Source organism: Strongylocentrotus purpuratus, unplaced genomic scaffold (genome assembly GCF_000002235.5).
Source record: "Strongylocentrotus purpuratus isolate Spur 01 unplaced genomic scaffold, Spur_5.0 spur5_scaffold_8, whole genome shotgun sequence".
Classification (NCBI taxonomy): Eukaryota; Metazoa; Echinodermata; class Echinoidea; order Camarodonta; family Strongylocentrotidae; genus Strongylocentrotus; species Strongylocentrotus purpuratus.
Window position 1 is genome coordinate 27,402,715 of NW_022145614.1, and position 63,511 is coordinate 27,466,225.

The 63,511-nt window shown below is 37.2% G+C and overlaps 1 protein-coding gene across 2 annotated transcripts; it reads left to right on the forward strand.

Moving 5' to 3' along the window:
• The first annotated feature begins 7,466 nt into the window (after positions 1-7,466).
• On the forward strand, positions 7,467-47,089 carry LOC754489 (probable phospholipid-transporting ATPase IIB). Of its 2 annotated transcripts, none has more exons than XM_030975367.1 (23): positions 7,467-7,571; positions 16,102-16,254; positions 17,311-17,461; positions 20,997-21,110; positions 23,131-23,298; positions 26,581-26,632; positions 27,809-27,903; positions 28,666-28,822; positions 29,327-29,493; positions 30,564-30,634; positions 31,180-31,345; positions 32,477-32,779; positions 33,124-33,285; positions 33,803-33,895; positions 34,423-34,506; positions 35,431-35,601; positions 36,373-36,561; positions 37,278-37,422; positions 39,040-39,104; positions 39,652-39,872; positions 40,968-41,076; positions 43,290-43,551; positions 44,478-47,089. In XM_030975367.1, the coding sequence occupies exons 1-23, from the start codon at positions 7,468-7,470 to the stop codon at positions 44,612-44,614; spliced, it is 3,339 nt and encodes a 1,112-aa protein (XP_030831227.1). In that variant the 5' UTR covers position 7,467; the 3' UTR covers positions 44,615-47,089. The 2 variants fall into 2 exon arrangements, with proteins under 2 accessions (XP_030831227.1, XP_030831228.1); XM_030975368.1 differs by lacking the exon at positions 7,467-7,571 and adding an exon at positions 13,334-13,789.
• The last annotated feature ends 16,422 nt before the right edge of the window (positions 47,090-63,511 follow it).

Consider the following 63,511-nt stretch of genomic DNA (forward strand, 5'->3'; position numbering starts at 1 on the left):
AGTGGAGGGGGGGGGGCACCAACAAAAATGTGCACTTTCTGGGGGAAAAGGGGGCACCCTCAAAGCGGAACATAGACGTTGACATTGACATGATTGTGATTACATTATCAGAGATGATATCAATATTTGCTTCTCTCTTTACATGGTCCTAGATACTGCTTAAGCCTCATAATTTGCAGTCGGGGATGATGGTCTGAATATTCATTAAAAATTTTAAGATCTGTCATTTCACATTGTGAAAATTTACATCTTATAAAGAAGATAAAAACAAATCCTGATATCATCATTATATTAACTATAAATGCGAGCGAGTGTAGTTAAGCGAACTTTTGGGGGAAATAAAGAAAAATGGGCTCTAAGTCGCTAATTAGGGGCGCATGTTATGGAGAACGAAAAAGGGGGCACTTATCAAAAGAGAAAAGGATCCTTGTTAGAAAAGAAAAGGTGCAAGTGTCAAAATAAAAAGGGCAATTATCAGATGTGAAAAGGGAACACTTCTCGCACCTGAAAAGGTACACTCACTAGAAATGAAAAAAAAAAGAACTTATGGGAATGAGGCATCTGTCGAAGGTAAAGGGGTACCTAATAGATTTTAATAGGGGCAGTTATGAAAAGTGAAAGGGGCTCATATATAAAAAAATAAAAAAAGTGAAATAAGCACTTATTCAAAGAAGATATGGTATTTATCAAAAAGGAAAAGGGGCACGTGTCAAAATAAAAGGGGCACTTATTAGAGATTAAAAGAGGAATTTCAGAGAAAGGGAAGGGGTTCTCATTGAAAAATGAAAGGGACTCTATTTATCCTTAACCTACTCAAAATTTATTAAACTTCCATTTGATAAACCCTAAATTATTGATCCTGCATAATTCAATAAGACATCATGGTCTAGATTTATGGAATGCACTCCCAGACTCAATAAAATGATGTGAAACCCGAAATTCATTTAAATTCAATATGAAGAAAGCGTTTCTATCAGAGTACATTGTTTGATCTTTTCCCAGTGCTGAATTTATATTCAACATTATTTTTAGATTCCTATAAAACATCCACCACTTTATTTTATGACTCCCGTATACTTATATAAGTTTTCTGTGTCAGACATATTTACATCAGCATATTTTTCATTTTCACCATCATCGTTATCATCAACATCATCACCATCGTCGTTATCGTCATCATCATCAACATCTTCACCAGCATCAACATCATCATTTTTTGTTTTAATCTTGTTATCATCACCTCCCCCCCCCCCCTTTCCTTTCCCCCGGGCTATCACGTTTTCAAGCAATCGCTTATTGTATTACCCCTTCTTCTTCTGCAACTTTCTTAACGAAAAATTATTGGTATTGTGTTATCAGTTAAATTTTTCTTTTAAAATGTCATCATTTATTATTACTATATTGTATACACATTCAAACCTCTTGTTATATTTTATATCTGATATATTGCTGAAGTGTTATTTGATTTGTATGTTGCAGAAGAAAATAAATTCAATTTAATTGTAATCAATACTTGTGTAAATCCGTGATTTAAATGAATAAATAAGCGAAAAACAAATAAATAAATAAACTTACCATGTTGATTTGAATACCCTCCGATGTCCTACGATGGGCCTGCATGCACATATCCTATACACCGCTCTCCTGCCAATTACCAAATGCCAACTTTGAGCGTTTTTGTTACCTGGATTGTCCGCGCTCCAAATTATTTCCCACAATATACATTACCATTAAATAAATACCTTTATTCGAAACCAATGAAGATCAAATACAATTTTGTGCGGTACCCATGGTGCTCCGGTTTGCACAAATTCTGGCAAATTTAATCGATGGTATTTAATGAAGTTACTACCTGTTAGCGTAGAGAGTGGGTCAATCACAAATAAAAGCCCAATTGCAATTAGTGTGAACCATTAAAATAAATGTATTAAAAAGCCAAAGTTGATTGTCTGATGCAGTGACCGGAGCATGCAATAATTTCATTTCAATTATGGGCGGATTGAGAATTCATAATGCGGTGTGATGTATCTGGGTCGTACAGTGTGCGTAGAAATAAGTGAATATATGAAATAATCAAAGTCATTCACGTCGGAAGTGCAGGTCTCTGCCCGGGATTAGCGATCGCACACTTCACACACAACAAAAATCAAGTTAGGTTAATTCCAATAGCCTTGTGCGTCACCACAATGTGCAAACTTGACTATGGAATAACTTTATCTCAACACGATACTACTGTAGGAAATACTTTGTCGGGGAATCAAATTTGTTTGAAATCAGTTATTATTTATTGAGTAAATTATACTTCCCCGCCAATATTGTAACTAGGTTAATGGGGGTGTCGTAATCTAGTGGATACGTCACTGGACTGTGGATCACATGGTTCGCGGTGCGAGTCCCGCCACTGCATTAATGTCTTTTCGCAAGACATTAACCAAAAAGATGGTATAATTATGTGTCCGACCATGTATAAACTTTGGAGAAATTGAATCCCAACTTGGTCCCTGTCTTGCAAGATCTATTCTCACTGTTAATGTTAATTGAGCAGAAAATCGCCAAAGTTGGTTTGTATTATACTTGAGCCAAAGTTGACCTTTTTTTTACCTGACTTTTTTTTGGCAGTGTCCGAAAAGTTATCAAAAATTTCAATCGTGAATTCCAACCCTTGTGATAACATGATTTGTATGAAAGCAGAAAAATACCATAAACAGAATGGCAAAAGTTTGAAATGAATCGGACTAATAGTAAGGAAGTTATGAATGTTTGAAATATGAAATCACTAAGTCTATAAGAATCTCAAGTTAGTAGTTCGGTCAGTGAATTGTGACGTAGGATGACTCTCCCTTTTTTTGCCGTGTACAAAATATATCATTAATTTCTGTTTTTCTTATAAGTTGCTTTGCTCTTGTGGCACTACTCAAAATATATTATAGATAGCATATTGTTATAGGTCCTCTAAAAAGAATAAACCCTCCTGAGCACAAATTTACGAGGCCATTGCTTTGCCACTGAATCATGAATGTCCGCAGCGGGGACTAGGTTAGGGGACAGCCCCCATAAATAAGAAACAACAAAGAAAATGCAATAGATTATAAATAATTTATTGCATTTTTCCCGGTAGCCAACAGGAGAATTCCTCTGCATGACCATGCATTATGGTTCAAGGCATGGCCACACAAAGGATTTTGTTTTCTGTTGGGGATCGGGAGAAAATGCAATAAATTATTGATAATTTATTGCATAGTACAGTCATGATTCAGTCGCAAAGCAATGGCCTCGTAACTGTGAGGCTCCAGGATCGAAACCGTGTCGATGTGTTATTTAAATGTCCTTTTGTGAGGCATTAATCCTCATTACTGTCATTTATGACTTAATGACGTAGGTCTCCCAGTTGATAACCATAGTAGCACACACATGCTTTAGCAGTCACGCAAAACAATCACTCGCAAATTATTATTCAATAAAATCTGAGAATGTGTACCATTATTTAGATCCATTAGGAATAAATTATTGTCAAAATGATTCCAAAAATGGGGGTAAATAACAATTATTCCACCTTTATGACCAACAGTGTATAATTATATTGCGGTTGTTAACACTTAGTTTTCATGAAATTGGCGTTTTACCAAAATATATTTTGATAAAACCATGCACCCATTATAATTATGACTTAATTTCTCTTGAGACACCCCTAACGATGATTCGAAGTAATCCGGTCGAAAACGCTCCTATATACACATTGACAATAACGGTTTCCCGACCTCTTCATTTTTAAACCCCCACTGTAGGGCTATAGTATAGTTTGGTGAGCTTTCGCGCTCTGATTATCAATTTCTCAATCCTATTACGGCTGTATGATTGTGGACATATCAAAATTAATACGGTTGCACTATTTTCTAATCAAACGCAAATACCAAGTGAAGACTGATCAATTTTTGTTGCAGGCTAGTTTTCCTAATTAACCACAAATGACATTTGAGTTGTAAACATGGGAAAGATTGATTGAATATGACTTACGGCACGGTTTGCAAAAATGTATTATGGCCGGGTACAGGCCTACTCGAATTATTCCAGGCAAACACCCAGACGTCTATTAATTATTAACTATCCGATTTCCTGTGAAAATTACGTGCTCATATTTTGGTATGACGGCAATACGGGAAAAGGGGATAATCGACAGATATAATCAGCATAAATGAAATCGACATGCAATCATGTTTTATAATATCTCACTATACCCTATACACCTCCCCTACAACTGAATTTAAAGGCTTGCACTGTAGTGATAATCATGAATTTGAATGCGCCCTGCAATAAAATCACTGGCTATTATTTTGATACGTGATACTATTATCGTGTACTGTTTGGAGCCAGAAGGGCTTTAACACACAGTTAACACCCTCCTGGCTCTGAACAGACAGGCCCGAATTCACAAAGCAAGGTTTGAGCTCAGACCAAGGTTTGAGCTCAAACCTCCTTTTGTTTCGCCAAAGCTACTTTTGTTCTTTACAAACCAGGTTTGTAAAAAACGCGTAAAACGCGTCATATGACGTACGAAAACCAAGGTTTGTCGACAAACCTCCTTTGTGAATTCGGGCTTCAATATTTGGAACGATATCAGGAGTGACCCTCCCCCTCCCCTCCCCCGTTTAACCCCACCCCACCTTTCCCCGCCTCTTTGAGAATTTAGGAACAAGGGGGAGGGAAAAGAGGTTAACAAATAGTGGGGGGATTGAAAACGATATCGATCATGTTTTAATTAGAATACCTCGATGTACCACTCCCCCCCCCCCTCGATCCCCTTTGATGACAATGTTGCCCCCTCTTCTCCCAACACATCCATGAAGGCCTCTTTATCTGAATAATATCACATCATATCATATCAATGTTATGCACTCTCTCTCTCTCTTGCACTTTCTCTTTTTGTCTGTCTATTCTTCTCCCCTCTCTCGCTCTCCCTCTCTCCTTCTTCCCACCCCCCTCTCTCTCTCTCTCTCTCTCTATCTCTCTCTTTCACTCTCTTTCGTCTTCATGCTCACTGGAACCTTTACGGGATAGTTGAGTTTTGTTGCAGAGGGCGCTACACAAAATAATTTGTTGTGAGATAATAGTGTCAAAATTTGAAGCGTATACAATTAAAATGACAAAATCATCTTTGTTTGACCAAATCGGTTCAGAGACGGCTAAAATATCCATAGATATACCCATTTCAAATATTTGTGGTGCCCCACAAATATTCGGTAATTTTTAACCAGCCGTTGAGAAACGAAAGAGCGCCTTATGAGTTTCTTTCCAACCAATGCCAATATTGGATTTTTCGTGTGTGTATATAATACGCACAACCAGCCGACCCGCGTATTGTTATTATTCGTTGATTAATTAACTAACGGTCACCGTATTTTTTGAAAGTGTAGCTGTATTGTCATGATCGTATTCAATATATATTCACACATTTTGGGGCCTATATAAAATTACCTTCATAGTAATTTGTGGTTCTAAAAGGGCATTAGAAATGTCATAAATAAAAATAAGAGCAATAACCATGCACTTTGAAGGCATTTGCAGTCTTAAACAAGAACCCAACTATCCATTAATGGAGCTCTATAGGTCAGAGAACGAGCACGTGGATTCAATTGTGATATATTAAAGGCCCACCGCACTACTTGTAGCTACTTGCGCCCTCTATATAACAACCAAAGCCTAATCGGTGACCATTGGTCCCCCATGATCCTCTTTTTCTTATGTTAACTGAGAGCGGAGTTGATGAGATAACCACCTGTCCAGTGACCTTGCAGAGCGCTCTAATCCCTCCTGTAAACTATGGCAGATAAGCTTTAACAATCGATTCTTTCATCTTTCATGAATCTCGTATACGGAAAAAAGCTAAAGTACCTTTCGAGGTGCATTAATAATCCTGTCTATTCAAAATTCTCAAGGCCTTTTGAACTGAAAGTCAAATTTATACACTGGCGTAATTCATAATTTAACAGTGAACTGTGGTGCGACCTGTGGGAAAAGGACTTCGACATCAGGTCTCAAACAAGATGAAAGTAGGTATTCCCCTATGCCTGATTCACCTTAAATTATATTTTCACTAGCGTTTAGGATTGATGGTTTACACTTTCTTTGATATAGTGGAGAGTATTATCATTACTATTTATTTATTTATTTATCTATTTTATTTTGTATCTATCTATTTATTCATTTTCATTTAATTTTGTGTTTGTTGGGGGAGGGGGGGTTCTATTTGAGACCAATTTTACAACCGTTTATGTACATATTCATGACAAAACAGATGCCACTTCTTTAATAAATTTGTATGTCATCTGTTGTTCTTTCACTGGAGTTTTCCTTAGAGAATAAACCAAGCCAAAATGGCCTTTTACTGATACAAGAATTTGATGTCCGTTCTATAAACGCAATTCATAATAGTCCATCATTCACAAGGCCTGTAAAGATTCGTTTTAAGAGAGAAAAGATGGAATGGCGCATCTGGAACGTGGCCCTATCACTTATCAGCTTGTGAGAGGGAAGGAATATAATGTTATCAAGGACATAATGAGGCAGCAAGAAGAGGGCGCATTTTCCAGTCCGGTGAGAAAGATCTTTGTTCCATCACTGGAGGGGCCAGGGGCGGATCACCCCCCCCCCCCCTTGGCAAAAAGTTAGATCCTCCCTTGGGGGCCATAGTAAGCAGACGTGCCAAATCTGATTATTTTATTCTATCATTTTCTCTGTTTACATTCATTATGTTAAAAATAGGAAACGAAAGGATAAAAACAAACAAAAAATCATACGGAAACATAGAAAGAAAGGAAGATAGAAAGATGAAAACAAAGAATAACATAAGGCCGCATAACCCACTGCTGGTTTTTATTTTCGGAATTATGAACCCTATGTCATTTTCGGAATTACGAACCCTATTTCATTTTGCGGAATAGTGAACCCTTTTTCATTTTCGGAATAATGAACCCTTACCCTTTTGCCTTACGGTATTTGCCATTGTTCAGGTAGTTTTCCTTAGATCGTTGTCGGGAGAGGGGGTGGAGCCTTTTGTAAATCCAGAATTTCAACACTTCATGAATATATATTGTCTTATATTGCATGGTTAGACGAAATCATGGAATGAAAAGATCTGGAGATGATAATGACGACTATCATGATGTCATGAATTATGTAACACAGTTGAATTATGGCTCTTCCCCCCTCTTATATAATACATGAGATTTGTTTGCTTATATGACTGATTATAATCATTGTAAGATTTGTTTGATTTGATGACATTGTTCCAAGTCAAGAGTTTTATGGCTATAAAAAAAAGAGATGTTAGATAGAAATCAATGAATACCACAGAAAGTGCCATCATTGCCAAATATAGATATAAACAAAACCACAAAAGAAAGGGGGGGGGGGGGTGGCATAGATACTCGTGATCAATCAAATGCATATTGTATCCCAGCATGCATCTAAATGGTTAACCGGAAGGTGACTATGGCGGATCATCATTCTACACGGATTATCAATCCACGGAGGAAATACCAACCGAGTTACGCCAGATATCGGGAGCTAGAAAGGTAATTACTTGATTTCTTTTCAACAATTTTCGAATATAAATATGATAGATTGATAAATGATGATTTAAAAGTAATATTGCCATATTTTGGAGGAGGAATCATGAAAAAACAAGATGTGTAGATCACAGTCTGCTACTCGCGAGAGCCGCGGGATTTTAGGGTGTGCCTCGCAGTGCAACCGTGGGAGGGTTTCGGGGGAAATCGATCTCGTGTTCCCGTTCATCATACTGGCCTAGTGCCAGTGGCCCGGCCCTAGCCTAGGCCTAGCTAATCTTAGTCTACTAAATGTAGTACTAGTCTAAATTTATTGCCTGTTGCTTAACTGATGAATAATTTTAATGTTAGGCTGCATTAACAGCTCTTGAGTAGATCTAGTCTATGACCAAATTCTTCTAATTTCTAATTCTATCAAGCGCGTATATTCTAACCAATTAAGGGGGCGGTAGTGAGCACGCAAAGTGTGCGAAGCACGCTCCCTAGGGGTTAGGTGCAGGGAGGGGGAAGTTTCCCCCCTCTTTCATGAAGCGCGGAAGCTTTGACGTTTCATTAAATTAAATGAGAAAGAGGACGATTGTTGTACCATTCTCAACTCTTATTCTTAATTCAGTTTCCTTTGACTTTTTAAAAAATTATTAGAGAAAAGAGATGATTCGTTGTACCGTTCTCGATTCTATTTCTAATCTAAATCCTTGTCTGAATTCAGATTCCTTCCCCTTCCGCGCGAAGCGCCTAAGCTTTGACGTTTCATTAAATTATTAGAGAATGAAGACGATTCGTTGTACCATTCTGGACTCTTAATCCTTTTTCTTCCTATCTACGTCCTGATTTCTATTAGTAGACGAGTATTGAGTAGATCTAGGCCTATTGACTGTCTTTCCGTTGACTTTTCCATCTATTAAATTTTAATTGCCACCATTTGTTGACGATCTTGCAGATTTTGACAGATTTGAATCCAATGATTGTCGTTGGGGAAGGAATATGACACGCACACAGAAACATAGATGAAAAACTTAGATGGTACGGTGGTTTGATAACTAAAATCCTTCTAATTAGCAACAGGTAGACCCTATAAATATGGAATCTAACTTTAGTCAAAGAACTTTTGATAGCGATTAACATATCAGATGTCAATAAATGTCACTTCTACAGTGTAACAATAGAAAATATAAACAAAAAAGATGATATCTTTTTAAATACAGATTTTTACGAAATGGACATTAGAAGATTATATTAGAAGACAATGTTGTGTTATGTTTAGGCCTGAGTCATGTCGGGATTTTCATAAACCGGGTCCCGACGGCCTTGCACCGGTCGGGACCCGGTGTCCCGAAATCAGCTCGCAGGATTTGTCACTTGCCTCTATAAAAAGCGCATATCATCAGTATGTCCCTTAAAAGTGACATTTTTATCAGTCAAATAAATCAACACATGCATACCTCGGCACAGATTGGTATATTCTTCCATTTGACATTATATTCATCCATGATTGGCGATGTTTAGTGCCATTATCGTGCCTCTAAAAGTAAAAAAACTCGAGCAAAAATATAAAGACTACAATCGAGCCGCCATTTTGATTTATGCAGGTTGAATAAATCTGGTCAAAAAATATGAATGTTAGAATAATAAAACGGCTTTCTAAAAAATTCTTCTGTACAATATACCGATCATATAATATTTTAAAGACAAAAATAAATATTTATCTCTTATTTTAAACATCGATTTTGAACACCGCATGCTTCTTTTAAAAGCTGAAAATTACTTGGTAATCACAAGAAGTTTCGATACGAATAGCTGTTGCAAGGCAAGTTCAGACTAGTCTCGGAAAATGCGCAGTGCTCCTCGTTATCTGTAATGCGTGCCAGAACGAACCCAAACAAAGACGTGATCGTAAAGTGAAAAAAATCATTAAAAACTACGAGAGCACAATTGGAAAGATATGCTGCTCAAAATTACCATAATCAGATACATAACTTGGACAAAGAAGTCAATAATCGCCCAAGAAATGCCACAGAAATTGTGATAATCGAGGAGTAACTGGGTGCATTTTTATCGCAAGGGGCCTGCTGCAAATACTCGAATCCTTTGTTATACTGCTTTTTACCGTAGAGGGCGGTATTTGCCTCGTGTTCAATTTAAACACGTTTAGATATATTGCAGCAGGCCCTTCCGATAATGATTGTACCTATAGTAACTCATTAAATATCACTATTTATGTGGCTTTTCTTGGACAACTATTGTATTCTTCCTCCAAGTTATGTATCTGCTTACGATAATTTTGAGTAGTTGTCTTTCCAATTGTGTTCTCGTAGTTTTTAATGATTTTTTTCTCGTTACGATCACGTCTTTGTTTGGGTTTGTTCTGGCACGCATTATAGCTAACAAGGAGCACTGCGCATTTTTCCGAGACTAGTCTGAACTTGCATTGCAACAGCTATCCGTATCGAAACTTCTTGTGATTACCAAGTCATTTTCAGCTTTTAAAAGAAGCATGCGGTGTTCAAAATCAAAGAAAAAATATATATTTTGTCTTTTAAAAATTATTCGATCGGTATGTTGTAAAGAAGTACTTTTTAGAAAGTCGTTTTATTATTCAAACATTAATGTTTCTTTCAACCTGATTTATTAATTCTGCCGAGAGACCCGGCCAGTACAATAGCTAGCTAGCAGCTGGCAACAACAACCCCATGGGGCGAACTGCTTTGCAACCCATATTTATATCAGCAGTTCGGATTGATTCTGGATGAGCTAGAATACGATTGGTAACAATTAAATACTTAAGTTTTAGGGTGGATTGATTTTAGTGGTGTGCAAAACTGCAATTTCTTACATATTTCATTATTTTTTTCGGAGCGCCGGTTCTCAAAAAACGAAACCGGGACCCGACGGCAACGGTCGGGTCCCGGTGTGATCGACCGTACCGACTCAAGCCTAGTTATGTTACGTATGTCAATCTTGTGATGGTTTGAGCCCCATACATGTAGCTACAGCCATCTTAAAATGAGAAGGAAAAGTGTGAAAGATGACGTCATTCTCCAGCAAAGACTTAATGACAAAATTTTGATTGCGCCATCAAAATATCAATATCCATGAGTTGCAAAGGAGAACACACGGCAGCATCAGGTAGCGTAGTCTCACACCTAGTCCCTTATTCTCACAGCACTCGATATGGTGTCAAGCTCGTTCTCACAGTGCAGTAATCATGTTTGAGTACTGTATGAGAAGTGTTTACCGTAATTTCAAATTTTCAGTAAACATGACTGGATAACAGTCTACATGTATACTCCAATTGTGAAAATAGGAGGTAAAACGTGTCATGCATTGAAGCTTTGTGATCGAAGACACATACATGTACGGCAGGTGCAGGTAAAGAGAGAGAGAGAGAGACCGGGATTGAATTTTGAGTGCCGCCTTTCCACGAGCAAGAACAAAATGAGAGAGGAATATAAGATCTCGTTCTAGTTGATTGTACAGTAGACTGAAATCATTACTCGTTAGGAAATAAAGTTTAATTGAAGTAAAGGTAAAATCTAGGATTCAAATACATGATTCCTTAGCCTTTGTAATGGGAAAGGTGGCAGTACTAAATAGGCAGGTAAAAAGGACGAATGGGCTCAGAGGAGGCTCAGAGTCACAAGAAAATTAGTTTTTGGATGGATTTTTCCTGGAGGGAGGGGGGGGGGGGGGGGCTCACTGAGTTTATTCAGCATGATTTTGCAGTCAAGGGAGATGAATTTCTTGACAAGTGAAAATTGTAATAGAGATTGAAGTCTGAGAAAAATCATTTTATAGTCGGTCTAAGTTGTCTCACAATTAAGAATGAAAAATACAGTGTACGACCGATTCAAGACTAGCCGCTGACGAGTGACTGTAAGGCCTAAAATAAAAACTTGTTGCATTGCCCTTTGCGACCGACCAAAAAATCTGAAAATCTACGGTCGGCATTTTAAAAAAGTTTTTTTTTAACCGTTTTTTAGATTTGTTTTTATTAGTGAATAAAAATATATGTATTTTGTTTGTTTAAATGGCATATAAATGCATGAAATCAAATTATTCCAAAATTCTCACTTGTGCTAACCATGGATAATTATGATCTGAAAAATATATCAATGGAATGATGACGCTGAAGCACAAATATTAAAACATTCAAATCTGAAAATATTGGCCCAAAGAGGGCGACAAAAAAAAGCTTTAAAAAAAAAAAACTTTTCCGACCGACCGACCCATGTTTTGGCAACCAAAGGGCAATGCAACAAGTTTTTATTTTAGGCCTAATTTCCAAAATGTCAAAATTAGGCTTTTTGGACTTTGTCCTGGCTGACACGCCCATTTTCTCGGGCCTGTCTAATTATGAACGTCATTAGTGCCCATGGAACTTAATGTTTGAAGGCTCTTAAGGACGGATTCAGCCTAGAAGGAATCCCCAACTTAGGGAGCAAAATACATGTATCTCCTTTTTCATGATCTACTTCTGGAGTCGGGAGATGGGCGAGGTGCCTTGTATTGATAATTGCTTACTCTTAAACTTTCTTTAAATATTCAGAAATGCCTACCGGTACTTAGATTTTAAATTTTGGTAACGGCCTCCCTACTTTAAATTGTGGGCATCAGTGGAAAGAAAATACAGGACAAGACTCTACTACTCAGAACTGTGACCAACTGACCATACATGTACATGTACATGTACTTTTGACCTGTGACTCCCACGTGGAGAGTACCCTAGAGTACCAAAAATCAACTAATTCTTCAACAATTGTTCAAATAATAAATGGTCACGATTTAAAAGTTGTTTTCTTTCATACCTGCTTTGGGTCAATTTTCTTATCTTTTTTGGAGTATTAATTAAATTAACTTGTCCTAAAAACAAAGACATTATAAATGATATACATGTACACTTTCTGACAGGTTTCACAGCGAACTGCTTACAAGCTGTACAATACAAGTGCATACCGTACTCCACTGACGGTGGGTTGCGGGCATGTGCGTGAAGTTAAAGACCGTGATGATGAGGATGATCATCATCACTATGATTAACTTACATTAATTAAATGATGATCTGATCTGCAGCACCTCACCGTCGATTATGCATTTGTAAACCTGCAAGAAAGTGTATAGTGTAATGTCTTTGTTTTTAGGGAAAATATTCAAAAGTATAGGTACTGAAGATGTAGGGGAAGCTAATGTATTCATTAGATCTGGTAACTAATAGTTAAATAAGGATTTTCTTTCCAGGTGGGGACCTAGTGATGAGTTATTCAATTAAATCTGTTATTAATGAATAAACTACAAAATATACATAGAATCCAGTCGGCATGTACATGTACAGTAGGCCTATTACTATTATTTATACTTCATGCAATGTGACTGTCAGATGCACCTTTGGCAAGCTTTCACTAACACTATGAACATGACTGACAAAGAAAGCGGACAAAATATACAGTTCCTCAGGTAGATAAAGGAACATCCCTTCACTGCTATTATGTAAAAATGTGTAGAACAGGTGTCACAGGCATATTCACCTTTTTACATAATAGCAGTGAAGGGATGTTCCTTTGTCTCCCCGAGGAACTGTATATTTTGTCCGCTTTCTTTGTCTGTCATATTCATAGTGTAAGCCAAGAACAACCTTTCTTTAAAAAGTATGCATAGCATTTGAATTTGTTTATAGTTCACCTGTCTTTTTGGATTCTGCCTTTTGAGATACAACAATATATCTGTGTGTCAATTTTGTTATTATTGTTATTATTATTTATTTGGCAAAAACAAAGAAAATCATTAAATACAAAACAAGAGTACATTTGAAAATGAGTCACATGGGTGCCGTGAAAAGAATGAGATTAACTCAATAACTGTAACCCGAAGGTCTTCTTTTCCAATCCATGTGACTTTACAGAGATGGTAACAATAAAATGGTGAGGTATAACAATTTGAAGACATTACAAGATGTTTATTGAAGCGTGTAAGCTTGTTTTCCAGGGCCTTTGTCTATTCACAACTCAATCACCTCAGTCTACAATGTACATGTAGACATACCAGTGGCATACATGTTCAATTGTAACTTTTTACAGTGCTTCACTTTTGCAACATGTTATTCCACACTTGGCATCAGCAGTAAGCTTTCCCAAAAGTTTTGGTATAATTCTTGACATGTATGGGTCGATTGCCCATAGGGTCAACAAGCATGTGTATGTATTTGATACACATGTATGTGCCCCTTACCAGTAAGTATTTTCAGTAATTTTTTGTTTTTGTTTGCTGTCGAGAGCATTCAAAATGTTCACATTAATCAAGTTTGAATGTGGTCCTAGACTACCTGTAGTGTACAAAAGTGGTATCATGGTATGTCTACCAGTATGTTGTTTGATAGTGACTTGCCCTTGGTCAGTCGAGGAATTAAAATAGAACTAGAATTTAATTCGTCACGAGGACGAATAAGGTGGTCTGTCTTCAAGTCTTATGATAGATTATAATATTTACTATATTAAGAAAGGGAGAAGTTATATAGACATGTTAACAATGATGATCATGATGTTGATGATTATCATCAACAGACCATGATGACATCAGAATGGAAAATTGAGAAAACATTTAGATAGTATATAGTCTCAGCTACAACATACTCAAAAATCAACAAAAATCAAGACAAAATAACGGCGATATTGCTCGCAAAAGACATGAATGTAGAATCCAGATTTGAGAAAAAGTCATCTCCCATAAGGATTACACGCAAAAAGTAAAGGATCAAGTGATAAAAGGGTAATAATAAAGTAAATATGGTTGTTTATTAAATTATTTGCGATTGTACATGTTTTAATATTCAAAGGAGATGGTACAATGAAAGGTCAAAAAGAAAAAAAAAGTGAAGAAAAAAAAATTGTTGGAGACGCCCGGACTCTAACCAGGGACCTCGAGGTCGGAAGTCAAGTGCTTTACCGATATACCAAAAAATTTCCCATAGAGATTACACGTAAACGTAAAATGGAATTCTCAAATCCCACTTTGTAAGTGAAATATGAGCACGATCCCGGCATCTGATTGAAAAATAAAGGGCACACTTGTGATAGCTCATTGTCTCAGCTACAACATACTCAAAGCTCAGCGTAAACAAAGATAAAACGACAGAGATATTGCTCGCGAAGGACGAGAATGTAGAATCCAGTTTTGAGAAAAAGTCATGTCCCATAGAGAATACACGCAAAATGTGAAAAATTGACATGCCTCCTTTAATCACAAAAATACGCCATGATGCCATTGTCAAAATGAAATATTGAAAACATTTGTAGAGAATATTCTCAGTTAGAACATATCAAAATTGAAAGAAATTTGATCAATATTTACAGAGATACAATCAATTTTCCAAAAATCTGCTGACGTCATAATATGCAAATTGAAATTTTGTGTTTGGAGGCCATTATGATGATGTCATGAGTTAATTGAGGGTCAAATGAGACTAGAAATCATATCTCAGACTCATAATCTATCCAAATATGAAAAAAAATGGGGGGTATCCATCCATTCTGAAGAGTTACAATGAATTTTGTATAGGCATGTTTTTGCACATGTACAGGTATATGTTATGTATTACAAGAGCTCGCATGCACGGATGCGTACCTTAACGGACGCTCATATTAATGGTCAGAAAAGGTGAACAAGGTATCAAAATGCTTGAAAAAGTGTGCCAAATATGATGAAAGAGAAAATTTGGCAATTCTACGTTGCGAAATGCAAGTACGCGCAAAAACGTGCACGCTTTTGAAATTTCGTACGCATGCGCGTGCATTTTTTTACCTGAAATTGACCGGACGGATATTGACCTTAATCATGATAAATATGAATAAGAAATGCTTTTCCGTTTTGAAGATATGATCATGAGTAAAAAGTACAAAAAAAAACACAAAATGGCGCCTCGATGACGTCATGAAGATTTGATGACCTTGAAAATGTTACTGTCACGACTCATGACAATGACTGTGCCAAAATTGAAGGAAATTGATTGAACCGATCTTGAGTTATCCTGTGAACAAAAAAGTGTGAAGAAATAAAAAAAAAAAAAAGAATAAATAAATAAATAAATAAAGAAATAAAGAAATAAAGAAATAAAGAATAAAGACAAAAACAATAGGTGATCTGTCATTGACAGACCACCTAAAAATATAGTTTGATGTTCATGACGGTATGTTAATTGTTGTATTAGTAAATCCCAAATAGGACAAGTCATTTATTATTGTAAGACCCCATTCTCACTCACTTCCTAGACCGATCCACTGGATTGCTCCAGAGGTACGCTTCGTTCATGTTCACACTCACGAGCTAGACCGCTCTTGTTGCTGGGGTAGCAAAGGTCAGCGGGTCAAAGCAAATGTTTCACACAGAATTTAAAACTGAATAGAGTGCCTCATCTTCTGCTATATTTTTTTATTTTTTTAATTTTTTTTTATTTGAAATGCACAAATTAATTCATGCAGAGGCTAAACGAACCAGAATTTATTAAATAAACAATTTTTTTTGCATTTATATTTTTGTCTTTGTTTAGTGTTGGATCAGAAGAAGACTCTGTAGAGGACCTGCCTCTGGTCATGGGGGAGGAGATCTTCGATAACGAGCATGAGTCGTTGACTCGACGAGGCACCCACAGGCAAGACCCCATCACACGTTGCCTGTGTAGCATCAACGATGCCTGTTCAAGGTAAGCAGTCAGCTGTGGGTTGCGGTTCAATGAACAGGCCATATGTACATGTACGTGTATGTGAAAGGGGGTGTCTACCCTGAAGAAAAGAAGAAAAATCAGAGGGGAAAAAAATAGTTAAAAGTTACAGGAAGAGGAAAATTTGATAAGATGAGACAGTTATGCAATTAAAAAAGTTTTTTAAAAACACACTGACAATTATTAGATTTTTTCTTAAGTGTCTTTCGTATTTGTTTTGTAAAATAAGCAAGCATTATACAAGTCATGTACACACTTTTCAGGTACATGGCCCATATTCATAAAACCTTGCTAAGCTACTGGTACATGTTTAGTTGTCAACTGATTACATAGGCTATAGTAATAACATACGGTTAATTATTATACATGTAGGTTTTATGAATATGGGCCTTGATGGACAACAGCAATCGGGTTTATAAAGGAATATATATTGTACACATCTTTCTCCCCCCCCCCCCTCCCCCATGCTTAATTTATCATGACCTCATACATGTACTACATGTACATGTAGGTCCTGCAAATCCTTTTTTTTGTCCATTACGTAAAGAATGTACCGGTAGTAATGTACATTATACATATTGTAATTGTAGGTCCTCCAAATTTTTTTTTGTTGTCTCCCATTACTTTTGTAATGTAGGCCTACCTGTATTTATGACCTCATATGGTAGAGGTGTCGTAGTCTAGTAGTTTAAGCACTTGACTTGAAATTCAAAGGTCATTGGTTCAATCCCTAACACAGTGCTAATGTCCTTTGGCAAGGCATTAATCTACATTTGCCACTCCATACCAAGGAGAGAAATTGGGATCTGGTAGGATGACCAAAGCCTTTGTGTTAGTACTTGCCATAAGCCCTCACTGTGAGTGTGAACATATAGAAACCAGGTACTGTAGTAAGAATACTCCCTAGGGAGTGGAGATGGTGCACATTGTGCTTGCATCCTGTGACCGGGGTTATGATATCTGTAAAGCGCTCAGAGGTGATATTTCGTATAAAGCGCTATATTAATCAAGATTATTATATACTATTGTATGCTGTAGGTGCTTTTCCTCATTCAAATTGAGATGTAAACCTGAGAAGGAGCTGTTCCCACGTACAGTATGGCTTGGCAAGGCAGGCCCACAGCAAGAGAAGTATCCACCCAACAAGATCTGCAATCAGAAATATAACATCTTCACATTCATTCCTCTGGTAAGTCACTATGAATTTCATATTTCTGTTTTCATTGGATTTATTTTTATTTATTGCTTTTTATACATGTACTGTATCATCTTTTCAAACAAACAGTTTTATGCACAAATATGAAATTGGTACTGTCAAACCTGTCTACAGCGACCGCCCAAGGGAAACACAAAAAGTGGTCTTTGTAGACAGGTTCCTTTTATACTACATGTTTCAATGAGAAACCATTTTCAAGGGAGACAAAAAATGTGCTTGATGTAGACAGGTGGTCACTAAGTTGAACTGTATTATAACTACCCAGTGCAATACATCCATAATAGAGAATGTATAGGAAATGAAATAACATGCTGAATGATTATAATAAAAATTGAATTATCAATTCATCAGTTTTTAATTCAGTATAAAGCAACATATGTAAATGACTGGTAGATAGCCAAAACTAGGTTGAAATCTTGCTCAAATCCTGGCAAATAGAAAAGAGCTATATACAAAAAAGAAAAAAGGAGGGGGAGAAGAAGGGGTTGTTTCCTCTGCAGGTTTTGTACTGTACCTTGCCCAGAAAGTATGCATGATTATTTCTATTACCGTAAATCTCTGTGCATAAGATGCACCCCTATTGTTGAAGGCGAATTCAAAACAGTAGAGGACCTAGGATAGAACCTTGTGGTACTCCGTGTGTAATAGAAGAAAAATTGGAGGAATTATTATAAACTGCACATTGAGATTGTTTAGAAAGATTACTTTCAAACCAAGATGACAGGTAAATTGGAGTGGTGAGTCAACACACCCATTACTGAGCTGGGAGACATTGCCAGGCATAGTGCCGGGAGGAGGGGCATAAATCGAAACTTTAAAATATATTTTTTTTTGTGTGTGTTTTTTTGTACCCATGTATAAGACACACCCCGACTTTCATTTTTGTGTGTGTCTTATGTACACAGAGATTAACGAACTGTACATGTTAAGATTAAAGATTGGCTTATTATTGGCCTCTACTTGTCTCTAAATACCTGTAGTCCACTCATCTACTGTACATGTACATGTACACGTACATGTACATGTACAAATGTATGTACATGTACATGTAGTTGTATATTCAAGTTTGTGAGTCACAATCCATATGTTTACATTTCAGTCTTGTGCAAGCACAGATCGTCTCTAAATGTAAATGGTCTAATATTTTGACCTTTATACACATACTTACAATGCACAGCAACAGTTGTTTCATGTGACCGTTCCCGGATGAAGTTAGTTCTATTTTTAACTCAAAATAAATGTGGATGTTTTGGACAAATATTTTTGGGACATGTGCATGTATAATTGGACCAAATGCCACAGTGGTTTTCTGTTTGTAGTGTGCAATACATTATATACTACATAAAAACATTTCCTCTTTCGAAAGCTATATTTTTGGTTTATTGCACGAATTTGCAGAATGTTATTTAAAAATAATATTGGAATATGTGTGGTACATGTACATATATGAAGATGATTTGTACCAAGGGGTATAAGAAAATATATGCAAGTTTGTCGATGCAATACCAGTGTACGGTATGTACATGTAGTATACCGTTTTATAAAGCAATCAAAGGTAATGTGCTACTGTACTTAAAATTTGGTTTCAAGGTGGTTGGGGGAAAATGGAAAGGTTTTAATCTGTAGTTCTTATCAATAAAGAGCAACTCTTTGCTTTTTAAAAATATAGACAGGAGACTAAGAATCAAATTAACACAGAGTTGACTTCAAATTAATAACATGAAAGTACTTTTTTGTACTGGGTAGCTAAGACCAATTTGGCAAGAAAAGAAAAGTAGCCCCTAGAAAAGAACTGTTGTTTTTGAAGTGAATTGTTGTTAGGTCTACGTACAAACACATTGTCTACTTTCTAATTAGTCTATTGAATTCCCATATGTCTAAGACCAGCCCGTCTACTATATTCCATAAGGTCTCATAAACAGTTTGTGTACTTTAATATCATTTGGTCTAATGGCCATCATACCTTATGGATAGTAGACAGAATGGGCATTAGACAAACTGGGAATTAGAACAACTGGAAATAAGACTAAATGAGCAATAGACCAAATGGGACGTACATGTATAGACTTATTGGAGATTAGACCAAATGGCTATTAGCCTTAATGGTCTATAGACCAAATGATAAGCAGACAAAATGATCATTAAACTATATGGATAGTAGATGGGCTGGATGTAAACCATATGGAAATAGACAAACTGGAAAGTAGACAAACTGGTTATAGACGAAACGGCAATAAACCGTTTTTGATACACTGGGTTTCAAGTGTTGTTTGTATCAAAGGCATCCACACAGATTTCCATCCAGACTGGGATGTTATTCATAATAGGCACGTCTTCATCATCTCGAGATTGCCAAATAGCCCGCTATTTCTGATTTGGGAAATAATCCCGAAGTTACAAATCGCGTCCTCATCAGCTCCTCGAAATTTGATACTCGACCTTGAGAAATTAGCTCAAGATATTTTGCGTAATTGCGAATCTTCGGTCTGGTGAAAAAGCACCGGACAAATAGCTGGATATTTGCCAAATAGTGGGATATTTTGCAAACTATCCCAAGATATCTTGGGATGAAAATCCCGACCAAATATCCCGCTAATTGCAACTTCGGGCTGATGAAGATGCAAATTAGCTGGATAGATTGCGATCGGGATAGTTCAAATAGCGGGATATTTGGCAATCTTGAGCTAGTGAAAACAGGCCTACTGGCATCCACACAGATTTCCATCCAGACTGGGATGTTATTCATGTATGACAGCAGGATGCTAAATGTCAGGGAGGTACTCCTAAGGGGCACGAAGGAAATTGATCACTGTATCATCATCGTGTTCAGGAGACCATGCTCTTCATACATGAGAAAAGGGCGATCTTATTTTTACTGAAAGATGTGAAAGATTTTAAGCATGACCACCTGTGCCGGTATTTAAAGACCACCTGTCTATACTGCATTAATACATGTATCTGTTTCCCTTGACAAGCGTTTCCCGTAGAAACCTGTACTAATATAACCTGTACATAAAGACAACCTGCCTGCAAAGACCACTTTTCTTGTCACCCTTGAGTGGTCTTTATATGCCAGTTTCACACTACATGTATCTTCTTGTTGCTCCTTAGTCTTTCTGTTGTTACAGTGTACGTGCTTCATGAGCCTGAGGGCAACAATAAAATTGATGATTTGATTATGATCATTTTCTTGAGTCTGTAAATATTCTCATTTTTGGACAGCAAGACACCAGAATATCCTCCCAACATGTACATGTACATGTACAGTATTTTGGGATGCATATTCCCTGAAATGTACATGTAATTTACTAACATTGATCTGGCTTATTCTGATGATAAAATACATGTATGTAATGTATTTGAAGTACAGTGTACAGTACATTGTATGTGTCTCCCTTTTGTCTAAATGATGATGGAAACAAAATTGGTGTTTCTGTAGTGTTTATTGTGTATGTTGAAATGAGCAGAACTTTAAACATATTTTTTATTTTGTGTATCCTCCATACAGGCCCTGTACTACCAGTTCAAGCTGTTTCTCAATCTCTACTTCTTACTGATGGCTTTATCCCAGCTAATACCATCACTCAGGATAGGATATCTCTACACCTATTGGGCACCATTGGTAAGTTATAATAAATTAATAATGTCAGGCTTACAATGTATGTACGTACATGTACATGTATATGGCGCATAATATGTTGCCATTCTTGGCATTTTTGTTCCGTTTGACTTTGTTGCATATTAATCGTCTTTATTATGTTTTGAAGCACATGCATTACAATAGAACAATGAGCCGGATGATGAACTTGACAAATCTCGTTGAATATCTGATTGGGATTTAAGCTGCATGCATTGCATATAAATGTACAGTCAGAACTGGCAAACATGGATTATTTCTAGAAGGTATACTTATTTCTATGTATTTTTGTTTCATTCAAAGTGTACACATGCATGAGATTCTAGTTGTAAATACTTAAAGCAAGTGAAATGGGTAGCTACTGTACATGTAGTGGAAGAAATTCCTTGAATGCTTGAGCGCTTATCCTGGAAGGTTGGCTCAAGACAGGGGTAATAAAAGTATTCATAGTATAATAGGATCCAGAATGTATTTCATCCTTTCTATCACCGCACTCGGCAGGTCGTTCTGGTTAACGTTCATCACATAATACTAGGCTTAAAGAAATACGTACCAAAAGAAATTGGGGGGTAGAGCATTTGCATCAGCAGCTACTTCTTTGTGGAATACGCTATCTTTCTCTATTCAGACGGCCAACACTCTTTCTACATTTAAAACTGGGCTTAAAACTCACCTGAGGCTCAATGCATATTGTTAAATTTCAATGTTCTTTTCTTAATGCATGCAAAACAAACAATCACACTGTGCCACATTGTATGTACCATGGCACCATGAAGTTGTGTAATTTAATATTTCTTTAATTTCAAGTATGTTGAATATTAATTTAAATTATTTGTATGCGCCTTGAGGATCTCTAGAGATGGATATGTTGCGCTTTATAAATATTGTTACTATTATTATTATTATCCAGGTTTTCTTTCTATGTGCTGAACATTTCAACAAAACAGAAGGATTATCAAGTTTCCAATTCAGAACTTTATCTTCTCACATCATAGCAACCATGTCACTGGATTGCCAGGATGCAAATTTATGATTTTATTGTACCTCCGACATATGGACAAAGTACACACTGCAAGTGTACCTTGTACTCCGCGTATTGCTAAAATCATAGAGATGTACATGTATTTGACAGAGGATGTTGTGGCTTGTGGTGTGTTTAATTTATGAGCTACATGTATGCTGCTTTTAGGAGGATCATATTGATGTAGAGCTCTTTTAGTACTATAAATCTGATATGATCCTGAGCATTAACTATTATTATGTTGGTATGAATAATATTATTGGTAGTTTGCAATATGTACATGTAAAATGCTTTAGCAGAATCAAAGTGTATGTCTGAAAATCTTTTATGAATATCCATACTTTTCATCATGTGTTTGGCAATTCTTGCTCCACAATATAAGTGGCATATTTGAGTTTGGACCATTTAGAATCCATGAAGCTTTTTTAAAACAAATAATTATCGGTACACTTCAGTTTCAATGGAATTTTTTCCCTTGCCCAACTCGACAGTGGAAGTATGAAGCCATGAATTCAAACTCATATTCCACTCCTGAAATATCTTATAGTTTATGGACCCCCCCCCCCCCCCCGTAAGAAAGTCAATCAGGAGATGCATGCATGAAGACTCTAAAATTTGCTCTCTGGACCCCTTCAACAACATTTGTTGTTTGTTGCAGCCCTGGTTGAAATTGTGGCACAGAGCTAGTTCAAATTAGGTTTAACAAAAAATTGGGTTTAAATAAAGAAAGTTAAAAGTTCATTAAAATTTTGTTTACTGGTAATAAAGAGAGTTAAAGTTTTCCTTTGTTGATATTGAATGTTATAGACTTATGAAGATTATGAACCATAGGGTTTATGAACGTTGACCAATTTTGCATGAGCGCGTAATGCTCATAGACTGCATAGGGCTGCGTGCAATCTTTATTGGAAGGGAAATTTCTGTTAAAAGTGACCCTGAAACTAAATTGTTGTCACTGACTATCTTCTTCTCACCTCCCTCTAGGCGTTTGTCATCTTTGTGACGATGTGTCGGGAGGCTCTTGACGACTTCAGGCGATACAGAAGAGATCGGGAGGTGAACATGTCTCAGTATTACAAGCTAACCCGCACAGGACTAGTCAAGGTGCCCAGCTCAGAGCTACAAGTCTCAGATCTCATAGTGGTAGAAAAGGTGAGAAATATGTTACATGTAATCCTTTTAAAGGCACAATTAACAGTTATTTATTTAATCTTTTTCTTTTCGAGGCATCCATGTGACTCTTTTCCAAATGTACTGTTGTTTTGTATTCAATGATTTTCTTTGTTTTTGCTGAATAAATAACAATAACAGTAATAATAATAATAAAAGTAACAGTCATTTGCAAAACTTTTGCTTCCTTAAAGGCACAATGAACAGTCGTTTGCAAAACTTCTGCTTCTTTATACAAATTTTGAATAGATAATCCTTAAAGATCAAGTTGAGTTCTGGTCATGCAATTGCATTGTGAAAGAAACGGTGTGGAACCGACCAGAAAAGGTTGATCATCTAGCATATAAGAATTTGTGTGTATTGCAAGGTTCTGGAAGCATCAAAATGATAAGAAATTTGGCCAAGTCTCGGTAAAGTTACAAACACTTGCACAGAAAGATGTATATGGGACTACACGAACACGTGGCGTAAAAAGCCGGCCCCCCGATTTTTACGATGTTACATGCATATTTAGAATATGAAGGCATTTGAAGAGCCATGCTTTTCAGGGAACATGTCTTAACTGATGTTCTTCCACACTTGCATAATAAGAATGAGTAATGCTCACAAATTATTTTTCACCTCTTCCCAGAACTCAACCTTCTCTTTAATGATGATATCATTTTTCTATTTTTATAGCTACATGAACATCTACATGTACATGAGAACTTCAAATGTTTTTCCTTATGGCTTCTGTACGGATATTGAAATGGACCCGTATATTTTGTAAATATACCAGCACATTTCATCATTTGGCGTTCATATGCTGTGGTATTTCTAAGTGGCCCTGAGCCATAGATGATGGCTGGCCTAATTTAATGGGTCATGTGAACCATGCTCCTATAATTCCAATACGTCATGAAGGGGGGGGGGGGTGGAAAAAGAAGACGGTTGTATACCATTGTCGGTTGAATATTGTAGAAGGGAACGCAGAATTAGATCTTAAAAATTACAAGCAAGTAATATAAATTGATTAACATTGATGATAATGTGTCAATGATAGCTTAAACGTATGGAATTTTGAGTAAAGGAAACGGTACGGTAAGTGTGTTTTGAGTAAAAACATAGAAGTAAGAGAAGCAGAGATGTAGGTTTTTAGGAAATTTTGATAGTAAGTCAGATAAATGATTGAAAGTTGATATCGCAAAATACAAAGAAAAAGGGAAAAAAAGAAGCAAATAGATACACAAATGCTAAGCAACACCAAACAAACAACATCATGTTAAGAACAACTTACATAAAGAGATTGGAATTAGAAAAGTGTTGGCATTACCGGCACCATTTCGAGATTATGTATTTGTGCAAGTGATCCACTGTACTACTTATAGCTACTTGCGCCCTCAATATAGCAAACGATACCTAATCGGTGCCTGTTGGTCCCCCATGATCCCCTTTTTCTTAAGTTAATTGAGAGCTGATTTGATGAGATAGCCACCTGTCAGTGACCTTGCAGGGAGGTCTAATCCCACCTGGCCAAACTATTGCAGATGGTCTTTAAAACAAAGAAGAAAAGTTTTTTTTTTTATGTACCGGTACTGTACTTTCTGCTCCTATTCATGGTATTTGTCATTAGGCTCATAAGACTCTGTACACTTTACATACAGTATGTACTGCAGTATATTATGAATTGTCAGTGGCAATCAGTGAGATCGAGGGGTCTCATAGATCTCTCAACCATGCAATCATTCTACAGCAGGTTGACCATGCATGGGCTGTGGATGCCACTAAACAGCCTCGCCATCTGTTGGGTACAAATTTCCTTTGATACCTGCAAGTAATATGTCCTGTAACTTAATATGTCCTGTAGCCCGTTATTTGTTATTGATTATTGATATTGTTCTTTCGGCAGTCATGTTTATTTTTAATCGGCCAATCAATAACCCAAAGTATAAAAATGAAATGAAAAAAATTAATTCTTTTCTGTGAAGTTTTCTCTGCATACATGTACATGTACAGTATGGACACATGTATACATTGTACATGTAGAAGTGTCTCTCTCTAGCTCTCTTTCTTTCTCTCTCCCCCCCTCTCTCTCTCTTTCCCCCCCCCCTCTCTCTCTCTCTCCTGTTAAAATTAGTGTTTCTATTATTCTACCATTAATATTAATGGTATTTAACAATGATTGCAGTATAAGTATTAGAAATCTTATTAAGTACCTGTGATAGTAATATTCCAGTTAGATATTTATGGAGTTTTATAATTACGATTTTCAGAGGGTAAGATGCCAGTTCATGATATTATACATGTATAATTTGTTATACATGTATATCTCACACACACAGTTACATTTATTACGACTCACAATAGTTGTGCTCTACTGGTATGCACTTGTATGTAGTATAAATGTATGTACATTACATCTAAAAACTTGATATGATGCTGAAAGAATACTGCATATGTACATGTACATGTTAATGTCCCTGCCTACTTTGCCTGTGTTATACATGCCTAGGGATATAATGAAATTAGAACAACTTGAAGGAGATACATGTACTGTACAGGTAGTTGGATCATGATATGATTGCTCCTGAAGCACAGTGAATGGATGAGAAGCCAAGCATGGAGTCCTGCCCTGGTAGGAAGGATACTTAATTAAAGTTTTAAACCAGTGAATCTGTGCACAGACATCATAACATATCTTGTACAATGTCCATGTATTTTGACTTTAAAGTACCAAGGACCAAAAGATGTTTTGCTCTTGATGTACTAAAGGGGTTCCATGTTGCTATACTGTATTCAAATATGCTTCAAATAATTCTTCTTCAAAGAGATATTGTAGTTTAAATAATCTCCAGTGATTTGTAAACTGTCTTGTTGAGTAGACTAATAATAACGCAAGCGTACACTCTTGTATATACTAGTGCGCGTGCAGAACCCATGTCGGACTTGGGTTCCATGCACGCCCCGTACAAATGGTTTTATGTTATCCTTTATTTTCATAATACTACCGGTACTTAACTTTTAACCTACATGTATAGAATGCGAGGTAAAGTTTGTTTAGGTTGATTTTATACACTCTACCTACATGTACATGTACATGTACTTTCTACCTATAAACACATTATTTCTTTTGGTGATTGTTACACTTCAATGTCCTGATGGACATCTGCATCTGCACCACTGCATCTGTAGCAGATATACCATGTTTACAATAATTATTATAACCTACATACATGTACATGTATGTAGTTCATATCATAATCCCTCTTTCCATATTTATTGCAGAACCAAAGAGTTCCAGCTGATCTTGTATTACTAAGAACAACAGAGAGAAATGGTAAGACTTCCCAACATATGTTTCTAAACCAATGCTTTCTACCTTTCATGTACATGTACCATGTACATTGTACCTTCTATACCAAGTACGTATATGTACCCTCCTTTTATACATGTTATATGATACACCATAAATATTTCACTAGAAATTTACATAGTTTGAGTAGGTGTATCAATCAATAAAACTTTTATATCATATACGTAATACAGGTACATGTATTTTGATCTATAGTTAACAGAATTATTCATACCCCTTGCAAATTTTATGTTTTTATGTTTTTGTTAAAGGTAAAGACCAGTATTGGAAACGCCCCAATTTCAAAAAATGAAATGGAAGCTCTCATTACCAATCATGTGAAAGAATATGTTTTGACTAATACATGATGATAACAAATTTGCCGGGAAACCGCCTACTAATTCATATATTTGGTAAATTTGTTTCTCTCATGGTCTGTGAGAGATATAGGGTAGTCCCATATATATCTTTCTGTGTATAGTACTTGTAACTTTACGAAGAATGGGCCAAATTTCTTATCATTTTGATGATTCCAGAACCTTGCAGATGCTAGATGCTAGATGATCAACCTTTTATGATCGATTCCACAATGTTTCTTTCACAATGCAATCGCATGACCATAACTGGTCTTTACCTTTAACTCAAGAATGATAGCTGGCTTGGTTAGATTAGGGCCTTTGTTGAATACTTTTAGATGTATTAAAGCTTTATTCTCAAGAAACAGAGAAAGGGACAAATAAATTTTCACATACATGTCCTTGAAAAATTAAAAAAATTGGTATTAATTAAAGGGTATTGATAATTTAGATTTTAACTATATGCTTATCAATAACCAGTGGCTCATCCTTCTTCAGATATGTTATGACAGTAAAATATTCCTCGTTAAATTTGTTATTCTTTAGAATCCTTCCCAGGTTCATGCTCTACATTTTACATACATGTCCAGTACCAGTAAACTTTTGTTTCCATTTTTAAAATCTCACTTTTAATATTAGTGTTACCCCTTCAACATGAAGAAAACTTTTGTGGTAATTTACATCAAAAGAGGAAGAACTAATTATTTTGCTCCACAGTTGCCAGTGCATTTACAATGTACTGTAAATGTATGCCTGTATGCCATAATCTACATTTTTAAATTTATTTGCTTGTGTTTTGTTTCAGGGGCATGTTTTATACGCACAGACCAGCTAGATGGTGAAACAGACTGGAAGCTAAGACTAGCAGTACCCAGCTGTCAAAGGTTAAACAAGGATGAGGTGAGAAATAGTCCCATTACTTGTCACTATTTAATCACACCTCTTTTCTATTTATTTTCTGTTTTCTATCATCTCTTATTGATAAAAATACACATATTCAAATATTCCTTTGTTTTTTAATGATAATAATAATAATATTGGGTTCTTGTATGGCGCACATATCTGTCAGACTTGACACTTCTGGCGTTCCGCAATTATTACCCTGGCTTTAGCCTTTCAAGGAATTAATTCCTGCCAGGTAGCCATTTACATCACCTGGGTTATGTGTGGAAAATGGAGATCAATTCTTGCCAAAGGACATTAATACCAATTTCAGGATGATTCGTTGAGATTATTGACTTTAAAAAAAAATTCTTCAATAAAACCTTTCAATATTAAAAAATTCTGAATTTGAGTTGAGATTTTGATTCCCTTTCTCTACTTTGAGCTCCAAATGAAAACATTTAGTTGTGTTCCTTTATTCCAAGGCTACTTTCCCTACGTGAATATTGCATTTGGAGAATATATGATTCCTTCCAGCTTGTACTTTAGCAAAAACTACTAACTATCTAGAAGCTATCTAGAAGTTAAGGCTTTTTATTATTATTTGTCAATTAGGGTTGCGAAATTGAAAAATGTAGTTATTCATTCTCCGGTAGTTAATAATATTTGTTCACAATGATCAATACATTTTTTACACATGAGTACAATTAAAATCTAAATATTTTATAAAGAAATTGAAATAAAATTCAATGACATATTATATATTCCTTTCTTACTCAGGATTTACTGGGCTATAATGGCAATGTATATGCAGAGAAGCCTCAGAAAGACATCCACAGCTTCGTAGGAACGTTCACGGTGCTAGAAGAGGGTGTATCAACACAGGATGCACTGGGCATTGAGAATACATTGTGGGCTAACACCGTAATAGCATCTGGTGAGTTCAGTGTTTGGTGTTATAGATTCTATAAGACCCAAGGCATTGTTGAATGGAAAATCGAGTATGCCGTACACTTTGAGCTAACACCTGCCGAGAGCCAGAAGGGTGTTAAACTGAACTCATATACTTTAACAAAGAGTAAACTCCCCTAAGTTCACTTGATGTATATACCTGCATATATAGCTTTGGTGCCGGCGTAAATATTACCCGGTGTAAACATTGTGTAGCCCATCACAGAGTTTTCAGTAATAAGAAAGTCATAATAATGCAGACATTTATGATGCACAATGTATCCATTCAGAGGGTGCTCAAGGTGCTAACTATAAACAGATTAATGACAAAAATATTGTACTCTGAAGCTAATTATAATGACACATACTGCGGTACATGTATATCAGTTCACTTCAGAGATTTAACCACTAGACCACAACATCATACAGAACTTGCCCTGAAAGGAGACACTGGGAACATGTATCAATAAAGGTCAAAATCATTTTACAGGTCAAGCTTTGGGTGTGGTCATCTACACTGGTCCTGAGACGAGAGCCGTGATGAACACGTCCAGTCCAAGGCTCAAGTTTGGCATCACTGACCTGGAGGTCAACAATCAGACCAAAGTGCTCTTTCTCCTGACCTTAGCACTGGCTGTCACCATGATCATCATGAAGGTAATGGGCATTCCCCTGCCCTTTATCCTGCTCCTTCTCTTCCTCATCCTCTGCCCCTTTTTCCCTTCTTGCCTGCCCTCCCCATCTCCACTCTGCTTCTTCCCTTCCCATCTGCCCTCTCCTATTACCCTTCCCTTCTCCCTTCCCTATTCCCCTCTCCGTCTTCCCCTCTCCTTCCCTTCCCATCTCTCCCATCTCCTCCCATCCCCTTCCCATCCTCTTCCTCACTAGCTGTCCTCTCCTGCAATCTTTCTTCCCTCTCTTTCCCCTCTCATCTCCACTCCCCTTCTTTCCCTACCCCTGCCCTCATCTTTCCTTTCTTCTTCACTCTCCTCCTCTCCACCCCCCCCCCCCCCCCCATCCACTACCCTTCTTTCCAACATCCCCTGCCCTTCCCTGTCTTTCACCCTGTCCTGTCCTGCTCCCCTTCCTCTCCATCTCATGTTACATTCATCATTCAGTATTTACAGTGTTAAGCTTTCAAGCATTTGTACAAATTGTCATTTTTTTGTCCAAATCTATTTGTTATATGTTTTGATTGAATGATTGGTGTAATAAGTTCAGATCAATCTAGGTCTGTCAACAGTTGGTTTGGTTTATTGGTTTGATTTATTGAGATAAAGCAAGTCATCAAACATGCAGCTAACAACCAAATTTGATCAATTTACAGAGTAATAATACAAGGTTTAAAAACACATTGATACCACATTAAAAGATATTGAATGTAGTTTGTTTGTTAATTTGTTACAAATGAAAATCAATAAAAACCCTGTTGAGGGAAAAAGTATGAAGAAAAAAAAAACATATTGAAAACTGAAGTATTATGTATATTTACATGTGATTCACAAGTTTCATTGTTGATATAAAATTGCCATTTGTTTCGTGTAAAACAGAAATTGGAGAATGAATAGTTTACATCTTTATTACAACAATTACGAAGTATGTAGCCCACATAGACTGATCGTGATCGCGGTTTTGATTGTTTATATAAATGCGACTCTCCACTCAAGAAATATACTAGACTAAAGACTGTAATATTTGTTTGCTTTTTCTTCTTTTTTATATAACAGGGATTCCAGGGCCCATGGTTCAGATACTTTGTTAGATATGTGCTTTTATTTTCTTCCATTATTCCACTCAGGTAAGCAAGACAAAGCATGTAAAATATGTTCTTCTAAAAAGATATTGAATTCACTAAGCTTGGTACAGTGAATGAACAATTTAAAAGTGTTTAGCAGTTCATGAGTATTCCTTAAATGCATAAATCAATAAAAAATAAAAAAAAATAATAATAATAATAATTTTATAAAAAATATATATAAACAAACTTCAGTCCTGTAGTTATCCTATCTCATCTCTGCAATGTTTCCAGATGCTTTGTATATTCTATAATGCATTATGAAGTAGCCATCTTGATTTGGAGTGAGTTGGTCTGTTTCAGCCCATGTTTATGAAAAGAAATACATATTTTTAAGGAAAATAGACTTGAGTTAATCAGTTTTATAATAATTGAGCAGCTGGGAGGAAAGTTGGCTAAGCAAAATAAGATTCATATATACACTACAGTTTGAAGGTCTGTGCAATCTAAAAGTACATGAAAAGCTTATACACAGGCAATAAACAATAATTCATGGTATTGATATCAAGCTAATATCTATCATCATTGTTATTCTTGCTTTTGAACAGTTTACGAGTGAATCTTGACATGGCCAAGATTGTCTACTCCTTTGTCATCATGCGAGATTCAGAGATCCCTGGTACGGTGGTCAGGTCTACCACCATCCCGGAGGAGCTGGGGCGCATCACGTATCTACTATCGGATAAAACCGGGACACTTACACAGAATGAGATGGTAAGAGTACAGGAGGGTGTTTCATAAAGCTGTGGGTAAAGTTACGCATGACTTTACAAATGACTTGAATATGAAAAGCTAAATGAGATTCTCAAATCCTTTTAATTGCATAATGGGAAAAACAGTCACACTTTTTTAACATGTCTGGGCATCCTATTTGGCTCTTCATATTCAAATCTTTTGTAAAGTCATTCGTAACTTTATGCACAGCTTTATGAAACACCACCCAGGATTCCTATTGACATAAATGTTTGGGCACGATTTTTCCAGTGGGGGCTGACATCTTGTAATAATAATAATAATAATGATAAGCCGTTCTTGTATAGCGCATATCACATTATGATATGACATCTCTATGCCCTTTCAAAGGACTTTGGTTAATAATACCCTGGCTTGAGCTCTGGCAGTCATAGCGCTCGGTGCATTCAAGGAATGAATCCTGCCAGATACCCACTTACCAAACCTGGGTCGAGTGTGGCAAATGTAGATTAATGTCTTGCCAAAGGATATGAACTTGATACCTTTTGGTTCACAGTCTGGAGACTTATCCACTAGACCACAAAACCTGTTCACCCTTCGTGCCCAAAAGCGAAAAAAATTGACTCTTTTTATTGTGATTTTTTTTTATTCCAAACAGCCTCTATCTCTTCATGGGATTCTGAAATTTCTTTACAGGATTGATCAATTATGTTCATATTATATTTATTCTTGGGAACCTACAAAAATAAGCTATGCTTTCCAGTAGGTTCCTGTTTCATTTCATAATTTTGATCTTACTTTGTCAACTATATTCTTTATTGTGCAAACAATTGTTATATGAAATGAATAAATAAAATCAATCAATCAATCAATCAATCAATCAATCAATCAATCAATCAATCAATCAATCAATTAAAAGATCTAATAGATCTTAGGAAACATTTTGAACTAACAGAATGCTCGATTTTTAGAAGTCTCCTGAAATGTAGACAACTATTTTTTCTTTTGAGATAAGTTTAGAAATAAGTTTTAAAAAATTGAATTAATTGATTGTTGTGTTCAGAATGATATTGGTTTGAGAGATTAAAGAAGTTTTATTCCGAAAGCATTATTACAGTGTTGTGTTCTGTTTATTTCTATGTCCTCCTGTAGGTCTTCAAGAAATTACATCTGGGCACAGTTGCCTTCGGCAGCGACAGCCTGGACGACGTCAAGACGCACCTCCTCTCAGCCTACTCCCAGAGCAACCATGCAGGGACGGCAAAGACCACACCTGCACGCAAATCGGCCGTGAGACGGACCGTTGTCACCAGGGTATTTGAGTCGGTTAGAGCGCTGGCATTGTGTCACAACGTAACGCCAGTCCAAGACGAGGATGCAGAGGGTTTAGTGATCAATGACGGAGACCAAGACCAAGAGGCTAGCATTGTGTATCAAGCCTCGAGTCCTGATGAGGTATGTTTGTTTACTGTAGATGTTTGTGGATGTTCAAATGTGGAACATCAGTGAATATCCACTTTCCAGGTATGGTGTGAAGAGATTTACCTTATATTCATGTAGAAGTAGTCTTCAATGTTTAGCAGTTTTGGGGGTTATACATTGTGAAAGGAATTGAACATGATTTGTATTGATGATACTGATGAAATTTGAAGATGATGATGATGGTGGTGATGGTGATAATAAAGATGATGATAACAGTGATGAGGACTGTGATGATTATAATAAACACAAATAATGATATTAAGAAGGACGCGCAGGAGGAGGAAATTAATGACAACAATTATCTTTGATATCAACAGGTTGCCCTGGTAACCTGGACAGAAACCGTCAACCTTACCCTAGTCAAGCGAGACCTGAACTCCATGCTCCTGCGAAACCCTACAGGAGAAGAGGATGAGTACACCATCCTCCAAATCTTCCCTTTCACATCAGAGACAAAGAGAATGGGGATCATCGTCAAGGTAAATGGTATATTCTTTTTTCTCACTTGTAGATATTGTGTAAAGAAACATGAACATTTGTATAACTTAAATTGAATTTAGATTCATCATTTTCTTCTCTATTTAATTTTTTTGTTTATTTTCTTTCTTATCCTGTTCTATCGCTCTCTCTCTCTCTCTCTCTCTCTCTCTCTCTCTCTCTCAGTCTTTCTCTTTTTCTCTCTTTCTCTCTCTTTCTTGCTCTCTATTTCTCTTTCTATTTCACTCTCTTTTGCTCTCCATCTCTCTTTCTCTTTCTATTTCTCTCTCTCTTTTGCTTTACATCTCTCTTTCTCTCTCTCTCTCTCTCTTGGTCTCTGCATCCACCCCTTTCTCACCTTTGCCATCTGAATAATCTCCATGCTTTGCTTGTCTCTTGCGTGTGCCCTTTCCCATTCCCTTTTTTATATACCTTCATTCTCCCATCTTATACACTCTCATGATAATATTGATCTTATTTACCTTTCACCTCTTAAAATTTTGTATTTGTCCAAATCAGGAGGAGAAATCTGGCCAGATCATTTTCTTCATGAAAGGGGCCGATACAGTGATGAGCTCCATTGTACAGTACAACGACTGGCTTGACGAAGAGGCAAGTGTACTTTAACAATTTTTCAATCATGGTTGGGTTAAAGACAGAACAACCAAACAAAATTCTTCGAATATGAAAAGTCAATGGTTAATCCTAGTGTATGTATTTGATACTTGATTTCGAGGCATTGAATGGTCAAGCCCCAAATCATTTGTCTGAATTATTATCTTTAAGATTTCATCCATATGCACATAAATTGCGAAGTACACAGGACAAGCTGCTTCTAAAGCTCCCTCGCACAAAAATAAAATTACTCTTGGAGATTGCGCTTTCGGCTGCGCCACTCCAAGACTTTTGAATAACCTACCACTAGACATAAGAAAGGCTTCATCTGTTGCTGTCTTCAGAGTTTTGTCGAAACGCATTTGTTTTCAGGAGCTTTTGAATAGTTTTGTTTATTGTGTGTCTGTAAAGTAGCACTGTTTGGCTTTTGTTTTCATCACAGCGCAGTAGAGTATGATTATACAATTGCACTATATATAGATATAATTATTATTATTTATCATTATTCATTATCTTGCCCACAGAGTGACAACATGGCAAGGGAAGGGTTAAGAACTCTAGTTGTCGGCAAGAGGATACTTACAGAAGAACAGTATGCAGACTTTGAGGTAAAATCAATTTATGATTCTTTATTTTCAAAAATATATTTATGTACATATGTTTGGAATTCCTCTGTGAAATATAAATTAAGATAAATAGATAAAGATTACATGTAAATATATTTCTGATTCCTCATTGATTCCTCAATCCTTAAAATAAAATCGCCAGACTACCATGTCAGATATCAACAGGCATTCTTGTTAAATCTTAAAAACATTGCTATCTGTGCTTTTTGATGTTTTGATGCCATTGTCAAAAAGTGACTTATTGCATATCAAATTTGAAATGTTTAAGTCATCCATTGAAAGGCTATGATTCTGAATTACAATTTTTCAAATCCTGAATCACGATTGTTGGAAGTAAAATCTTTTAATCTTATATACCGGTATGTGACCCCGCATCACAAAACCAACATAAAGTGCATGGTATGGTTTTCAATTAAAGCTTTATACAGGTGTATTTGGTTAAGATGGTTAAGATGGTCAAATTTTAGTTTCCAGCATTTCCTGAAAGAGTATACTTTTTTCTATGCAATTTCAAAATGTGGAAGCACAAGAGTGGTATACCAATACCAAAAGTGTATTTTGGGGCAGTATTTTGTTGACCTATTTTTTTTTTTATACTGATTTTAAGTTTGTTGTAGTAGTTTTGATTATTGAAAAATTCTGAAGTTCATAACTCCCAATAATTTCATTATTATTATTATTAAGTATTTGGCGTCACCTGAGCCTGGGAGGAGAAAAGCGAACTGGATCACTGAGACCCTAGGGTCTCTCCTCCCGGTATAACTGATTGGGGTGTGCAGGTGGACCACTACACCGGGGTTTCCCCCTACATATACGAATAGTGCAGTGGGTTCTTAACGTGCAAAGTTTGTGACTCTCCTCTACACGGGGTCTCCATTCAACATCCTATCCAACTTTGTTTTCCAGAATCGTTACACCCAGGCCAAGCTCAGTGTAACAGAGAGGGCATCCAAGGTAGCGGCGGTGGTAGAGAGCATCGAGAGGGACCTGGAGCTCCTGTGTCTGACTGGGGTGGAGGATAAACTACAGCAAGATGTCAGGCCGACCCTGGAGATGCTCAGGAACGCTGGCATCAAGGTTAGACGGGACTTCCACTAGATGAAATATGTTAAAGGGGCTGTAGCATGACGAGACTACATGTCTTTCCCGTGGCCTGACCTGGGGCCAATCGGGTATAATACGACTACGGACGACGCGACCGCAGTATTCATGTGCGTGCAACATACGCGAAACTGAAGCATGAGGATAACTTCTGTCTATTTCGCGAATGCTGACCATTAATCAAGTCCATTCGTTTACGGGCAGTTGCCCAAAAGAAGTCGTAGATGGCGTTAACCAGTATCTGCCATGCTTACGTCCCCTTTAAGCTATTTAAAATTAACCACATGATAATTTGGAATGAAAGCATTGGAAATTCTAGTGAATGAAAAATTATCTGTCTATTGAGGTTCATTGTTATCAGATTTTTTAAAATAATTTTTTTGTTGCAATGGAGAATGATCAATGAGCGTTGTACCAGCTGCATCTTTCGGTTTAATTCCAACTGGTGGTTCATTCACTGTGTGTATTTCACTTATGTCATATGTTTCTATTATTATTATTGACACAGTCCTCAAACATTACAGTATTGGCCACAGTCAAGGTATCACTTGCTTTGCCAAGAATAAACCCTTTTCATTTTATGATGTATTTTATTTCCATTGTTATTTTATACTTAGATGTAGGGATTTTTTTTAAGTAGTCACAACTATATGGATATAACCAGAGGGACTTCTATTCACAATTTATTTGACATTAAATGAGATGATGTTTAAGGAATAATAAGTGTTTTTCTCTGCTTTTCACCAGATTTGGATGTTAACCGGGGACAAGCTGGAGACGGCATGCTGCATCGCCAAGAGCGCCAAGCTGGTGTCGACGAGACAGGCCCTCTTTGTCTTCAAGAAAGTCAGCAACCGTTCGGAAGCCCATTCAGAATTGAACTCGTTCAGGAGAAAGAGTGACTGTGCCCTCGTCATCATGGGGGAGTCATTAGATGTAAGTCAGATGGACATACGGTGAAACCTGTATACAAAGACTGTTCTAGCGATGCAAAAGTGTGGTCTTTCTACATAGATGGTCTGTTCGTACCAGTCACTATACCGTCTGTTTGGAGCCAGAAGGGCATTAACTCATATACTGGAACACAGAGTTAACTCCCTTCTGGCTCTCAAAAGCCATCTAGAAATGGCAAATATTGTCTTTATTCTCGGTTTTGATGTAGTCATTTCGCTGACACTTTGAGAAGCTTTTGAATGTCCATGTGTTAACTGATTCAAGAAAATGCTGAGTGCAAATTTGTGAGTGGATCCTAAACGAGTGGTCCATTTACATACTGCACTTTGTTTAGAGAAATTATTGAAAATGTTTGAAGATAAATACTGGTTGTTCTGTGACGATTGTTATTTACAATTTAGGCTTTCAGTATCACCATGTGGTATAGCATGAGTGAAAAGGCTCCTTTCCTCAAAAGAATCCACTAATGGGGCATTTAGAGAAATTGAGGTGGGAAAATGAAATAAATGGAGAAAGGGAAAGAGATGATGATGGAATGAAACTGAATGTTGACTTTTATTGTTTGTAATGTTGGTACAGGTCTGTCTCAAGTTCTATGAACGTGAAATCATTGAGCTAGCTTGCCAGTGCTTTATTAGGAGATTGGTGAAGATTATTATAGGACAGATGATTAAGTTGTCTTTTTTATGCTGAAACAGGTCTGTCTCAAGTTCTATGAGCATGAATTCATCGAGCTAGCTTGCCAGTGCCCAGCAGTGGTGGTGTGTAGATGCTCACCGACCCAGAAAGCTGACATAGTGAACCTTCTCAAAACACATACAGGGAAGAGGACATGTGCAATAGGTAAGGGGAAAGAGGATTGGAAGGGGGAGACTGGGATAAGGTGGGGAAGATGAAGAGGGATGGTGATGTCATATGAGCTGCAGTGGAAATGGCAGTGTGACGATGACAATAACGATGACAATGACGATGATAATGACGATGATAATGACGATGATGGTAATTACATTTATGATGAAAATGATGGTAGGGACACTGATTTTCCGCGATCACGGAAAACGGACGGAATTCACGGAATTGACCATTTGAAACGGAAAATGCAATTTTGAACGGAAAATCGCGGAAAACCCCTTTTACCTCAAAAATTTTCATTTTTCAAGAAGAAAATCGTAAAACTTACACTATTTTTGTGACTCGTTATGCAGTGAAAACTATGGGCCTCAAATCATGGTTAATAATTCCGAATATTTAGCGATATTCGTCAGATTCTTAGGAGAGACCGGGCGCTGCCATTTTGTTTCGCTGGACCAATAGAGATCGTGACACAATACACGGTACAAATAGCAGTGAAACGATCCTATTATGCCAGCTAGGCGCCTAGTGTTACGTAGACGTAATACTAGGCACACACACGCCAGCAGCGGGCGCTACTTGCGGCGAGATTGTACACACGCTGTTGTACAGTTTGAAAAAGGGGCTGGCATGTGCGCCTAAAATCGATCGATCGCGGACATGACAGCCAAGACTGAAATGTTTTCGTTGACGTCGGTACTCATCCTTTCCGTCAGGAATATGTCATGTTCTGACACATTCCGCTGACTTTAGTCTGCTTGTCTAAGTTCGAATTTGAAGTTGGTAAATTTAAACATTTGATAATTTTTCGTAGGTCTAGCCTAGACTCTAGGGCCCGTAAGGGTATATATTTTCACTAGTATTTTGCATTAAGTTTATCCAGTCCCGTCCGTATGTATTTGAGTGGTTATCAGTGGCTTGTCAAAGGTGGCGGCTTTAATAGTACATTTGTACCCTGCAAGTTCATGTTTTAATGAAAATCTTATGTAAACAGAATTTTAGTTTTTTCATGTGTACAAAGTCTATGGCAAAACGGAATTTCCGTTTTTCATCCCATCTGAAACGGAATTCCAGATTTTCTGAAACGGAAAAGGCCATTTTTTGAAACGGAAAATCAGTGTCCCTATGATGGTAGTGAGGATGTTGATAATGATAATGATAATGATGGTGGTGATGGAGGTGGTGAAGATAAAAACAAGGAAATGACAATAGTGATGCTGATGATGTTGGTGATTTTGGTGATAGTGTTGAAGATAATGATGACTTTGATGAAGATGACAACCATTCATAAAATTGATGATGATAATGATTTAGATTCAGGAAATTATGGAGTGTGTTAAATATGGTAAGTGAAATGATGTATGTTAATGTATGCAGCCACAATAATCAAAGTACTGGGGAGTAGTGTGTAGATAACCCCTGCTCATTGTGATGACAGTTTATACTATAAATACGAACTACAGTGGGAGCAGTACATGTGTGTCAAAACATCAGAAGAAGTTTAAAGAATTGAATATATTTTTAGTATTTAGTACGCTACATAAAACAATCATTAAAGCAATTATAAATTCCATCTGTTTTTGTGCTTTCTTTTCTCTCCCTTCTTAGGGGATGGAGGAAATGATGTAAGCATGATTCAAGCAGCCAATGCCGGGGTCGGTTTAATTGGAAAGGTAATTCAATCTTTTTAATTCTTTCACTACCAGAACATTTTGCAGACCAGCATATCATTTTTTCTACAGTTACTATTAAAGAAGTCTTTCAAATATCAATTAAACTCCTTCCATAATGATTCCAAGTATCGCCTTCTCTTGTTTGTTTTAGACGACATGTTTATTATTGCACAAATGTGTATGGCATTAAGAGGATAAAATTCCTACACTGATTGAATTACAATGTTATATAGTATACTCTACATCCTAATTAATATATTATAGAGTAAGTGCAGTCAGCCACATCTTCAACCAATTTTACTTTATAGCATTTGAACACTCTCACACTATATCTTTGTTCCCATCTGTTATCATCCCTTTCTATCTGATCTCATGTCCCAATCTTTTATTCCTTCTCTCCCTCTTTAGGTTTGTCGTCGTTATTGTCCTATTAAAAGGTATGTCATATTGTCTTCTGCCATTGGAGGTCAAAGATGAGTATACACATACTTGTCAAAGAACTTGAAAATCTGGATATTATACCTTTCTTTTTCTGTCAAATTTACAGGAGGGAAAGCAAGCCTCGCTGGCTGCCGACTTCTCTCTCACCCATTTCCGCTACCTGGGGCGTCTCCTCATGGTCCACGGTCGCAACAACTACAAGAGCTCTGCCTCGCTGAGTCACTTTGTGATGCATCGTGGGTTGATCATCTCCACCATGCAGGTCATCTTCTCCTCTCTCTTCTACTTCTCCTCCATAGCTCTGTATCAGGGCGTGCTCTCTGTAGGGTAAGTCAGTCATGCCCATCAAATTGGCAATGCTAAGATTTGATGTAACTGAGTTCTGCACAGGCCTGATAATTATCTGATTTTTTTTTTTAAATTCCAGATTTGTTCCCCTTTTTTCCCTATTTTTCCTTTATTTTCCTGATTTTTTCCAATTTTCTTACTCAAAAGGCGGGGAACTTTGTTAGATGCCATTTTTTTCCCTGAATCCTTTTCTTTTAAATTTTTTTTTTTACTCAAGGTTTTTAGTACTCACTATCACCCCTGGTAAGTCATGCCCATCAAATTGGCAACGCTAAAATGTGATGTTGTATAAACTGAGTTCTGCATTGATTCGTTTTAAATACTTGTTTAGTGGAACTTTCATGAAAGTCTATCTAAAATCAAGATGTTTTTCTAAGAATATAGATCTGTAAGGTAAGTCATGCCCATCAAATTGGCAATGCTAAGATGTGTAACTGACTTCTGCATTGATTTGATTTGTTTTATATACTTGTTTAGTGGAACTTTCATGAAAGTCTAAATATAATCAAGATGTTATTCTAAGAATATAGATCTGTAGGGTAAGTCATGCTCTTCAAATTGGCAATGCTAAAATGTGATGTAACTGAGTTCTGCGTTGATTTATTTTTCAAATACTTGTTAAGTGGAACTTTAGTGAAAGTCGAAATAAAATTAAGATGTTATTCATCAAATAGATCTTCATTGATCTGTTTTAAATAGTTGTTTAGTGGAACTTTCATGAAAGTCTAAATAAAAAATCAAGATGTTTTTCTAAGAATATAGATCAATCCCATCTCCTTTTGATGTTGATGATGTTGATGATGATGATGATGATGATGATGATGATGATGATGATGATGATGATGATGATGATGATGATGATGATGATGATGATGATGATGATGATGATGATGATGATGATGATGATGATGATGATGATGATGATGATGATGATGATGATGATGATGATGATGATGATGATGATGATGATGGTGGTGATGATGATGATGATAGTGATAATATTGATGATGAAAGTAATGAGTTCCTAGTAATGAATACTGAGACACAGTTTCTTATTTTGTTTTTTTTATCCAGGTATGTGACGGTGTACACAATGTTCCCTGTTTTCCTGTTAGTGATAGATAAAGACGTAACACCCGAGACAGCCATCAAATACCCTGAGCTATATAAAGACTTACAAAAGGTAAGATGAATGTTAAAGGTATAGACCAGTCATGGTCATGCGATTGCATTGTGAAAGAAACGTTGTGGAATCGATCAGAAAAGGTTGATCATCTAGCACTGCAAGGTTCTGGAATCATCAAAATGATAAGAAATTTGGCCCAGTCTTGGTAAAGTTACAAGCACTGTACACAGAAAATGTATATGGGACTACGCAATATCTATCAGCCTTACCAAATATATCAATTAGTAGGCGTTTTCCCGGCAAAATTTGTATCATCACGTATTAGTCAAAACACATTCTTTCACTTGAATTGGTAATAAGAGCTTCCATTTCATTTTTGAGAGGGGGGCGTTTCCAAAACTGGTCTATACCTTTAAAAGGCAGGTTTTTTCATGGCATTTAATGAAGGCTAATAGAAGGGGGTTCTCATTTGGGACTGGCACCATTTGCAGACCTGCCAACCAGTACGATTTAGTCGTATTTAGTATGATTTTTAGAAGCAAATACGACAGTACGATTTTCCTTAATAAAATATCTTTTTTTTCCATATTTTTTTTAATTAATATTTTGGGTGTGCGTCCGCCATTTTCAATGGCATAATGTCCATTCTGTCCTGTAAAGTATTCTACAAGCATCTCACATCGGCAATTTGGGGATGTTTATTGGTTCATCGAACACACCAGTCATGACGAAATAATGCATATTCAACCAATGATCAATAAAAAAAATTCTTCCTGTAGGTAGAAACTGTAAGAGGCATTGATCCGCTTAACAATCCATGTTTATTTTCAAGAATACAACTTTTGTCAGTAAAATACAACTTTTGACACTAAAGAATACAGTTTTTAACTCCAGAGGTTGGCAGGTCTGCATTTAGGTGTTTACCCTATAAAGGTCTTATGGACAGCACTGTGCTCTGAACCTATCGCCTTATGGAATTCTCATGATCAAATTTCCCTTACCCTCAAGATACGAAGGCAAGCTGGGGAATGTTTCACAAAGATTTTAAGTCGAACTTAACTCTTAGTTGGATTCAAGTATTCAAAATTCAAGTATTTTGGACTTTTTGGAGGAATTGGGGAGTGTTTCACAAAGATTTTAAGTCGAACTTAACTCTTAGTTGGATTCAAGTATTCAAAATTCAAGTATTGTAGACTTTTTATAAATTCCACATCAAGAACATGTAATCTCCTTGATAATAGAAAAAATAAAGAATTTGTATCAATATTTTCATAGATGCTAACGGCTTTCCATAATTTTTAAGTCCAACTTAGAGATAAGTTTCAACTTAGGGTCTTTGTGAAACACCCCCCTGAAGCATTTTCTGGTGGGACAAGTTTTGCTGACTGAGAGACAGACCTGTGCACGCATCGATTAGTAATTCAAATCTGGGGTCAGCGAATTATGATGCAATGCACATAACCACTGTCTTCTCTCTGTGGTTTTTACAAGAAAAAGAACAAAGAGAGTAAGGAGGAAAATGAGAAGAAGAAAAAAGTGGATAGGGGGAAAAAGAAGGAGGGAAGACAAGTACATGTAAAACAAAATAGTAAGAGAAGTAATATAGAGTGGAAAAAGGTTAATGCAATGGGGGGAATGAGAAAATGCAACATACATACAAGAGGTTCAGAAGAATTCTTTCTTTGAAACAAATTGAAGTACATGTATTGTACATTTCCACTTCTGGGATAATGTCTCTCTCTCTCTGTTGTTCTCTTTTAATGTCTAGAGGTACGAAAGGTAACTATTTTGATATGGTTTAATGCAATTTTGCGAATGCCAATTTTGCCTTTCTTAATTTTATATTAATCAGCATTAATACTGTGTGAAATTGAAGCTCCATCTCGTATTCATTCGTATGTTCTTTTCCTCGTGTCATCCCCCTTTCCCCATCGTATCTTTCCTTCCACCACCATGGTCGGATGCTGTCCTGGAAGATGTTCTTCGTCTGGATCCTAAATCAGTGTTAATGCTGTGTGAAATTTAAGCTTTAATCTCATACCGGTATTCTTTTGCCTGTTCTTTTCCTTGTGTCATTACCCTTTTCCCCATTGTATCTTTCCACCACCACCACCAGGGTCGGATGCTGTCCTGGAAGATGTTCATCGTCTGGATCCTTAATCAGTGTTAATACTGTGTGAAATTGAAGCTCTAGTCTCATATTCATTTGTCTTGTTCTCTTTCTCGTGTCATCACCCTTTCCACCATCGTATCTTTCCTTCCACCACCAGGGTCGGATGCTGTCCTGGAAAATGTTCTTCGTCTGGATCCTGATCAGCGTGTACCAGGGTGGGATCATCATGTATGGCGCCCTCTGGCTGTTCGAAGGAGAGTTCCTTCACATCATCTCCATCACGTTCACCGCCCTCATCATCACCGAGCTGCTCATGGTGGCCTTGACCATCCGGACGTGGCAGTGGCCGATGGTCATCGCGGAGCTCATGAGCGTCGTCATCTACATAGCTTCCATGTTCATCTTTACCGGATACTTTGGTAAGTTTATTTATTTCATTTCATTTCTTTTCATTTATTTATTTCACTCTTTTTTTTAAAACATCAAAAGTATGCATGTTTGTTCATTATCAATATAAGATAAAAGGAAGTGGGGAATCATGAAAGCCAAAATTGGCTTGATGAAAATGATCCCCAAATAAATACTTAGCATAAACAAGATACAAACCTATTTTATATTAAAAAAATAGTACATACATTCACACCAACAGAGGACAGATGAAAGATAAAGATAACATAAGGTAAAGGCAGTCACAGGAAGATAAGAAGAGAGAGAAGATAAGAAGAAGGAAGTTACAACTTGAATTTTTATTCTACATAATAAATGACAATTTCATTTTGTTCCGCTTAAATAACCCTCATACATATATTTGAAGCGTTTCAATGTATTGCACTGTTTTATGTCATCTGGTAAACTATTTCAAATTAATGGGTCATGAAAAAATATGGAATCTTTATGATTGTGGCAATGGTGGTTATGTTATGTTAGTGGTAGTAGTTGTTGGTAGTTGTAGTGTCATTGGACAAGGGTCATGACAGAGACCATCCCATCAGCATTGTCATCTACATCGCTTCCATGTTCATCTTTACTGGATACTTTGGTAAGTTTATTCAGTGATGATCATAGTAGTAGTGTAGGCTTTGTTATGTTATTGAAATATGTAATATCTCCAAGCGAGTCAAAGCCTTGTTACATCACGGTGCAGACATGGACTGCCATCTCTCACATTCTACAATGACATACTTCCAAACTGGTAGAGAATGGATTGGAAAGGTCACAAATTCAATTCTCAAGCTGTTTTTTAAAACTTTTTCACCTTTACTAGTCCTTGACCTCCTCTGTAAAATTTGTTGTATATGACCTTTCATTTTTCTCTCTCTCTCTTTCCGTTCTCTTCCATTCACAGATCGTGATTTTATCACCACCTTCACGTTCTGGTGGAAAGTTCTGGTCATCACCCTCGTCAGCAACGTGCCTCTCTACATCCTCAAGTTCCTGCGACGGCGGTTCAGCCCTCCGAGCTACTCTAAGCTATCAGAATAGGTACTCATTTACTAACACTAAACCTCATGAGTGGGACTATATGACCTCTCTATATCCTTGAGCTACCACGGTGGCGCTTCAGCTCTCCCAGCTACTCCAAGCTATTGGAATAGGTACCCATTTACCAACACCAAACATCAAGGATGGGACTACATTGCTTTAAAAATTGGTGACCGAAACATTTACCTGAATTGCGACTTGCCTGGCACCAAAGTCTTTGTGTAGATCTTTTTCAAATGATTAGATGTATACACAAGCAGTTAAGCCTGCTGATGATACTTTATGTCTATGTTTTTGTATGTACAATTTTGAGCGAACCTTCCAGCTATTTTTTCCTTTTTTCATCTGGGAGGTGCAATATATTTGACATCTTCTTTTGATTATATGTGCATGTGCATTTAATGCAGTTTTAATGTGTCCCTTTCTCCCTTCGTAAAAAAAAATGTCTTTCAACTTAGATGCTGCTTAAAAGTATCGGCTTGCATGGTGATGTAGATATCAGTAGGTTTTTGGTTGCACCATGTGAGAGGGAGGGGGAAGGATTTCCCACTCCAGATGACGGATTCAAAACGTTGAGCCAACCTCTCCGACCGGCGCTATAGTTCTCCTTAGAACTTTAAGCTCAAGAAAGATTACCAACAGTTCTTTTCAGGACTACACAAACAGTCCTTTTCAGGACTCCCCAATCCTCCCCCTCTCTCTCACATGGTGCAACCTTAATCCTACTGTATGTCTTTCAACTTTTTTCACTGTCCAGAAAGCTAGGTGAATCTGCAGATTTTCCTCCCTCCCCCTCCCAAACTGCTCCTGAGTTTTTCCCTTTTTTGTAAATTAGTAATTATATTAGTATTCATAACAGTGCAATCTTCTATTCATGTTCATACATGTTTATGGATTGCAATTTTTGCGATTTATGAAAAAGATATATATTTTGATTGATGATATTATACAAGGTAAATCAAGGGAATATAAATTCTTGTTGTTTGATATGACTTTAAATGCCTTTACCAAACCAAAGCATGTGATATATTGATGTCATTTCTGATTGAATGAAACCTTTGAACCAAACTTAGACCTAAATGTAGGCCAAAACTTTATGCTATATAAAAGCAGATGTGCAGGAAAAACTGTGGACCAAAATTTCAACTAACACATTTCTAGATACATGCCGTACAATTGAATGAAGTAAAATAGTGTATGCACAGGTACTATACAGTCAAACATGCTGTAGCAACCACCTGTATAGAAAGACCACCCATCCATAAAGACCACATTCCCCCCCCCCCCCCCTATCGAAACAGTGTTTAGCATCAAGAGATGTGAGAAGTGAAACCTGTATATAAAGACAACTTTTTTGTGTCTCCTTTGAGCGGCCTTTCTGTTCAGGTTTGAATTTGATTTGAAATGAAAATTGTAGATATCGGCAGGATGAGCTACTTAACTATCAAATTGTTGCGGTGTAGTGGTTTATTTTCTGTACTCTCAAGCCAAAGGTTCAGGGTATGAATCCCAGCCAGGCACTAACGTCCTTCGGTGAGGCATTAATCCACATTTGCCGCTCTCCACCCAGGTGTAAATGAGACCCTGGCAACCACTGGTGTAATGATAATTGCAGGGTACTCAAGAAGAACAGTGCTGATGCTGAAGTTAACAAAATTGTTATTAGTAGTAGTAGAGGTATAGTTGGGATTGTTAATATGGAATTCAAGTTAAACAGCAGTGAGGCTTGTAGTGATGGTTAAATTCAAAGGAGTATCAGGAGATAGGCCACATAGCACTTTGAAGATTGCAAGTAGAAGAGGTTGGTGGATGAGGATACATGTAGGTTCCACCTTTGGAAGATGGATAGAGTATGGTGGTGGTTTTATCAATATAAATGCCATTAAACGTTTTGTAATGTAGATTTTTTTTTGATAATGAATTTCTATCAAAGCATCTCAATAACATAAGGTCACTAATAATAAATGAGATATTGTAATGGATTTACATCAAATTAATCCAGAATTTGGATCGAGCAATCTGAAGTTGTGTAATTTACAGTTATAAATGCAAAAATGTGAAGAAAAATATGAAGAAGAGAGAGAATTGATGTATGTGATGGCGATATTTGAATATTCATGCCAGTGGAATGATCTTCGTCTTTACATGTGTATCAATGATTTGTTTGTGGGATTTTGATATTTTGTGTCTATTTATTGAATGTCCCACATATGTGTTTTCATGTTTGTACATTCATTTACCTTACTGTCAGGTATATATATATATTACATGTACATGGAGGATTTATAGAAATTGAGAGGATGGGAATGTGCACTTGTTTGAGGGACCACCCAAGAAGTTTTAAATTGAATAGAAATAGAATTATAAGGGAGGGGGGATACTGTTTTTCCTTTTCGATGAAATAAATTCACATCAAGGCCGCTAAAAGTGCACTGACTAAGTAATCTCACAGATCGGTAGAACTTGACCTTCCAATATATCACTTTACATTAATACAGGTTTTTGAAGTTGAATTTTCAATATTGTTTACCTGTATGGAACCTCCAATACAAATAGTACAAAATTATTTTTAAAAACAGATTTTCCCTCTGAGAGTTTAACATTAATACTGATGAGGCTATCCTGTGTAGACAAGACATTATTAGTAGTAGTAATAGTATTATTTCCTTTAAAGGGATCCGGTAACTTTGTCTCAGATTCTGAAACAAAATCATGGATTTAGCTCATGCTGCAATGATAATTATAAACCTTAAGGTCAGTCAGGAACCCCATGACTTTTACAAGCTGATCGCCTGTCTGATTATCAAGATATTTATGATTTGAAATCGAAACCAAATTTTGCGTTTTCCTAATGGTTTTCCTAACACAGTTGGAGAAAACAAGTATGGTAAAACCGGCCACTCAAAGATTTTTACTTTTTGAGGCACTTCTTGATCATTTTGAAGCGCGATTTTTTGTTAGGGCTTCAATATTACACCATATCATAGACACTGATAACACGTAGGGCCATGCATCTCAGATTAAAAATTGTTAAATGATGCCTTTAAATGTGCCTCTTCAGGATAACTTCAATTCTCACGATAACAATTGTTCTTGAACATGGACAAGTGCTGAAGCAGGTGGTAAATATGGAATAAATTTTGTCAGATGTTTTGGCAGAAAGTTGTGATTTGTCAACTCTCAAACAAACACATGTCCAACCTGAGCCGAAGCCTAAGCCAAACAGCTTACTTTTCTGAATTTGATTACTTATTTTTGTGACACAGTTGGTGAAAATTAGATTAGCAGGTACTTTGGGGCAGCCATTGAGTGAGGTTCAACCGTGCTTTGAACCAAACACAACTTCTATTTTTTCCTTTATGATTTTTTTTTTTTTGGTGTATGTTTGACACAGGAAATGCTGCATTTTCTTAAAGGATTGTGTTAGCATAAATAGTTAGTTTTTAAAATGAATTAAAGTTGGTCATTCCCTCCCATTCGCTATCCCTTTACAATTAGCCATCATGAATGAATACCATTTTTATTCTTGGTCTTTATTTCCATCTACTTAACTGACAGGGTTTTAATATGATTTTACTCCTAATTCTGGGCACTGTTGGGATATATTTGAATAATTTCTTTGCGAAAATGTGTTTGTGAATTCCATGAACTGCCAGAATGTTTGTCTAAGTGATAGATTTGTACAGAGCTTTAAAGCAACACGCAAACAAACTTGTAATTGGTTATAGAGGGTCTAATATTGGGCAAGCAATTAACATTGTTGTGTATTTTGCTTATCAACATGAAAACAATGAACATTATGTACTAATAGAGCTTAATTGAGATATCTTAACAATAAACATTTAAAGCAGCTTAGGAGCTTACCAGGGGCTTTGGATTTTATCTTGGCTTTAACATGGGCTTATCTGGTTGCAAACAACTAATGTTATATCTGGCTTTAAATAGTAAACATAGAATTAGGACACGAACTACATTGATGTATGGTGAAGGTTAAAAACAGGAAATTGTAGGAGTGAATGTGGCTTGAAAATATAAAGCTTTGGCAAGAGTGGAGTCAATTCATGTGCCTAGGAAAAGAAATACAAGAATACCGGGTAAAAGAAAGAAACGCTGTACTTTAGAACTGCATACATGCCAACTGTTCAGATTAAAGAGGAACATTCCTCTTTTTGGGAGAAGATAATTATCATTTTAATGCAGGTGTTCCTCTTCCTGTACAAATTTGTCTGTAGTATTGAATAGGAGAGTTAGGATTGTTCCTCTTTTTTTTTTAAATAGCATAATTTGTACAGATTTCTGATTTTCAAATGTTGGCATGTATGGAACTGTGCTGTTTTCAAACATGTTCTAGTAAAACATGAGAATGATATTTTAAGATAATCTTTCTGGAATCTATAGAAATGTGTTTTAAGGAAAAGAGAAAAACTTATGGGAGGGGGAGGAAAGAGAATGGGTATAGATGTAGACAAATTAAACTTTAAATAAACAGTAGTATTCTGGGGAACTTATTCTGAATATGTTAGTATGATGCATGATTCAGCCTTCAGTTGTGATTCAACCAATGCTTGGACTATACAGAAAGAAATCTGGCAACAAATGTTTGTGATAATTTAATTTGATTTGGTGTGATTATCATGTCATCCCGCAGTGTGCAGGTACTAAATGCAGGAACATAATGTAAAAGGAAATTGGAAGTTTGAGTCAAGTCTAAAGATTGAACCCTCTTACGATGCCGCTGTAAACCACAGGACTTAAAAAGAAGAAGAAGATGTAATCGAACCCCAAGTGGGTTTTAAATAGAAGCTACATGCAACACAGGCCCTACGCAAATACGAAGAGCATTATGTTGATTTTGTGCTTAAAGTTATAGACCAGTTCTGGTCATGCGATTGCATTGTGAAAGAAACGTTGTGGAATCGATCAGAAAAGGTCGAAATTCTAGCATATAAGTATTGGTGTGTACTGCAAGGTTCTGGAATCATCAAAATGATAAGAAATTTGGCCCAGTCTTGGTAAAGTTACAAGCACTGTACACAGAAAGATGTATATGGGACTATGCGACACATAGATAATTAATTTACCAAATATATCAATTAGTAGGCGGTTTCCCGGCAAAATTTGTATCATCACGTATTAGTCAAAACACATTCTTTCACTTGAATTGGTAATAAGAGCTTCCATTTCATTTTTGAGAGGGGGGCGTTTCCAAAACTTGTCTTTACCTTTAAAAAAGATGAGGGCATTTGAAGAGCAATGCTGTACATAAGTAATGTCTCCTATGATTTTCTTCCACTCTTAAAATTTAAGGAATGTAAAAAGCTCACAAATTATTTTCCATCTTCACCAGAACTAGACCTCCTCTTTAAGTGTATGTCAATGTACTTGTCTACCTGCCTCCTGCCTCTGTCATCGTGCTGCGCTAATGTGAAGGAAGTGTCGTGTCCTCCAGACAATGGTTATCCACAACAAAATGCCTACCCTACCTTACCTTACCACCACAAATCCAAAAATAGACCAAAGAACTCATTATTAAAGAGAGCAGTGTGCCGTGCCAAGTTTCTGAAGTTTTCTGGCAATTTCAAATCGCGTGCTAAATATTTACTAATTTTTAAGGTCAACTCCTTTTTGTAACTATTAACATTCATACCTAAGCAATCCATATGAGACCCAACACCAGGGGCCCATCTAACAAAGAGTTGCGATTGATCCAAATCAATTGCAAGTTTGCAGTCTTCTATCTCTTATGTACGTAGTTGCGATCAATATCAACTATTTGTAAGATGGGGCCCAGAATGATTGTAAACCATACAGAAATTCACGTTTCAACTAATTGGTCGGTCTGGAGTTGGTTTGGAAACGGTTAAGCAGTTTCTCTAAAAGAGTTAAAGGAAAGCGTATGATGCATGCGTTTTAAAGGAAGTGTATGATGTACACTAATGATATCTGGGCGATGAAGTCATCAAGTGTACATCGTGTTGAACAAGTCAAGATAAGGATTGATTAGGTGGATGTACACTACCTCTAAACATGATAGAAAGAAGAATGTACCGTAGATTTCTCCCATCCGTAGGGTTGATGAAAATCTCACAGAAGATAAGTAGGTCCATCGGTAGACTGAGATGGTATTTCCATGTGGTTAGGAAAGAGTAATTTTAGTTCATTTGATAAACAGTAACACTTTAAATAATGCCCGACTAGAACGAGGTTGCCTGGTCGCACCCTCAGACCTCTTGCAGGTCTTCTTGTTCCTTCGACACTGTCGAGGATGGTTTGAACCTAGGACCTTCATTTGACTTAAGAGTGAGAAATAGATTATGCGTGTATAACGAAAATGATTATTTATCATGAATATTTATAAAGCAAAGCGTCTTCTTCTGCTCCGACATGTCATAAGGCAGTGTGTGTACGTTTCTGTTCAACTTTTTTGTCTTGTCGTTCGTAGGAGAAATGTGCAGATGGTATTCAATGATATGTTGCAATTTTTTTTCTTCTTATGAAATTTAAACCTAAATCTGTCTTGTTTTGTGTGTATATATGAGTACATGTTCGTTATACAGAATTAATATGATATACAGGAGATATTTATATTTAATGAAAAAATTAGCTCATTGTGTTTGTATCAGTGTAATGTAAATTGAAGAAGGCAGGTTTCTTTCCGTTTCTGTATTTACATTGTATTTGTTTGTTATGCTTTTGTTACGAACAAAAGTGTTTGTATGTGAAGTCGTAGGTCGCCAGTGCAAGTGTGAGTGACAATACTCAAAATAATTTTTCATCTTTGTTTTGCAATTTACTCTCTTTTCACAAGCTGCTAACTTACATAGTAATTTGTAATATGTAATTATAGTTGCTATTTACACCAGGATGGTGTTGACTATTGCTTTATGAATGGATGCTAGTTTGACTAATACACCATACTTCCATGTTAAACACGATCATAAATGCTTTAAATAAATCAACCAATTGCATAAGCTATCACCTTTTGAAAAATGTGACATAATACATGACTCAAACTTTATTTCTCGAGGCAATACCATTGAGTATTGAAATTTCCTTGAGTTGATTTCGTGATAGTCTTTGCTATCGTCTTCTTAAGAAAAAAGATTTTGCCTTTTTTATGTGTATGCATTGCCAGGAGAACTCCTTAAAGGCTTGCCAACTGTTTATGTCTTAGATTTTAGTTTAGCTTGAGCATGGAGCTACTGATCGATAGTTCAATGGCACAAGTGTGGAACTTAAGATATACTTATATGGGCTATGATTTAGTGTTAGTATTAGTGTTAAATCTAACACTGAGACATGGGTAAATGATTGAAAATGAAGTAGGCTACTCTAGTCAAACACCAGATGTAGATTAAGCACTGTTGGTTACACCTGCATGGCATGACAGTGGTGTTCATTTGTTGTCGGTGTTAGTTTCAATGCTAAACACCAGATCTGGCGCACTGTTGGTTACGCCGTATTTCATGGCAGTGGTGTCTGTGTTAGTGTCTACTGTCAATGCCATTGATGACACCGTGATGTGTATCCTGTTTATCAATTGCCATGCCTTTTAATGTTAAAACATTTCAGTTACAACAAGACATTCCACAGTGTAAATTACCGAATTAAACATGACCAGAGTTTCCAAAACAAAGGCAGGGTATAAAAAAAGGAACAAAAAGGAGACTGTTCTCAAACAAAAGTATTGATGTCAAATGATGGTGACGAATTTTACTTTATTCAGACTAGTCCCACAGAGTAAAACATTTCACAATTTAGATTAATAAATGATGCCCATAATGTTTGAATACATTTATGTTTTCCTCTTTTAATGACATGATTGTGACAATATGATTGATAAAGTTGATATCTTCTCATATAAATCATATTGTAACAATCAGTTCATTACACAAGTAACACAAATGTATTCCAATGGGCAAGAGTTTAGTTGAATACGCGGTTAACAGTCGTACATTGCTCAGGCAATTTCCCGTTAGTATGTTCTTGTTGCCTAGATCATGGACATGCCTAGATGTATCACTAGCATTTACGTAAGCGACTCATGTTTCGCTCTTTCGATTGGTGAAAAAACCATGAATGACGAGATTGATTTAAAAAAAATAATTCTATTCACTATTTATACAAGAACATCTGCATCCGCCATAATATGCCTGTATGTTGTGTAATTTACTTAGATAATATAGAAACCATTTGTAGATATAGGCTCAAGAAATATTTATGATGATCGATATAGAAACTGTATATGTGACTTATTTGCGGTCTGGATGGGGGATGATAATAAATGAAATCTATTTGAAACTAAGAAATGGAATCTAAAAAGTGAAGTAATCTGTGATTTAATGTATTTTTTCATGTTGTAAGATTTTCTTTCATGTTGTGGAATGATTATCCCCCTGCTCCTCGTCCCCCTTATCACCATCATCATTATTTTCTTCCTCCTCCCACTTTTGCTGCTCCTCCTCTTCTTTTCCCCTCCCTCCTCCTCCTCCTCCTCCTCCTCCTCCTCCTTCTCCTCCTCCTCATCATCATCATCGTTTTCCTGTTTTAATACGTCTGTTTCTTTTTCTCTTCATTCCTCCTCGCTTCCAGACTCTTCTCATTCCCCTTCTCTTTCATATGCTCTTTCTCTTCTCCTCCCTCTTTTCCTCCCTAATTCTCTTTTTTTTCTTTTTTCTCTGTGATCAGTCTTCTACCACATTGTGTTATTCTTGCTCCTCTCTTCTTTCTTCCTTCATCCTCTTTTCCAATCTTTCCATTCATTTTCTTGATTGTTCTGTATTATGATGACGATTATTACGAGAAAGGTGATGGTGATGTATATGACGATGGTGATGATGATGATGTATATTATGATGATGGTAACAATGACGATGGTAATGATGATGATGTTTATGATGATGGTAATGACGATGATGATGTATATGATAAGGAGGAGAGGAGGATAATAATGATAATTATGATGATGATGATGATGCAGATGACTGGAATCAAATGAATAAAAGGATTGGCGTACATGCCGACGATCAATCAGTATACATGGCTAACCCGGCTCCAGTCGGTTACAATATAGCAAATACTGCTTTTTTGGAAAGCATTAAACAAAATAATATACGACATGTCGTGACCTACTGAAACCGAGTTGGCCAAACTCTGTGTATAAAATGGCTCTGACGATGACCATCGACGAAGATTTACGGGCTCATGACGTCATCCTTCACGACCATCTTCCTATCTACCAATAACGTGGGTGGCATGATAAGGTGATAATCGACGCACTTTCGCCGAAACCCTTAACCCGGCTAGCCCATTCAGTGACGGTCGAAGGGGTTTGTGAGGGGGCACATGCGACCCGTACCCCCTTGAAACCCAATTGACGAACCGAGCACAACTTTTGTTTTCATTGGCAGAGAATTTTGGAGTAAGGTACACCCCCCCCCCCATTTTCCTTGTTCTCATTAATTTTTTTTTTCTCTCTTTGTTTTGCTCGACAGAAGTTTTCGAAATTTTGTGCCCCTCTTTTTACAAAATACAAAATCTTGGATACACTCCTGCACCCATTACTCGTTCGGAAGATGACGATCAAGATGCACAACCCATTACAATTATCGGACAAGATAAATAAGCAGTTACGCTTGTTAACCATAATCATCCTCCACGTGCACTACGTGAAATAACACCTTGTCTAATCTTAGCGTAAATTAGAATGTCGCTTCGATGTCTGTGGCAGCGAAGAGCAAGGGCGTAGCTGCCTGGGGCACGGGGAAATTTGCCACCCCCCCCCCCCCCCCAGTGCTGCAAAAAGAGCGAAACAGAGTGAAGAAAGTAAGATCGGAAGGTAACGTAAAAAGGAAATGATGAACCTTACTCTATGGCCTCGCATGTTCTCTTCCATGAAAAAATCAATATCAGCCTAATATTTCCTGCGACCCCCTCCCCGCCGTGATACCGGCGCCCCTAAATAGATGGACCCATACGACGCCATCAGCAGGGAGGGTAAGCAGAAGCGTACGTTATCTGATGTTTTATCTTGCGAGGGGAGGGATGAGGACATATGGACAGAGAGGCGGATCAAAGAATGTCAAAGTTGAGGGGGGGGGGGGGGGTGTTGGAATAAATATAGAGTATACATCTGCGATCCATGTTCTCGAAACTAATCGTTTTCTATACTTTTAGTATAATTGGTAATGCTACACTCCCTCCAAAATTACAGGCCGATAGATACAAATAAACAGTGTGCGCGTCTCTGCAAAAACGAAGCGAAAAAGACATGAACTCAAGTCAAGCATTAGAGTTTCATTATATTGTTCTAAAAGTGGGGCACAAATTTCAAGATTAGCTTAAATTTTAACCGCATGTTATTTTCGTCAACAAAGCATACAGTTTGCCGGTACGCTAATCAAAAGTCAGTTTACAATACGTCATTGATAGTGTATTTTGCACTTGTAATATATCTTTTTAATAGCAATATTTGGAGCACATAATTTGAACATAATAACGCGCTTATGCGTTACAAAGTCATAATCAGTACAAAGTAATGTTTGGTGATTATGTGAGTCAATGTGAGGCGAATAGAATGATAAGTAATGTTGTTCTACCCTTCGTAGTCTATCCCCACCACACGTCATAACGTGTTGCGCCGAATATTGTTTCGCGTTATGATTTGATAGACCGGGCCATCTGCTTCGGCGATCATCGTCACTTATCTTTGTGGCGGCATTCCTGAAATACGACGCGGGATGGTGGATGAATGAGAGGCTGCCTGATGGCGGTCATGCGATGAAGTGAGTGGGAGAGAGAGAGAGAGAGGGGGGGGGGGGAGGGGTTGGGGGATGCTGAGATCAGTCATGGCCGGGATGGGAGAGAGAGAGACAAGGATGAATGGATGGAGGGAGGAAGGGTTCAAGAGAAGGATGGGGGGGGGGGGGGGGGAGAAAGAGAGAAAGGAGAGAGATGAATGAAAGGCTGCCTGATGGCGGTCATGCGATGGGGGTAAAGAGAGTGAGTGGGAGAGAGAAGGAGGACGGGGGAGGGTGGAGGGGGGGGGGGGGAGATGCTGAGTTCGGTCATGGGATTGGAGACAGAGAAGGATGAGTGAATGGAGGGAGAAAGGGTTCGAGGGAAGGATGGGGGGGGGGGGGGAGAGGGGAGGGATGAATGAAAGGCTGCCTGATTGCGGTCATGCAATAGGGGGAAAGAGAGGGAGAGAGAGAGAGAGGGGAGAGAAAGGGGGAGGGGGTCGGGGTCGATGTCATGGAAAGGCTGTCAGATTGGGTATAGTGCAGTCGAGATGACAGGAGGACGGGGCATGGGTGAAAAGAGGGCAAGTGAGTTAAGAGCTATAGTGTAAAGAGAACGCAAGAACAACGTACAATAAAGCAGGGGGGGGGGGGCTTCAATGAAACCGAGGCCTCATAACACCCCCCCCCCCTCCCTACTGATATCATCCCTTGTCTGCAAATGACTAGTTTTCAGCCCACACCGAAACTCCACTGATTCAGAAGCTTTCCCAGCTGTTATTCTGTATTCATGTCTGCAAAGAACTAGCGGCATAAAGGGACACAAGGGGAGGGGCGGGTAGGCTAAAGTGTTAACTTTCAGTCCCATTTATAGGTTCCCATTCTGTAGTTCAGTATTTGTGATCCCATGGGCTTAAAACTAGCATGGGTGTTTGAATGAAAATATACCTACATCAACAAGACTCCGCAATATGATTTTTGAAGTATGAAATAATGATGTACATTTTATATACCCTATATACCCACTGAATTACCCACAAGGAAAGGCGCCTGCATGGACGTGGACTGTCACACATGATTGATTTCGGAAAACGAAGAATTCAGTGACCTTGATGGGATCGCGATGCATGCATAATTTTGAAAGGAATTAACCGGGATCGGAAAAGGGACCTGGCTAGGGCTTACAGGCACTGCGTCCAAACCGATGGGGATTTTGAAAAATAAGAAGAAGAAGAAGAATTCAATACTCGAACGAAAACAAGGCATTGACGGAAGATGTCAATGCAATAATTGGATATTGTTACGTCACAATGATCACGTGATTGAATAGTAGTTGTTGGTTGATTTTGTATTTTCAATTGGCAGTTTGTCACAAACTCGAAACAAATTTGATGTTGGTGTTGGTTGCTTGTATAACCAACTGGCAATTTGTCACACGTCATCTTTTTCTTAAATGTGGATTTCACGAGCATTAAGAGCCTAATATCAAAGTATCACGGTCTAAGTATAGAGCATTGTCATATGAAGTACAATTTAATCCTAATATTATCTTACATGCTCTTTTTTGTATACTTTCTTGAACATCAATCTGTTTACAAGTCAACCAGAAACCAGACAACGCTAATTATGAAGAACATGTCGGAGCCAATGACAACCAATAATACCAAAATAATTAATTGTTTTGTGGGGGTATGGATGAATGTGGACGTGTGTGCATGTGATCTTCTTTGGTCATATTCAATATAGGTTTAATTTACTGCATGTACATTCATATCATGATTGATCTGCCAACCTATTCACGAGTAATATAATGCACCCCGTCCTCAACCATAATATGGACTTTTAGATTTGCACAACAACAACGTGGATTGCTACGATCGACGTCCTTTTAATACACTGCCTTGAATGGACGTCACACGTATCAGTCCACGCAAATCTAAAAGTCCCTGTTATCAAGAACGAGCAACACTCAAGTAAATTAATTTCAATTGTTCATATTAAGTACGGTTACCGTGTGGTTATCTTAGCAACACAACACGAAGAACAATATGATACACCCGAGGGATTCGAAATTTAATCTAATTAATGGATGATTAATCAGCCAAGTATAGTCTGTTTACCAGCATAGTAGCATACATTGCCAGCAAGAGGTTTTGAAACATGATCTGTCAATATAAATCAATTTGATTAGCAGTGATAGTGTAAGAAACTACTACTACTTTTATTTTATTTTATTTGTTCATATCATAAAATAACAGCTATTTACAACAATGTTTATGTACAGAATTCATGCAATCTTAACATATAGTACAAAACATGAAACTAATGTGACATAATCACTAACTAACTTGTTACTTCGTTTGGACCGAATTCTTTTGATTACATTTCATATCGAGATAGGTGCGAATTTCTACCTCTAATTCTTTTATCAAATATACAGCCTGTATCCTATACTTTTCACTTCCAAAACATTCTCTAATATAGTTTCTATTGATAATAAACTGAGCAAAGTTTAAGATAAGATCGACAAGATTCATTTCTCTTCTCTCTATTTCATGATCTATTAAAAGATTTTTTTCGTTAAAAATGATTCTCAAATTAAACAAAGTATCGATTAACTTGGAAATATCCCCCCCCCCCCCCACTCAGTGTTATTAAGGGTACGCATATGCATGTTCACTCCTTTTGAAAACACCCCCCTATAGTCCGGTGTGTAAAGTAAATACGGGCCGGATTTTTGTGTACTATACGAGCCGGACATTTTGGGAACACGCATGGTATCCCTCTGTTCACGGAGTTGGGGGGGGGGGGGGGTAATATTTTATGAATAAATTTAAAAATTATATGATTAATTGTATTATTATTTTATAAAGTAAAATTTATAATGAAGCACCGTCTTCCAGTTAAACTCATCAGGTAATTTAAAATATGCGTTTAAAAAAAACCACGGCAGATCCTGTTAATTTTTTTCTAACATCAAATTTTGGCTCTCATGCCCGCTACTTCAATGGTATACAAATATTGACTGCTCATGAGGATAATAGTGGGAATTATCACTCCCAAGGTGGTGTTCATACCGGCCCTTCTATCACTTCAACTACAAATTCTTTTCGTTTTGGTACTTCTAATGAACTAGTTGAGAAGGCCTGGTCTACAGGCTCTTCCTTTCTCAGTGATGATATCTAAACATTCCCTGCACTCTGATGGGAGCGTATATGGCGTACTTCCCGTTGACGTGTTTGTACTTCCATAACGAGGTCAAGGTCAGGAACAAGGTCATCTCCTCCAGACAGATACTGGTATCGACACAGTGATCGGTGCAGCTAAACTCCGGGCTTTTTCCACTCTACCAGTTTGTAGACTGCATGCATATTCTCCAATTTGACACTAAAACACAATTCTATGAAGTCTTGAGCCAAGCCTAAATCTGTCAGTGTCTGGCTATGTCGGTAGCAGCTGCAGTACATTATGGTGTGCAGTCGACCATGTAGTCTGCATAAGCTCACTGCTCAGACGCTGTGGGATGCATTCTGCAAGTACAAAAATAAAATCAGTTAAATCAGAGATGAAGCAGACTGGTGGAGTTTGGAATGAAATCGAACGAAAAATAAGAAAGTTTTTTGAAAGTTACAATCATTATACGTATGAGGAAAAAAACATAAACAGTAAAAAAAAAAAAAGACTGCCCAATTGCTATAAATGCTTGCCTATTCGTGAATTTGAATACGTCAAGGGCGGTGCAGCTGCGAATTTGAATGCATTTACGTGCATTTTTTAATTTGAACATGATATTTACATGTTTATGTGAAGAAAAAAAAATCATGAAATTGCAAGCTGATACAATTAAATTGAATAAACTAGTTAGCTTGATGAATGTTGATCTCGGTGCATCATATTCGCTCGAAATATGATTGATCGCATCGTTAAATCGGATGCAATTCCGATGAAATGGGGCGGTAACCTATATTATGCTTTCAATTTGTATAGGGGGCAGAAACTAACGATATTAGGGACTTTTAGATTTGCACGTCGACAGCTTTGACTTCAACGTGTGACGTCATTTTAAGGCAGTGCGCATGCGTCACGTCGTCTCAGTCGGCGATCGAGAATGCGTCAACCTTGATTTTCCTAAATCTAGTACGGTACTAGTATGCCGCGTGCGCATAAAATATACAGTTCATCAGGTAGACAACGGAACATCCCTTTCCTGCTATTATGTAAAAATGTGTAGAACAGGTGTCACATGCAAATTCACCTGTTCTACACATTTTTACTTAATAGCAGTGAGGGGATGTTCTTTTGTCTACCATAGCAATTGTTGAGGGTAGAATGAGGAACTGTATATTTTTCCTCTTTCTTTGTCCGTCATATTCATAGTGTTACTTCCTGCATGCATGTATATCATCGAGTGTAATCTAAAAGTCAACATGGGCAGTTGAGTACGTTGACACGCATGATCAGTCGGCGTTCGTCGTGTTCTCGTCCACTCAATCTAAAAGTCCCTATTTGCGTACACGACAACGCGGGGGAGTTGTCCGTGACTACTCTATTATCCTTTGACTGAATTTCCAATTTGAGATTCGCATCGATTAATTAGTGACTTCATGTTGAAAGGAGAAATAGCTCCCTCAGCATTGTCCGATTTATTGCAAATTTTCGCCATTCTGTTTCTCTTGTTTTTCTGCCTTCATTCAAACGAGCCTGTACAAAGGTACAAAGGACAGGCATCCAGTCATGACATGAGAATGAGAAAATAGAACGACAGAATTGTTACTTATTGTGTATCAAAAAGAAAGAGAGGGTGACACTATATAATTGGCATCTCATGTACTACCCACTCGGTCGGGTTGTAATTCTGTCACTGAAATTAGTATTATACATGTAGATACTACATGCCATCATGCCAATGTCTTCATTCAACCTTTTAATTTAAATCCTCATTTTGCTGGGGAAATATATCATGCTTGATTATAAGCCTATTGTCATAATTATAGGCTGAGTTTTGGTGGGTGTAATATTTTTTTTGAGGCGATTTTAATGATTCTGCAGATGATAATTTATTCGTTGATTTATATATCAAGAAATGTTTAAATAGGTCTCTCACGCAGCGAACATGTCCTTCCAGCTAATTCTCCAACTTGCCTTCTAATCTCGAGGGTGAGGGACGTTTTTTGATGAGAATTCCTTTTGGCGGTAAGTTCATGCATGGGTTCAGGGCACAATGCATTACATAAGACCTGGGGCCCGTTTCACCAAGCTTTTTTTCAATGACAAATTACAAATGTCAGTGACAAATCTGCTGATAACCAATCAGAAGCAAGGATTTCAGTAGCTTATAACAAAAACTGTCATTTGTCACTCGGATGACAAGTTTTGTGAAACGCCCCCCAGTTTGTCGTAAAAGTGAAGTCAACTCCCTGGTGAAGTGTACTCTTGGAGATTGGCAACACCCATTATGGGGTAAACACCCAAATGGTTTCAAATTCCTATTGAGGACCTACTACTAATAAGAACCTTTAACTTCTCTAAGTTCAGACAAAGTTCAAGATCGGGGTCAAGGTCATCACTTGTACCAGACATCGATATCCCGTTAGATACCGAGCGGAACAATCACACCGTCGATTCTTTTCCGTCTAGATTTGTTGGGTATGACCTAGGAGTGGTCAGGCTTTCAATGGCAATCCAAGGCAAAGCTTTGTTCCTTTGAGTGAAAGACGAAAAACAAGAGAAACAAGATGGATTATTTTTTCTTCAGATAAATCGAATATCAAAACAATTATGAATGCTTGAAATATGAGATCAAAGTGAAATCTACGTGAATTTCAATTCGGCAAGTTCAATTCAGTTCAATTCCAGTCATTATTTCCACAAAACTCATGAAAAACAGCTGGGTAAAATATGTTCATCAATGACTTATTTGACTCATTGCGAGGCCGGCTTGTTGCAGCGATCGACGACTACCAAGGGCGTGGTCATTACATTACGTCTATCAATTGAGTGAATGTCTGAACTTGATTGGCATAAAAACTTCAAGTTGAATCCAAAACATTTGAGATACATATTCAATCTAAAAACCAAGGCTATAAGATACTCGTAATTATTCAGATATTAGCTCGAAAAAAATGTACTTTTTACTAAAAACTTTTTCTTCAATGGCTCGAAGTTGTTCGATTTTCTCATCACAACTGATCGAACCAACTCCATTATTACCTGGCGCGTGTGTTCGTAATTCAAATACCATTAGGAACAGCGACTAGATTATTTGACAAGAATATCAATCATTTATTTTGGTGCGTCAATAGCATTAGTTAAAGGCGATGTCAGTATAAAAGAAAAAGAAATACATTACCAGGATAATAACGTTATTCTCAGTATCAAACATATCATTTCAGAATTTCGCGGTAAGCTGTAAATTTAAGTGAACCCTGCATGCCCGCACAAAATATTTAGATTTAATTACATTGGGGCCCGTGACAGTGGCGTATCCCGATCCTTGCTTTAGGTGGTGCAATATATCTAATAGTTATATAAGTTATACTGTGATCCATATAATTATATGACCTATAAATTAAGTAAGGAAGCCACTTTTAAGAGCCTGCGTGGTTTTCGTTACCTGGATTGGGGAGGGGAACCGCGCAACGTGACTTATTCTCGGAAGAGAGGGGGAAAAAAGGAAGTAAATGTATAAACAAGTATACATTTTTGTTTAAAGAATACTTTACAATGATTCCCCATATTAAACCTGCTCACTAAAAATATTCATAACAAGAGGCTACTTAGCGTTTCCTTGGCCTGAAGATATTCATTAGGGGGTAATCGACCCCCTTGCCCCCTCCTTAATGGGGCCTATGGCGGTAGCTTATGATATAATAAAAACATAATGTTGAACGTCGATTTGTTACATTTTTTTTCACGAATTGGAAGTCGATCAGTGACATTCGTTTGACCCCGACGTCATCAAAAGTCTGATACAAAGAGAATTCGATTAGAGTAACTTTCACACCCAATAATAAATGGGTTAGGCAAAGGGGTGAAAGTTATTTCTGGCAGACGTTGCGTGTTGCAGTCATCATCCGCATCCAAGACTGGCCGCATCGGCTCAAAAAACCAGAGAAAGAGGGTCTTTGTCCGTGCATCTACCTCCCCCCCTCCCCACTCAGCCCCCACCTCCCAACCTTTAATACTCTCGGACATCGAAACTGCATGTGGCCCCAACCTCAATTAAGACAATTAAAGGTACCATCTAACCTTGTTTTGAGTAGGCTTAAATATGAAAGCGGTTGGATAAGTGCGCATGGATAAAATTAATTATTTTTTTATTTCTAGTGAATGAAAAAGTTGAAAGCAGAAACAATTGTATTTTGATATATTGAGAGTTTTGTTTCGGCATTATTTCATTGCATTCTGAGTGCGTTTCGTAAGCGTGTTTGTGAACTTTTCAACATCAGGCCTACCTATATCTTACATTTTTTCAAATTTTAGCTGGCCAAATTACTCAAGTGATTACTTTTTCGTATTTTTTATTCGACGTTTTAAACACTTTGGATGGAGATATAACGTCAATTAACACTAAGGAATAAGGGTGCAATAATGCTACAAAAGCAGCACCCTCTGCCAAATACACGTAGGTGGAAGCAAATCTACACCCCAATTGCACCCTTATATTTCTTCGTGTGTTAAACTGTCAAAGATCAGCCTTGTCTACCCAGACCCGCGCAGCCCCCACTCCACCCCCACCCCAGCCACCCACACCTTCTCCTCTCTAAACTGAGGCCAATATGTTTTTTTCGATAATTTTGATTTTGCACATTTACCATAACAGTATTTGAGCCTAAATTCAGTAAAAAAAAAAAAACGTACATTGAATGTCAGAAACAATTTTTAGCATCCTCCTCTGAAGAGGCCTGTTTACTAATGTATTTAATGTATCTAAATTTTATGAAAATAAATCTCTACAGAAACTGAGAACCCCTATCGCTATAGATTGAATCCACAAAGCAAACATCAATTATTGCTATGTCTGGCAAGCTTCTGACTTGTCAAGGGAAACCTTCCTTCAATAAAATAACATCTAAAATTAATAAACATGTTTGTTCGGGGGACATTAAAGGCAATAGGAATGCTTAACGGAAAAAGAGCATCCTTATGTATGTCCTGT

What these genes read in the sequence shown, in the direction of transcription:
- LOC754489 (XM_030975367.1), top strand. Translation starts at nt 7,468, where the DNA reads ATGGTTAACCGGAAGGTGACTATGGCGGATCATCATTCTACACGGATT. An exon ending in ACACCTATTGGGCACCATTG is followed by an intron (nt 21,111 to 23,130) that starts GTAAGTTATAAT and finishes ACCTCCCTCTAG; the next exon opens with GCGTTTGTCATCTTTGTGAC. An exon ending in TCAGGAACGCTGGCATCAAG is followed by an intron (nt 35,602 to 36,372) that starts GTTAGACGGGAC and finishes GCTTTTCACCAG; the next exon opens with ATTTGGATGTTAACCGGGGA.